General features: G+C 39.0%; 3 protein-coding genes and 1 long non-coding RNA gene across 4 annotated transcripts; 2 read left to right on the plus strand and 2 right to left on the minus strand.

Moving 5' to 3' along the window:
- Positions 1-23,409: 23,409 nt before the first annotated feature.
- On the minus strand, positions 23,410-25,697 carry LOC110922051. Its single transcript, XR_002582835.2, has 5 exons — positions 25,546-25,697; positions 25,394-25,465; positions 25,242-25,296; positions 25,098-25,166; positions 23,410-23,845 (listed from the first exon to the last, which is right to left on the minus strand). It is a non-coding gene; the product is annotated as an uncharacterized LOC110922051 (long non-coding RNA).
- A 257-nt stretch (positions 25,698-25,954) lies between these two features.
- Positions 25,955-28,136, plus strand: LOC110922050 (putative late blight resistance protein homolog R1B-17). The gene is made up of 2 exons (XM_022166374.2): positions 25,955-25,981; positions 26,198-28,136. Exon 2 carries the CDS (start codon positions 26,279-26,281, stop codon positions 27,971-27,973), a length of 1,695 nt encoding a protein of 564 aa, XP_022022066.1. The 5' UTR covers positions 25,955-25,981; positions 26,198-26,278; the 3' UTR covers positions 27,974-28,136.
- Positions 28,137-28,151: 15 nt separating this feature from the next.
- On the plus strand, positions 28,152-29,321 carry LOC110923754 (putative late blight resistance protein homolog R1B-16). Its single transcript, XM_022167816.1, has one exon. It carries the CDS (start codon positions 28,152-28,154, stop codon positions 29,319-29,321), a length of 1,170 nt encoding a protein of 389 aa, XP_022023508.1.
- A 39,449-nt stretch (positions 29,322-68,770) lies between these two features.
- LOC118488793 (extensin-like) lies at positions 68,771-69,139 on the minus strand. The gene has a single exon (XM_035986146.1). It carries the CDS (start codon positions 69,137-69,139, stop codon positions 68,771-68,773), a length of 369 nt encoding a protein of 122 aa, XP_035842039.1.
- Between the last annotated feature and the right edge of the window lie 2,950 nt (positions 69,140-72,089).

Here is a 72,089-nt window from a genome sequence, read left to right on the forward strand (position 1 = left end):
AGGCAACTATGCTCTAAACGCTTATTCTAAGCTAGCCTTCCTAGCAGATGAGCATCCTAATTTCTTGTCACATACGTTAAAATAAAGTCAATACATAAAATGTAAAGGTGAGCATACAAGTTTGATAATAGCATATAGAGTTCGAATAGTTTACGCATAACCAGCACGTACACAGAGGAAAACGAAGCATGTTAATTATCGACATGGATCTATCGATACCAATGACTACGGGTTGACTGTCCGAGACAGTTCGCAATACATGATTACCACCGTAATCCATGCAAGTAATTGTCCTTAACAACCCCCGTGTGAACGGGTGCTGAGTCCAAACTATAGTACTACGTCGTTAAGGCAGGTAGACAGCATTCCACGTGTAAACATAACAACAAGCATTCATTTAGTCACGTAATACATGCAGAATGGTTAGCGTTTAAATAATTGAGTAGTGTGTTCGATTGTGATTTTTGATAAGTAACGTATGTAACACCCAAAAGTGCTAAAGCAAAAAGGGTTCGAGTATACTCACAGCGATTGATTGATGGATTGAAGGGAGCGCTTGAGAGTAGGGTTAGCCTGAATAGTTCGATAGCATAACGATGAGTAACGCGTTAAATGGAAACAAGTGATGATGGGTCGAACAGCCTGGTCGATCGAACTGTAGGTTCGATCGAACGGGGTGTTCGTTCGGTTAGACAGTCCGTTCGGACAGCCTGTTTGATCGGCCGGTAGGCTCGATCGGTTGGACTGTTTGAGTGGATTGTTTCTTCCTTTGAGTAGGATGTGTTTGTGTACGATGGCTTGTCCTTTTGAGGGTTTCGTTGTAGTATTTGAGAACATTGAATTGTTCTTACCTTTCAGGTCGATCGATCGAACGGCCTGTTCGATCGGCCGGCTTAACCGATCGGTTAGACACTTCAGTAGTAAGTCCTCAGCAGGATGTCACCTGATCGAACAACATGTTCGATCGGGTGGCACTCCAATAAGTCGAACGAGTTGAAAATCGATTAAGTGTTGAAGCATAGTATCTCATGATCCGAAGAGTAATTCAACCCAACCCGTAGTTCGATGGAACAACACTTCGTCCAATACTAGACTTCATGAAACTGTTAAAGTGTGGGGCCATGTGCTAGCCGATCGGCTGGCCTGGTCGATCGGCTGAGATGTCCGATCGGTTGGGCTGTCCGTTCGAACAGCCTGTTCGATCGGTCAGCATTCTGACCTGGTCGGCCTGTTCGTCTAACACTTGGCTGTTTTGATTGTTTGACGTTATATCGAGGTATTTTGACAACGAGCTGAACCATGGCACCTTCGTTCTTACTTGTTTCCCCTGCTCGGACAGGAATCACCCAAGTCCGGCCGGTGAACGGTTCGGAACGGTAGTTTAACGTTTAACCCGAAATCAGTGAACCTCGTAGATAGAATCCGAATCTTGAACCACACAACCATTAGAATGTTTAGTGGGTTGACTCAAGCTCCGTTTCTACCGGTTTGAAGGCATTGAGTGTAAGAGAGTTGAAAGAAAGTTGGAAATCCTTCTTTCAATCCTTCACACCATGTAAATGTTCAGATCAGTGATAGATCTTAGTTTGTTTATGTGGAAATCGGCTAGATCCAAGTGATTCTTGGTGGATTGAAGCCAAAGCATGAAGTTCTTAAAGAACACCATGATGACATCATCCTAGAATACTTAGATCTTGATGATTTCACGGTTAGAAATCAAGATTTGAAAGATAGAAAGGTGTAGGAGTGTGCATAGATCAAAATCGTACAAGATTTAGGATGAAATCTTACCAGGATTGAGAGAAATATGAGAAATAGTGAAGAACACGAGCTGGTCGGTTAGAAGGTTTCCAAAAGTGAAAAGAATGACAATGACAGGCCTATTTATAGGCTTCCAAAAGGGGAAAGAGCTGACCGATCGGCCAGGCACCCCGATCGGACAGCCTGCTCGATCGGACAGTCCGTCCGATCGGCTGGGTTGTTCGATCGGCTGGGAGCCTGATCGATCCACAGCCTGCTTTGAGTGTTCGGTGCGACGATTTCTGATATTTCGATTTCGATTGAAGACGATACGAATACGATAGAGTTTCCTATTCAAATTACTTTTAGTCCCAACCACGATATCTACATACAAGCATCTATATTTCACACTATCTTTTTGCTACCATTCATCATAATTCGATTTCGATTGAGTTCGATTAAGTTTCAGTTTCGATTCGATTGATCACCACACATAATGTAAAGTAAGCACGCACAGGTAACACGTAAGGCGCACACACACGTAATATAATACCAAATTCGCATAATTCGAGTTTCGAGTTTGATGATTCGATTAGCTTGATTATTGATTGATTAACTTATCGCATTGTTACTTCCTACTATTCACAGTCGTAAAGCGTTTCGCGTCGATTAACAGTCGATTACCTCGATTCTTTGATTAATAGCACTTACTCCACATAATACAAAACATAAAACATAGAATAGACTAATTACAGTCAAAGAAGTCAAACTTGACTTTGACTTTGACATTCGGTAACACGGGGTGTTACAAATCATCCGTTGACTTTGGCCTTTTTATGGAAATTGAGGATTTATCAAAACCTTACATCCATCCACTCATTTCTAATTTTCATTTCTATTACATACGCACACTGATTATTCAGTCTGTTGCTCTATACAGGGGCAGAACTAGCATTCAACGAGCCGTAGTCCGGGCTACGGCTCAACTTCGTATCAGTGGTGTACGGTGGTGGAACTACAGGAGGGTCAATGGAGGCATGTTATTGAAGTTTGAGTCTTGCAGTGTAAGTAAAGAGAATGAGAAGAGAGAACTGGTAAAAAAAATTGAAAATAGAAACATCATGGTGCTTATTACTTACCTGCAACACTATGTATCGTTTAGGGTTTTAAGGAAGAACGATTAATATTAAATATTTTAACTAAAACAGTTCCAGATAGGGGTCTATATATATGAAAAGTTAAAACCTATATTTTTAAGTATTTATTGGTTTTTGTTTTTATTCTGTACCTAATAGGTGACATGCCAAATAACAACACATGCTTATCTTGTACGATTTCTAACTTTTATTAGTAAAATATAACCCGTTCAAAGTTTATTATGTTAATTACGGTATGCTTTGTTAAATTTATTCATAATTTTATCTGATTAAAGTATATTATTACATATATTTTTTCTGTTAAGATTCTAGATCATCTGTAAGTATTCTTTTCTCCTTGTGCTTTGATAGTTTGATTTCTTGGTTAGTTTGTGCTTCGATATTTTGAATTTTGTTAGGTTATTCAAAATTTTGGTGATGATGATACAATTCCGAAGATGCAAGTCCGATCTAATAATTAAATATAAACCTAGCCCAATTTAATACCTAAAAACTTATTGTCAATATTAATTCATAAAGCCTAGCCCGAATGTGAAATACACAATATTAACTCGTTAACCTAAATACTAATAACATGAAAAAAAAAACTAGTTTATAAAATTTAATTCGGTAAGGTCTAAGGGTCTTTTTTTGCTCGCCATGGCATTTGAATTTTCAGGATCGGCCATCCCCAGTAATGTTGGTAAAAAAATTTGTTCTATAAATGTACAGTAAAAAAAATTGAGATACCCCTGGATATTTCTAGTTCCGCCACTGGCTCTATACGAATTGATTCTGGGTAAATTACTTTTTGAGTCCTTTGTTTTTCAGGTTTTAACAACTTGAGTCCAAAATCAAAAATTTTAACGCCACTTTTCTTAACCATTTGAGTCCCTACAATCACTTTTCTTAACCATTTGAGTCCAAATTTTTAACACCATCCACCAAGTTTGTTAACCACAAGGGCAATTTAGTCATTTACACACAAAGTACAACTCTTATATGCATAAGAGTATAATGAACAAGTCTTTAATGCACAACAGTAAAATATTATATATAAAATAAATAAAAGTTTCATCTTTACACAATTCACGCTGCACTTTCTCTCTCTCTAGAGATCCTACCACCACCACCCTCCATCACCGCACCACCACCATCCCCACCTCTGCACCACATAAACATGTAACGTGCTGCTTATGTCACCAAATTCCCAAACATTCATCCCAAATCACATGTCCAGAACATCAAACTGAGCTAGGGGTGATTTCCTTACCTCAGAGGTAGTTACCAACTCTTCTTCGTTCTCAATGAAACTTTATATTTGAACATTACTTTCATTTCAAGCTTGTAGACACGAATCTCACAATCTTCGCAATCTAAAACGATTAATAATAATCTCTCGTGAACAAACTAAATTTACGATGCTTTCATTATCTATGTGAAATTCATGATTACGCTATGTGAAACTAATTGAACATTTTATATGCTATGTGAAACTAATTGAGCATTTTATATGCTATGTGAAATTAATGGAACGCTTTATATGCTATGTGAAACCATATGCTCTGGGACGCTTTAGATGACATCTTTTCAAAAGTCTTCCTCTTAGATTTCGAGAACGAAATCTCCTAAAGTAGGGGAGACTGTAACATCCGTCAAAATGGGTTCCCAATATGACCCGTTTTGAAAATCCGAATCCTAACCGTTGAAACCTCAGAATTTTTCGCGGATTTAAATAATCGTTGAAAGATTTTTATTGTTAATATAATGCGTTTATAAATATGGTTATGAATTTATTTGTTTAAATAATTAAATTAATTAATAGTACCACTTAAAAGTTTTATTTACTTTTATAAAAATAATCTAGTTAGACTCGTTAGATTTTAAAGTTAGTTAAGGTGATACAAGTTAACCTAGTTAGTTATGTTAAGTTAGTTAGGAAATCTAAACTAAATCAAGTTAATTTAACAATTTAATTTACTCCCTAAAATTAAGGGACTAATCTGGTACTTTTCCAAAGATAAAGTGCAGGGACCAGTTCTGTCAAAAGGTGAAACTTGCTAAAAACTAAAAAAAGTTAAATAGGTGACCCGTGAGGATCGAACCCGGGTAGCCTCACTCGCCAAGCAACACCTTAACCGCTGAGACATGTCTTGAAATCGATTTAATTTATGAAGGTTTAACATTTAATAACTGGTTACATTTGAATTTCCTTTTTCACTTTGCGGCCAAACTCGTAAACGCGTACATCACAAACTCTTTCCTTTTTTGCTCTCCTGATTGTTCGGTGATTCGATTATTCTGCGTTTCCTTTTTCTTCGTCAATCAAGGATTGTTTCCATATATTGTGGGACCTTCCAACGCTATAAAAACCCGAAGACTTCACCTCCATTTTACCCCACACAAATCTGTTTCGACAAACATACACAACCACTTTTCGTTACACTTCAAGCACTTGCCGGAGGAACCAGACGCGACTGGAAAACACGAGTACGTCGCTGGAGATCGGAGTTCCGCCGGAGACGTCCAAAATCACCACGGAGATCCAGGGCCGGCTCTATAGGCTTGGCAACCTAGGCACGGGCCTAGGGCCACCAAAAAATAAGGGCCTCCAAGTTTAAAAAAAATTATATATACTAGATGTATGTATTAGGCCCAAATAAATACGTTTATTTCAAAACTAAACTGATTTTTCATTCAAGGAGTCCAAAATAAATATTGTTTAGCAAAAAAATGTCAAGTTTCAAAACCCATTTCGCCTTGATTTCCAACTATTACAACACAACAAGCATCGACCTAATCATCAATATCTAGCGGCCTAAAGCCCCTAAATACAGCCGCAATCATCGTTCCCACTTCCCATCGCAACCTGCTTTCAATTTCTAGGATAGCGGCTATCACGAAACGAAAAAAGTAGGCAATCACCCATTGCGTCAGGATTGGAGGAGAATTTATCGGCGAATTAGGTCCCCTACTTCATAGTTCGCTTAGGGTCTCCAAAAACCTCGGAACGGCCCTGCGGAGATCCCCTTTCATTACGTTTCGTTCGTCGAAGGAACCCGCAACTGTCGGAGAATTTAGACGTTCGCCGGAGTTCGAAGTGCTCGTCAGAAATCGCCGGAGACTTTCGGAGTTCACGACTAGAATCATGTCACACGTATTCGCTGCCGGATCCTCATTCTTGTTCGGTTTTAAAAGAAGAACACACCGGAGCTTTCGACGAACTCGACTTGACCCAACTCGGATAATCTCTTACCATGGTTCTCTTGGAATCCTCCGATCCTTACTCGTGTGCTTTTACAAGAAAACGCAACGCAATCAATGTGAGTATACATGATCCCATTTTCATTTTTTAAACACTTTTGGGTGCAACTTGTATTCTTATGCAAATTACACAAACACGTTAAACTACATTTATTCACACTCTATCCAAATTACACATGAAATGTTTGATTCTTGTTATACACACTACTAGAAAACTAGGCAATAGCCACCAAAATTTGCAACCGAAAGAAAATGGTAGCAAAATCAGTTACCATTTTCAACCAAAATATTATTGGTAGCAAATACATCTCAAATATCCAAAATAATAATAATTTATATAATACGGCCGTACAATGGTGACAAATATCTATAAAAATATAACGTTTTATGAAAGTTGCCACTGGTTTTTTACCGCCATTCAGCTTGCCATCATCACGTCACATGGTCACAATTTAGAGAGAAAAATTTAACAAAAATATCAAAAATTTATCCGCTCGCCCAAAATTTAAGCGTGAATATCAATTATGTTATCAGATCTAGGTTTTGATTCTGAAGTTTCTCCCCAAAATCACTAGAACCATAAACTTTGCTCCACCATCATTGATCGAATCATCCTCCGCTCAACCATCACCGATGGAATCATCCTCCGCTCCCCCTCACTGTCAATGATCTCCCCTGAATCACATGGAAATGATTAGACTTCAGCAACAAGCAAATCATTTTGTTTTCTTAACTGCGACCAACGTATTGATGTTCTTAATATGAGGTGTGGATTTTGCTTTTGTTTCAATTTTTAGATTCTACAACATTGCGGTTAACTATAAAATCACCACCAGGGCAAGAGATCACTAAAATAAACATGATAAGAAACCTCTCTTAGCATTACCGGAAGACGGCCACATGACCGATGATGTTGAATGTTGGGCGGTTTGTGGTGGTCGGTTGTGAAGACTGAAGAGGAAGAAAAAACGACACTACAACATGTTCAACCCGTGGGAAACAGAGTCGATTGCACAGGTTTATTTAGTTTCCTACGCTTGATAATATCGAAGAAATTAACCTATTGTTTGTGAATTGTATAAAAAATGTTAGCTCTGATTGAATCACAAATAATTTTTCAAATTAGGGTTGTTAAGGTTTTATGTAGGTTTCTCTTATTTTGACTTCATTGCCTGACTATACGTGATTAGAACAAATTTAGATGTTGATTATTGTATATGATGTTGAAGGCTTGAGTGATATGACTGATTGAATTGAACTTCGAAGTGCATTCTGTTTTTCGAGTGTTACATTGTATTTCTTTTCACTTGGGTAATGTTCACCTAAAAGGGAGCTTAAGAATAGTGTTGGGTTTTTTGGGCCCATGAGGAAGCCCAACAATTATTTTTATGGCCCACTCTTATTTTTCATGTATGGTTAAAAAGGATTAGTAGGGGTTTGAGCTGCTAACACCCTAAAAACACAAATCTCTCACACAAAAGAAGAAACAATTTCCGTCACTTTAAAACCTAGCTGCAGAGATCGTCGATTTCCCGGAGATTGAACCGTTGGATCACTCTGATTTTTGGACACAGTCATCACGACATCAGGGCGACCTTATCCAACGGTCAGTTTGTCTTAATCGCATCCGGAAGTCTGTCTGCACAGCCTCTGTTTGCTGCTGCAGAATTTTGGTGATATTCCTTCTTTTGTCTTTGTATTTTGATTCCATATGCTTGAAGTTGTTGATTCCAAGTGTATGATGATTATTGTATGCCTCTAGTATACCTAGGGAAGACTTTGTATTTTTCTAATTTGGTGATATTTGAAGCGGCTCTAGTAGTCCCGTGGTTTTTACTCTCGTTTTTTAGAGGTTTTCACGCTAAAATTTGGTGTTCTTGTTATTGTTTTCGGATTGTTTAGATTGTAGTCGATATACCCTATTTGTTTGCATCCTCATAGGTTCATTCAAGTTTGGGAAAATTGTTGGTCAAACGAAGTTTGCTTCCGCGTTTGTGTTTACCGTTTGTGACCGGGTTTCACGCGTTTTTCCCATCATAGTGGTATCAGAGCCATAGGCTCTTGTTATTGGGTTGAAACTTGATTGAACGATGGAAGCTAATACAAGTAGGATTGTGAATTTGAATGGTTCTAATTATCATGTTTGGAAAGGCAAGATGGAAGATCTCCTTTATATTAAGGATTATTATATGCCTGTTTTTAATACCGACAAACCGGGTGATAAAACAGATGAAGAGTGGAATATATTGCACAGAAAGGTTTGTGGTTATATTCGCCAATGGGTTGATGATAATGTTTTGAACCATATTAGCGGTGAGACTCACGCTCGTACTTTGTGGAACAAGCTTGAGGAGTTGTATGCTCGGAAGACCGGAAACAATAAACTGTTCTTGATTAAACAGTTGATTAACTTGAAGTACAATGATGGAACTCCTGTTACTGATCACTTGAATGTTTTTCAGGGTATTATTAATCAGCTTGCAGGAATGGGTATCAAGTTTGAAGACGAGGTACAAGGCTTATGGCTTCTTGGTACTTTACCGGATTCTTGGGAGACTTTTAGGACATCATTGTCCAACTCTGCAGCAAATGGTATTATTACTATGGAAATGGCTAAAAGCGGTATTTTAAATGAAGAGATGAGAAGAAAATCACAGGGTTCCTCTTCACATTCGGATGTCTTAGTCACAGAAAGCAGGGGGATAAGTCAAAGTAAAGGTCCGAGTAACAAAGGGAAGCATCGTAGTAAGTCCAGAGGTAAGTTTGCTGATTATGAGTGTCATCATTGTGGTAGGAAAGGACACACAATTAAATTTTGCAGACAATTAAAAAGGGAGAACAAGAAAGCTAATTACAACAATCAAAAGAACAATCATAAAAAGGATGATGGTGGCAATGACACAGCTGAAGTTAATACTGCTACCGAAGAGTTCTTCATTTGTTGTGATTATGATATGGTGAACATTGCACGTGATGATTCGAGTTGGGTTGTTGACAGTGGTGCTACGTGTCATGTGACATCACAAAGGGAATTTTATTCATCTTACACACCTGGTGATTTTGGGGTTGTTAAGATGGGTAATAACGGGCTATCAAAGATTGTAGGTGTTGGGGATGTTTGCTTGAAGTTTGACACTGGGATGGAGTTAGTTTTACACAATGTAAAACATGTTCCAGATATTAGACTCAATTTGATCTCCGCAGGTTTACTTGATGATGATGGTTACCATAGTACCTTTGGTGATGGTGTTTGGAAACTCACTCGTGGTTCTTTGATCGTGGCAAAATGTAAAAGAAGTTCAAAGTTATATAGAACACATCCGAAATCTCCAAAGACTCGGTCAATTTGTTAGTGAATGCCGATATGACCGACTTGTGGCATAGGAGACTTGCTCACATGAGTGAAAAAGGGATGTCTATTTTGTTGAAGAAGAATGCCTTGCCCGATTTGCACGATGTTCATTTGAAGAAGTGTTCTCATTGTCTGGCAGGTAAACAGAAAAGAGTTTCTTTCAAGAGTCACCCTCCTCATAGGAGAGACAATATACTTGATTTAATACATTCGGATGTTTGTGGTCCTATGAAGACTAGAACACTTGGGGGCTGCTTGTACTTTGTCACTTTTATCGATGATCATTCGAGAAAAGTTTGGGCCTATACTTTGAAGTCTAAAGATCAAGTATTAGATGTGTTTAAGCAGTTTCATGCCTTAGTTGAGAGACAAACTGAGAAGAAGCTCAAGTGTATTCGAACAGATAATGGAGGTGAGTACATTGGTCCTTTTGATGCTTATTGTAGAGAGAAAGGTATTCGGCACCAAAAGACTCCTCCAAAGACACCACAATTGAATGGTCTAGCAGAGCGGATGAATAGAACATTGGCTGAAAGGGTTAGATGTCTGTTGTCACATGCAGGGTTGCCTAATTCCTTTTGGGGTGAAACTTTGAACACCGTAGTAAATGTTATTAATCGTACTCCTTGTGTTCCTTTGTCTTTTGATGTTCCTGACAGGGTTTGGAGTGGCAAAGATGTTTCATACGATGATTTGCGGGTCTTTGGATGCAAGGCTTTTGTGCATATTCCCAAAGATGAAAGAACAAAGCTTGATGTAAAGACCAAGCCATGTATATTCGTTGGTTATAGGGGAGATGAGTTTGGACACAGGTTTTATGATCCAATCTCGAAGAAACTCATAAGAAGTTTCGATGCTGATTTTATTGAAGATCAAAGTTTGAAAGATATTGAGAAGACAAAGATAGTTCCTCAACATACTGATGATCTTACTGATTTGGATCCAGTTCCTCCACAGCACTCTAAGCCGCATAATGAAGATGATATTCAACATGATGAACAACACGGTACTGATAATCATGATATTCCAGAGCAACAAGAGTTAGATGAGGGTCCTCATCCAGAGTTACCAGTACCAGGTATGCCAACATTTATCCCACTCAGACGGTCTACAAGAAACCGTCATCCTTCCACCCGTTATTCTGCTAATGAGTATGTCTTGCTCACTAACGGGGGAGAGCCCGAGTGTTATGAAGAGGCCATGGAAGATGAACATAAAAGGGAGTGGGTTGAAGCCATGCAAGATGAGATGAATTCCTTGTATGAGAACAATACCTTTGAGTTAGTAAAGTTGCCCAAGGGTAAAAGACCTTTGAAGAACAAGTGGGTCTACAAAGTGAAGACTGAAGAACATACCTCGCGGCCTAGGTACAAAGCCAGATTGGTGGTTAAAGGGTCCAGTCAAAGAAAGGGTATTGATTTTGATGAGATTTTCTCTCCAGTCGTGAAGATGTGTTACATTCGGGTGATTCTTGGTTTGGCAGCTAGTCTTGATCTTGAGGTTGAGCAAATGGATGTCAAGACAGCTTTCCTTCACGGTGACTTGGATAAAGAAATCTATATGGAGCAACCTGAAGGTTTTCAGGTTAAAGGTAAAGAAGACTATGTCTGTAAGCTTCAGAAAAGTCTTTATGGGTTGAAGCAAGCACCAAGACAGTGGTACAAGAAATTTGAGTCTATTATGGGGAAGCAAGGCTACCGAAAGACTATTTCAGATCACTGTGTTTTCTTTCAGAGGTTTGGTGGTGATGATTTTATCATTTTATTACTCTATGTTGATGACATGTTGATTGTAGGCAAGAATGCAGAGAGAATTGTTCAGCTGAAGAAGGAATTGAGCAAGTCGTTCTCTATGAAAGACTTGGGGCCAGCAAAACAAATTCTTGGTATTCGGATTACTAGAGATAGAGCTTCAAAGAAGTTGCACACGTCACAAGAGCAATACATTGAGAAGGTACTTCGCAGGTTCAACATGGATAAAGCCAAATCGGTTAGTTCACCTCTTACTCCCAACTTTAAACTAACCGATAAAGATTGCCCTTCTTCGAAGGAAGAGATTGAAGACATGGAAAAAGTTCCATACGCGTCAGCGGTTGGAAGCTTGATGTATGCAATGGTGTGTACAAGACCTGATATTACCCATGCAGTAGGTGTTGTTAATCGGTTTCTGTCAAATCCTGGTAAGAAGCATTGGGATGCGGTTAAGTGGATTCTTAGGTATCTGCGTGGTACTTCCAAATTGGGTATAACATTTGGGAATGAAGATCCAATGCTTGTTGGTTATACAGATTCTGATTTGGCAGGAAACAAAGACAACATGAAATCCACTTCTGGATATTTGATGACTTTTGCAGGGGGAGCTGTCTCATGGCAGTCAAGACTGCAAAAGTGTGTTGCTTTGTCTACAACTGAGGCTGAGTATGTGGCAGCAACAGAAGCATGTAAAGAACTGTTGTGGTTGAAAAGGTTTATGCAGGAGCTTGGCTTTATGCAACAACGCTACGTGGTTCTTTGTGATAATCAAAGTGCTATTCACCTTGCTAAGAATTTTATGTTTCATAAGAGAACAAAACATATTGATGTGAAGTATCATTGGATTAGAGATGCTCTTGAATACAAGTTGTTTAAACTTGATAAAGTTCATACCGATGATAATGGTTCCGATATGTTGACTAAAGCTTTAGCAAGGGAAAAGTTGAAGGTTTGTTGCTCGATCGCCGGTATGGCGAACTCTTCCTCATAGGCCAAAAAAGGGAGAATTGTTGGGTTTTTTGGGCCCATGAGGAAGCCCAACAATTATTTTTATGGCCCACTCTTATTTTTCATGTATGGTTAAAAGGGAGTAGTAGGGGTTTCAGCTGCTAACAGCCTAACACCCTAAAAACACACACAAAAGCTCTCACACAAAAGAAGAAGCAATTTCCGTCACTTTAAAACCTAGCTGCAGAGGTCGTCGACTTCCCGGAGATTGAACCGTTGGATCACTCTGATTTTTGTACACAGTCATCACGACATCAGGGCGACCTTATCCAACGGTCAGTTTGTCTCAATCACGTCCGGAAGTCTGTCTGCACAGCCTCTGTTTGCTGCTGCAGAATTTTGGTGATATTCCTTCTTTTGTCTTTGTATTTTGATTCCATATGCTTGAATTTGTTGATTCCAGGTGTATGATGATTATTGTATGCCTCTAGTATACCTAGGGAAGACTTTGTATTGCTCTAATTTGGTGATAGTGGATTTGAAGCGGCTCTAGTAGTCCCATGGTTTTTACTCTCGTTTTTGAGAGGTTTTCCACGCTAAAATTTGGTGTTCTTGTTATTGTTTTCGGATTGTTTAGATTGTAGTCGATATACCCTATTTGTTTGCATCCTCATAGGTTCATTCAAGTTTGGGAAAATTGTTGGTCAAACGAAGTTTGCTTCCGCGTTTGTGTTTACCGTTTGTGACCGGGTTTCACGCGTTTTTCCCATCAAATAGATCACTCTTACGAGATCGTTGCTTTAGAACTACCTATTAACTTGTTTTAATTGAGTCACCATGCCTTTTAATTAATTGATACTTTTGAGCTTGGTCGACTTCATTGCATGTATTAAAAAAGTTATGATTTGGAAATCGGGTTTTTGTCAGTTAGTTTGTCAGTTAAGGGGAGTGATGAGGGTGTGGGTAAACATTCGACAAAACAGTTTGTGGCGGCGACGGTGGGTGACGGCGGCGGTGTGGTGGTGGAGGAGAAGAAGAAGGTTAGTTTGAGAGTGAGAAGGAAGCGTGCTGCTATGAATACTACAAAGCATTTGTGGGCTGGGGCTGGGGCTGTTGCTGCTATGGTTTCAAGGTTGGTTTGTTTATCTTTGACTTTTAGCTGACTTTTTGTGGTCAAATGGAAGTGATGGTCAATGTTCAGATTAGTAAGATTTTTTTGAAGGAATTGTAACGAAATGTGATTATGGATGATAGACCTACATGGGCACCGGCTAAAGGCAGTAACGAACCAACTTGACCCATTATTGCTTTTCGTTAATTCTGATTTCTTGATTCTATTCATTGGTTGTTTTATAGATTGAAAAGTTGAACTTAGTTATCAAGGAGCTCGTTAAGGAAAAAGATGAAGAAAAAGAAAGGTTCAATGGAATTATTGCGGGTTGTTGGCTGAAAAAGAAAAAGATAAGGTGGATAAAGATGCTATGTTTGATAGGATGTCACAAATTGAAGCTATGTTAACAGCTACAGTTCGAACATAGGCTATAAACACTTGGTTTTGAATGTTAGATGTTTATCTTATTTGTATAATTTTAGTTATTTTATGTTTTAGTTGGTATTTTTTATATGCTTTTGAAAACGAGATGTTTTATATAATTTTTGGATTTTATTAGACTTTTTTTATTTTATTTGTAGTTTTATTGATATGTAATTTTGATGAAAATTGCAGGGAGAAAAAAAAATCTAAATTAAAAACCAATATTCCAAACCAAACCAATATTCCAGTAATCAGTAAATGGCAGCAAATAAATGGTAGCAAATGGTGGCTAAATGGTGGCAATATCAATGGCTAAGTGGTAAAAGATTGTGGCTAAATGGTGGCAATATCGGTGGCTAAGTGGTGGCAATATCGGTGGCTAAATGGTATCAAAACGTGCAAAAACCGATGGCTAAATGGTGGCAATATCAGTTGCTAAATGGTATCAAAACGTGTCACAACTTGGTGGCAAACAAGGCGGAGCGTAGCAAACATGAAGCGGTGGCAAATAATTTTGACCAATTTTGTGGTGGTAAAATAAGGTAGCAAAATATAAAAATGGTGGCTATTTGGTGGCATTAGGGCAATTGACACGGATGTTTTTGTCACCGTATTTTCGGTGGCAAACTGGTGACAACAAGGAAATTGCTACCATTTTGTAACCAAAAACTACATGACAAAAACCATGTTTTCTAGTAGTGACATGTGATGCTAATGTAAACACTTCATGACTATATGCTCATTAACTTCGATCAAGCCTACCTTAACAATTATAGCGCTATAGGTTGTAACGCCCCGCCCATTATTCTTTTGGGTATTGTTAAGTTAAACATGTTAACCATCCCGCTAGACTCTTGGGATAGGCACTTTAATTGCGTTGGAAACTTTGGTTTGAGCATGTAGAGTAACATCATTTCGGCATAACTGTTAACTTGCATCATCTTATTCATGTTGGATATGAGCACATTTAAACACTTTATTCTACTATGCTATGTATCAAACTTGTATACTCGCCAGCATATTTTGTTGATCATTATTTTAATACATGTTGCAGGTTGATAGACAAGATGTTGAAGAAACAAGATTAGGGTGGACTAGAAACTCACCTATAAAATAAATTATGTTTGAACAATTGTTTCATGTTCGATTTATTTGAACGATGTATGACATTTTAGTATTTTATGAAATTTGATTTAAATTATATTGTCACAATAGTGTTATGATGCTTTGAGCAATTTGTTCGTCTCATCCCGATGTGTCCGCCATTGGTTGGGGTGTGACAGATTGGTATCAGAACCATAATTACAGGGAATTAGGAAAATTGCTATACTTTTACCTAGTCTATAGTAGGAATACTCTGATACCATATTGGTATCAGAGGCATAACTATAGGGAATTAGGAAAAGTAGGAATGCTTTTACCTAGTCTATAGTTTAGGAGTTTTATCCTTATGTGTTGTTTAAGACTACTTTCCTTCTATCTTATTTGCTTCTCTTTATTCTCTTTGGTCTTTTAAAAGATAATTATGAAAATAAAGATATAGATATAGGGTGGGGTTCTAGAGTGAACACTAGTGTATTTGTGAACTGAGTGAACAAATCCTGACCATTGATCTACACACGTGTAGACCAGGATCACATCATCAAATCGTAAAATACACTAGTGTATTTCAACATCAAATCCTGGCCATTTATCTACACACGTGTATGGCCAGGATTAGTTCACTCAGTTCGCAATCTACACTAGTGTTCACTCTTGAACCTAATCCTATAGATATATTTATATGATAATCTTGTGATTTTTCAACTAATTAATTAAACTCTTAATATTTAAATTTTTTAATATAAATACATATTATCTGGAAACTTTTCATATTAAAAATAAACTATAATGATTCGATAATACCTTACGGAGTACACAAAACATATAGATAATGATTAGAGTTAATTACTGTTTTCGTCCCTGTGGTTTGTCAAAAATCACTATTTCAGTCCATTAGTTTAAAAATTGCGATTTCAGTCCCTGTGGTTTCACTTTCGTAACCATTTCAGTCCACCTCGTAACCATTTCAGTCCCTGTACTAACAGAATAAATGGATTGAAATGGTTAGGAAAGTGAAATCACATGGACTGAAATAGTTACAAAAGTGAAACCACAGGGACTGAGATCGCCATTTATTAAACCAATGGACTGAAATAGTGATTTTTGACAAACCACAAGGACGAAAACAGTAATTAACTCTAATGATTAAGTTAATAATATTTTTTATTAAAATAAAATAATATATACCAGTGATTTTGATATTAACATCCTATAACCCACATTGTAATTTAGTATATATGTTTAATAAATACCATGGTTGTAAAACAAGGTTTCCAAGGCCGAGTACTCTCCGAGTAGTCGCTACAAGGTATGCTGCCGATGCGACTTTCTCTAACTCCGCCTAATTACTCGGAATCGATCAAATGCGGTTAAACTTGGCCAAAATCGGATCTATTAGGTCAATTCGGGCCGAGTTTGACTTAAAAAATAATAAAACATAATTTATATGACTATCATACTAAATAATAAATATCATTTTCACGTATTTTGTTATAAATATTAGTAAATTTATGTTATTAGACAAATATTTAATTTCCGAAAACTAATTTATTTATAATTTAACATGTCCGAGTACTCCCCGAGTACTCTCCGCATATGCCGAGTACTCTCAACTCCCCGGTCGACCGACTAGGGAGCGCCTAACGACTTTTGCAACCATGATAAATACTAATACATTTAAATTAATAGACTGCCATATGCCATATATCCATACACAAGGTCAATTTCTAAGAGTATTAACAGAATGATGTATTTATATGTTTGATATATTTATTAAGATTGATGGAAGAAACATTAACAGCATTAGAATAAATATAATTAAAGATATTCACTAATTAATGATGCTATTTTTAAATGTAAGCAACCATATCTTTCAAATGATTATTTGTTTTATTTATTTTCAGCATTAAATTATTCTAAATAAAATTATCATATGATTCTTTTCTTTTTAATTCAAGTGTACAGGTTTATCAAGAATTTGAACAAATAACTAAATACCATAAATGTAAGTTTTTTTTTTTTAATATTTTAGGGTTTAAATCGTTAAAATCAAAATAAAAAAAAAATAAATTATGGATTGAACTAATTTTTTTATAGATGTTACAGTCTCCCATACTTTTGAGAATTTCGTCCCGAAATTTAATTAGAGAAAATTGTTAGATATATCGTGAATACTTGGAAAGGTTGAAATGTAAGAGTTACATTTTATGATGTTGAGTTTAGAGGAAACAAAAGAACTAAACAATGGAAAAGAGTGTTTTGTAGAAAAATTAAGTGATGAGGTTTGTGTGTGTTCAAGGTTGAGGATGAAAAATGTTGAATTGTTTGAGAGAGCAAGAAAAGATTGTTGATGTATAGTTTGTATTCCAAAGGTGGGATGCACCGTTTGGAGTTGGAATGAAGGCAAGTGGTTATTTAAGATTAGCTTAGAATGAGTTTAGACAAATCTAATTGATATCATTAACATTAGTCACGGTCTAAGAACTTCAAGTGACAAGAAGAACGTTAAGAACACTTATATATAGGAAGTACCAATCCACCATGTCCGTATCACATTTCATTTGTTTTGTTAATCCTAATCACAATAGGTTCTATGTTATGGCACACGACAAAACTTACTATGCTTTCCATGCGTTGAATTTTATAATTACGTGTGCACCCATAACTACTCGATTCGTCGCATGTTCCACATAGTTCATCCCGTTGTGTGTGGGTCAAAAGACACAAAAAGCAAGATTTAGGTAACACATTACGAACAAACGTACGAAACAAGCACACAATTAAACATAGCATGATAAAGAATAAACGCGACACTAAAAAGTTATGCATAATAAAGTGTTTTCCAACCTAGAGGTAGTACTAACGTTATCTAGCTCCCTCAAGTTGAACAAGAATACATCACCCTTGAGAAGTTGAATAAGAATACACCAACATGAGTGTTAGATGTTGTTAATGAATGACGATAGAATAATAAGACATGTATTCATAGTCTAATGAAATATACACAAATAACCACTGTTATAAGAAAAGATTGGTTTACGCATACAGATAATAATCAAGTTTCAAGTTCGTAGATACGAGTAACATGTAGTGATGAACATATACGTATATGTGTTTCAAGTTCTTTTGCGGGTATTGTAAAAATTTATATGTGAATCGTCCAAGTGGGTAGAGTGACGAAAGCGTTTTTAAAGAGGCAATGCATAGATACGAGTATGAGCATCGGCAGGTTTTCCCACACGTCCCGGCATGGGAGATTATGTGAACCAATAAGACGTGGGCGCCGGTTCCAAACGATGTTGCAAGCGCTAAACGAACGAAAACCTCGGAGACTGGAAGTTATAGTGCGGGGGGGGGGGGGTTCGGACGCACGTTGTCAAATAAATATAAATGACGAGCCAGAATTTGACGACGAAGAGAACGTAGTTCGAGAGGAGGTACGTCCCCCTGGAAGGGACAAAGCCAAAAAGGCAGCGGCTGCAAAAAAACAAGCCTCATCGGAGGGCAGTTCGAGAATGGACGATTTGATGTCTCAGTTCAAAGCATACACCGATGTCACAGCTTAAAAGGTACAAGCGAAGCAACATGGAGTAGATGAACGGGTTCGGTTGAAGCAAGAGGCAATAGAACTACAGGAGTGGAAGATAATGACAACCGATATCAACACGTATCCGAAAGAAGACTGTCACGTTTTGCGTAAAATGAAAAAAAAAAAGATCGCCAAAAAATGGAATTCTTAGGATTTTTAATTTTTAGCATTCTAGTATTTTTTTTTTTTTTTTTTGAAGTTAAGGGTTTTTTTAAGTTATGTAATGTTTTTTAATATGTAATGATTTCATTTTATAAGTTATTTAATGTTTAAAAATATTTTGAATTTAAAAATAAAAAATAAAAAAGGGGGAGACACATCCTTCACACCATTGGTCCATCCTTAAGGGGCATCCTCCTTGGATGATGATGTGACAGGTAATGTGAAGGGTCATCCTGGACTACCTTCTTCTACACCCACAATCTAAAGATAAATTATATTTATATTTTACTTTAAAATGAAAAGTATTAAAAACATATTAATTAAACATAAATAAATAAGCATAAACATTTACATTTTTCTATATTTATATTTTACTTTAAAATAAAAAGTATTAAAAACATATTACTTAAACATAAATAAATAAGCATAAACATTTACATTTTTCTATGTCAAAAATAAATTAAAATTAACCAAGTGAAACAGGAAAAAAAAAATGCAGGAAAAGGGAACAAATGCATTATTTGATTTTGACTGACCGACATACCAGTACCACATAATCACCCGTTGACGTTGAATATTGCTCTTACCAAGTCATGGTAATTTGGTGATTGAAAACCCCTAGCTAGCTAGGTCCACTCCATTTGTAACTAGTTTAATACCCGTTCGTTGGACGGCTTACGCTAACAGTGTAACAAACAAAGATAATGTATATTGAGGGTGTTCAGCAACGCTTTTCCTTTTCTTCTTTTCCATATCCTTTTTTGAAAAGGTTGCAACCATCTAACTTTTTCTTTTCTTCTTTTCAAACCACTAAACCTCGTTCTCAAAACACATTATCCAAAAACTATAAAAATGACCTATTAACTTTTAAGAGGTCAAAAACTTAAAAGGAGCTCAAAATAAGCAATCTCAAACACCCACATTAAGTGGACACAAATCTAAACAACATTATAAACAAAAGCACCATTTTTAACTTATAAAAGGAAAACGAACGTGAACAGTGTACAACCACACAACAATATAAAATAAAAATGACAGAGTGGCAAAACATGAAATGGTGTCATTTTAATGCAAAAGTAAACGGTAGGCACCACTGTGGGAAATTGTTTCAACATGAACACGGACTCCAACGACGACAACCGAACATTCTAATATCATGTGCCTCAGGCATGTTTGGTTCAAACACGACCGTACTGAAGCCTGTAGAGCGTAAAACATTCCCTAAAAGTGGAACAAAACACGTGTAAGTAAATAATACGACACACTAAATGAAAGTAATTAAAAAAATTTAAAGAGATTATATATGTAATAACATACATTCGGGCTGACGAACCAACTTGACCCGAGACACATACAAAATAGATTTTCGTTTTATTTCCCTATAAGTTTTTAGAATATCAGTATGCCTCGTGTCGTATAAAGATATCCGCATTATATGACCGCTGTCACAAATAATAATTTTGTTAGAAACCAAAAAAATCTTACTTACAAATACCAAAAAAAGAAAGAAAAAGAAGTTTGAAAGTTTTGAAAGATAAAAACGTACGTCACGTCTTGAAGAAGAATAACAAAATGAAAATGATCCTTTATACGCTCACCCGTGATAATTCTCCCTACAACATCTATAACGAAGTTAATTATTTTTTATATTATGTATTAAAAAAGCATAATATACAAATATAAGTGTAATGAACAACTTATATGTACCGATCATTAGTTTAACTGATCTCCTATCGTGCATCAGAGTTTTGATAGAGGGAACTAACGGATACAGACGGAACCCTCTTGGGACATGGCTCAAGAATGGAATAAGTTTAGTATATTCACTAATTACGATCTTGAAGTCACCAAAAACCAAGATGTGCCTTTCATGTTTTGGCCACTCTTTGTATTCGAAGTTTTCAATTTGGAAACGACTTAATACAAACATGTTGCCAACCAAATTCATGTCATCGTAAAAGTGAATTAAACATGCTGGGATGAATGTGGCTACTTTTTGTCTCTGAAAGATGAAGAGATTTTTAGTGATTTAAGTAAGAAATAAATTTTTATTTAAAAAGAAAGAAAAATGACACTTACGGCTTGATCGAGAAAGATAACCAATAATTTGTTTTCACCAGCGATAGACAAAACAAACTCGACCCAAACGAATGTAACGGTATACCAAACTCCGTATTGTGTGAGAGATGAAAAATAGTCAACGATGGAATGCACATCCATTATCAATTAGACATTTAGACCTACAACTTTAATGTTATATGACAAAAAACAAAAATTGAATGTGTTGTTATAATTGTAGTAGTTGAAGATATTGATTTAAAAATTTACAACTTATATGAATTCAAAATAAGGTTAACATATTATTTTATTATAAAAACATAATTTAATCCCTTTAAGAATATTATATTTATTGTGCCTTTGGGCTGCTATACATAATTCAAATTAAGGTCAATTTATTATTTGGTAAGTTGAAAGTCGGGAGTGGTACGGTAAAAATCATTGTTATTGGTCAATTGGTGAAAGTTAAGATTATTTAAATCCAATATCCCTATAATGTATATCAAAATTCTTAGTCAATGTCACATGTTTGTGTAATTTTATTTTATAAGTAGGCCTTCAAAATTATAGGATATTATTAATAGGTCTCTATAACCTTACTAAATTCTAATATATTTGATTTTACCCAACTCGTTTTGTTGGACTCGGTTTTACCCGACATGTACTTAACCCCGGTTTTACCCGACATGTACTTTACTAAATTCTAATATATTTGATTTTACCCAACTCATTTTGTTGGCACATAAAAATTGGAAATAGAAATAATAATAATTGGGCTTATAATCTCTAACCTAATAAAATGAGTTTGATTTACACTTGGGCCCAACCCATTTATTCAAACTAAATATATAAGTCAGTGTGTTATACTAAAAACCCTAAAACCATATACACACATTCAGCAGCCGACATCATCTTTCAGACATCTGCTTTCTCTGTCCGATCATCGGCGACCGGTACCGGTTACGGCCGGCTACCGGGGTCCCGTGCTTGCTCGCATGTCACCCCACACAACCCCAAGCTCCCTCTTCATCTTAACCCGCCGCACATACGCTGCCCTGTCCAAAGAGAGAGAGAGAGAGAGAGAGAGAGAGAGAGAGAGAGAGAGAGAGACATCGGAGAACATGAGAGATCGGAGATCGGAGCACATACGCGGCGACTTTAATTCCTTCCGACAAGTTCACCGGTAAAACATGGTGGTGTTTTTGATGAAATAATCCAATCATTGCAACATCAAGTTGAGGTAATTCTTGTTGTTAAGTTACTTGGAAGATCTTTTGTTTTAATAGGAAATTAGGGCAAAATTAAATGATGAAATTTGGGATTTGTTGAATTTCTGAAATTAAAACATTTTTTTTTTGTCAAAGTTTGGTTCTTGTGAAAAATTTGTGAAAATCTTGGACATGAGTTTCTGTTTTAGGGTTTATGTTAATATTGAGAAATTTTAATTAGGGTTTTTTGGATAATTGTTTAATGAGGTGAGATTTGGTTACAGATAGATGAGAATGTTCAAAGAGAAATCATTAATCACAGCCTAATAATTATTTTGGTTTCATAGTTTTTGTTAATTGTATTAGTCATGATATTTAATATTTTTTATTGTTTAATACGGATTGGATATATATCAATCTATTAAATCGTTCTTGCTTGAATTGCATGTTTCTTTAAGTTGTTTTATTTTGACTACCGTTTGTGACTATATACACCGTTAGTGTCTTAACTATTTATATAGTAACTCAACGGGTTTGGCTAGTATTTACTTAACTCAATGGGCGGATCTTAGTATGGGTAGGGGTGCACCGCCCCTTGTTTTTCCGCTTCGTAGTGTAGATTTTACCGAAAACTCTAAAAAAATATACGTATTGAGCCACCCCACAAAAAAAAACCACGTTTATCCTTGCTCTAATGTATCAGTTCTCTTTGCATATATGTATCTAAAAACTATTGGAAAAAAGGTTATTATACTTCTACACCGTTGGATAATAAGTGTCCTTTCAAAAACGCAAAGAAAGCTAATAGTGTTTAGTTATTTACACTTTATTTAAATCTGGTCATTCACAAAATATATACAATTCACAATAATTATACCATGTGTAGTGGAAGACACAAATAATGCTCCCACCCTTGGGCATTTTACGTCATGTGTCAGTCAAGTCAGCAATAGTGTATTATAGGGCGTTTTTTTCTAAAATGGTTGTAGTAGGGATGTGAGCATTGTGGGGCATTATGTTAAAACTGGTGTAAAAATTATATAAAAAAACCATCAGGAAAAGGGTATTGGCCTACCAAAAAGTTGAATACATGTCGTCGGCCAAACAATTCAAGAAGAGGCGTGGAAAAAAGGACGTCATATGCTTTTTTTGAAAAAAAAAAGCCTCGGAAGGCAGTTGATAAGGGGCGTTTTTTTTGGGAAAAACGCCCCAAAACCCTCACTACGGGTGGTTTTACAAAAATTAACAAACTATACATCATTCTATACATGTAGGGTATCTATTGAATGCTGATTTTCATATTGTAATAACTTTGATAATAACTACTTATATTTGTCCACTTGATAAGATCGACATACGAAATCATAGTAGTGGGTCTCCACTAAAGATAATTTTGTATGCTAGAAAATGATTAACAATAAGACAAACTTACAATAGGCATTTTAGTATGTATGTTCAGATTTACAGCTATAGTCCGAATAATTTAAGACTTGGTCGTCGTTTATACATAAACACTTTTTGATATAGTAATACATACATGATTTTTAGGTTGTAATAGCTCTTTATTATTTATACATAAACACTTTTTGATATAATGAACTTGTTGGAATTTTCAGGTTCCTAAATGTATCTTTATTTGGGCAAAATGGGAGGCACTCAGGCTGCTAAATGGGATCTGGGCTGGCATAATATATTGGAGTGGATTTCAGCTTGTTAAACAAATGACGTGCTGACGCAGGTATATGATCCTTATGCGTTTAACTTCTTTCAGTCTACGCATATTATGCCTAAAACATGTAGTATTAAGATTTGTATGCCTAAATAAGAAAAGGTTATGCCTAAAAATTCTCTAGTTCTTGTGGACTTTGTAGTGAAGATGTTGAAAGTTTGAAGAAGCTTTATCTACACAATCCCTACATAAATAAACATTAAAAAAGAGAAGCTTTACCTGGGTTTAAAGAGAACGTAGGAAGAATGTAGGAATCTTTATATACGTGTAATCCTGAATTAAAGTCAGCATTAGAAATATCAATGTATCTAAAACACATAAACAATAAAAATGAGAAGCTTTACTAACCGTTGTTTAATGATTTGAGAAGTGCATGAATGTAAAAGTGAAATATGACATAGAAGCTATATTTAAAGTCTTCAATGAAAGCAGTTATTTTTACTTACAAGAGCGGTTAACTCTACCCACTATCACCATGTCTTAATCCCACTCACTCACTTCCTACAATTTAGGATTAAATAAGTTACAGGTTTTCCTATGGTTACAATTCATTTATTTTAAGGCAACTTATTTTTTACAATCTCCAATTATGTATTTTCACTTCAAAATTCCAAATCTATTGGATTTAATTAGTGGTGGGCTGGTGGCAAAGTGGGCAAGTTGGATGGGTTTGGGTAATGGGTCAAGATGGGTTTTGGGTTAGGATGGGTTAAGATGTGTTTAGGTTAATGTAGGTTTGGGTAAACATGAGATGAAAAAATAATTAAAAAAATAAAAAAAAATTCTAAAAAACTAATTTAAAAAATAAAAAAATGCTAGGTTCAACTCGGCACTACGTACGATATGGGGCAAGTATAGTGAAATACAGCGGTGAACATATTTTGATCTTTTTTTCTTTCTTTAAGTCGAACCCATTATGGTTAGCACTTGTTTTGATCCAACTTATTTCGTTAGAACTTGTGTTGACATGTTAACCGACCCAACCTGTCAGTTTTGCCTGGTTTAGCTAACTAATGTTGTTATTCTTATGTGTTTTTTTTATTAATTTTCGATAGATGAACTATAGTCCAACAGAAGCAATGTTACAAACTGCTATGAGAACCTTTTTGACTTGCAAGACTACACGTATGTTAAGCTCGATCGCCTTGATGAGTTGGAGATTACAAAATTCGGTAACATCAAACCTGGAAGTTTGTTTTTTGAAGCTTATGTTGGCAAAGTCATGTATGCTAAAGAAAGTAAGAGTGTACCGATTTCCTTGCTTGAATTTTTTATTTAATTTGTTTTCTAAATCTTACTCTTACACCATGTTGTATGAGCGTTTAACATCAAAGCTTACATTTGATGCTGTTGGAAAACTTTAGGTTAAAACTAAAAAATGTCAAAAGGTTTAAAATGAGAAACACAAAAACCTTTGGGTTAAAACTTAAAAAAAACAACTTTTTTTTTTGAAAAACACCCAATACACATCTTACAACCATCAAAGCAACAAAAATTTGGAAATTTATAGTTTGGAAATAGATACCTCATCACAAGCTGCTCCATGTTTTTTTATTGTTTTCTGCTCATCATCCAAATTAGCAAGTCCCATTTCCTGAAATAAGAAATCAATGAAAATTGATGATCATGAACATATCAAGAGTTATAAGTTTATATTAACGGTATTAACCTGATTACATGCAGGTCCATTATGAACCAACGTTTTCTGCTGCTCATCATCCAAACTGGTAAGTTTCATTTCCTAAAATAAAAAATCAATCAAAATTGTTGATGATAGAAATATCTAAGTTTATATTAAGAGTATCAAATAAAAATAAAAACCTGATAACATTCTGGTCCACTTTTTATGAACGGATTCTGATCCGCATCAGTCAAATTGTTGACGTTGATCTCCTAAAACAACAAAATCAATACAAATGTTTAGTGTATGGATAGGGACAGTAGCAGGTTTGTAAACAAATGCTTTTACTAACCTTTGCTGAAGTGCCCGATAAAGTTGCTAAGGGAGGTTGATTTTCATTGGTAGAACACTTTTGGTCGCCTAGTTCGAGTTCAGTTATACTTTGCTTCATTTTTTTTGCTGAAATGCTTGATCGAATATGTTTGAAATTGTTACATGCAGGTGCATTATATAGCACAAGATCATGGGCCTAAATTTCTGGAGAAAACTTGCAAGAGGAGTGGAGATCATGGGCCTAAATTTCTGGAGCAAAACCACCAGCAGAAAACTGCAAATAACCTCCATTAGAGTGGTTATTTTTGGGAGTTTAAAGGGCTGAGATTTAATCTCAGCATGATCCGACGGTTGAGATGGATTTCAAAGTTAACTCCCACTTAATGGGTTCCATATATATATATAATTTTCATTTCAAAGTTCTGCTCTACGAATTGCTTCTTCCTGATCATTATGTAAGTTATATTTCTCTCTTTAACTCCTGAGAATGAATGGACCTTTCATAACTGAAATTAGGGTTTTGCATATATTTACATATTTTCTTTTTGAATTCATTAATTACTTGCATCTGGATATAATATTGCTTTGCTCAAATGTTTGATTTATCTAGTTTCATTACCACCTGTAGATTTAAAGCTTTTAGATTCTAAATATGACACTTTTGATCACAGGTGTTGATACATACATACATATATTTATAACTTGAGTAGTAGCATGCTCTTGATTTTAGAGGACAAATCTACGCACTAAACATGATTGACACCGACGTGGACTGTCTAATAGAGACATTGAAGCAGCTCATTGACTTCAATTGTCCTTCACATATTTCCAAAAGTCAATGGATTCTTAAAGAGAGGGATCGGTTCGAGTTGCTGTACAAGGAGCTAACCTCATTAAGAACGTTTCTTTCTTATTCGGAGGAGACTCGTTACACAGTCCCGAAAGTGAAAGCTTTGGTTATAAGGATCATAGATGTAGCAAGCAAGGTAGAAGATATGGTTGATTCATTTGTTTCTACTTTTGCAGTTAAGAATCCAAAAGATTTTAACCAAGATCCGTGTTTGGATCTTGACGACGTAAATCATGAGGCGCCGAATGTCTTGAAAGATGAAGGAAGTTCATCAAGAGTGCATATTGCAGTACCTAGTGAAGATAATATTGTTCGGTTTCATGATGGTTTTGGCGGTATCATGCTAGAGATCCAAGTCATCAAAGGAGAGATGGAATCTGCAAATCATGCGGCGCCGAATGTCTTGAAAGATGAAGGAAGTGCTTCAAGAGTGAATGTCACAGTACCTAAAGAAGATAAGATTGTTGGGTTTGATGTTGATTTTGACCAAGATCCTTGTTTCGATTTTGACGGTATCATGCAAGAGATCCAAGCCATCAAAGGAGAGATGGAATTTGCAAATCATGAGGCGCCGAATGTCTTGAAAGATGAAGGAAGTTCATCAAGAGTGAATATTGCAGTACCTAAAGAAGATAAGATTGTTGGGTTTGGTGTTGAAACAAGAGAAATATTGGATAGACTTGTTGGCGATCAAAAGAAACTAGACATCATCTCCATTGTTGGGATGGGAGGCCTTGGGAAGACCACTCTGGCAAAGAGAGCTTATTATGATAGTTATGTAACATACCACTTTTATATTCGCGGTTGGGTTACGGTTTCTCAAACATATCAAAAGCTGGATTTGTTGTTGAGTCTTTGTAATTCTCTTTCCATCGAGCCTGGAGCTGGAGAAAAGAACATCGGAAAGTTGTGTGAATTGATTTACAAACGATTAAAAGGTAAACGTTATCTTATTGTTATTGATGATATATGGAGTGCAGAGGCCTGGAATGAAATACGGATCTGTTTCCCTGATGACAATCTTGGAAGCAGAATTTTAGTAACCAGTCGGCTTATGAACGTTGCCTCAAACATCAAACAAGACAGCCCGATTCACAGGCTTCGTTTTTTAACCGTGGAGGAAAGCTGGGATCTGTTGCGACATAAAGTTTTTGCAGAGGATGGTACTTGCCCTACAAATCTACAGGAAACTGGGAAGCAAATTGCTGAAAGATGTAGAGGCCTGCCACTTGCGATTCTTGTAATATCCGGGCTTCTTGCAAAGACTGAGAAATCAGTCGAGTTCTGGACTCAAGTTTTAGATAGTATAGGTTCTTATATTGTTAGTGATTCAGAACAATGCATGAACACATTATCATTAAGTTACAATCACCTGCCACGACACTTGAAATCATGCTTTCTTTATTTTGGAGCATTTAAGGAAGACTTTGAGATTAATGTCAGAAAGCTGATGTGGCTGTGGGTTGCAGAGGCTTTTGTAAAACCAGGTACAGAAAATGTAGCAGAGGAGTATTTGGTAGATCTTATTGATAGAAGTCTGGTGATGGTTGACCAAAAAAAGGTCAGACGGGGGCGTGAAAGTGTGTCGCGTGCATGATCTTTTGCATGATCTGTGTTTAAAAAAATCCAAAGAAGAGAAATTTCTGAGCGAAATAAAAGGCGAGCCTTTTTTAGGGCCGGGTTTTTCTACTAACTCAACGGATCGGCGTTCATTTATCAATCATAATCATACTCATGTGTTAGACTATGTTTTCTCGAAACCGTTTTCCGCTAGTATGCGTTCTTTCTTGTACTTTCCATGGGGTTTCACCTGTGGCTTCACAGAAGAAAATGTTTCGTTTATTTACTCAGCCTTTAAACATATTCGGGTGTTGGAACTTAAGTCAGTTCTAGCGCCATTCTTGCCAACCGAAATAGGGCAGTTAGTTCAGTTGAGATACTTATCGTTACGCATTTCTGAACCTGTTATCCCTGAATCAGTATCAACCCTATGGAATCTACAAACCCTTGTAGTTTACGGGTTCATGTGTCCGATGGGGATTGATTTTCATGTTTCTAAAGATAATAGTATGACCAATTTGAGGCATATATACATCTGGCCATCTTTGAGATTACAGTACCCTTTGGCATCATCGAAAGTTCAAACCATTTCAAATCTCCGTCTTCCTTTTGGGAGACAGCCTGTGTTGGAAATGACCCCAAACCTTAAAATGTTAGCTTGTGTTGTGTTACAACTGTCTGACGGTTTGGTTCTCCTCCCTCCTTTAGACACTTTGGTTCATCTTGAAAAATTAAAAATATATATTGACAATGATCTTAGTCTCCCAGAGCAGGCAAGGTTCACTTGTTTGAATCGGTTACCTCATACCCTAAAAAAAGTGACTTTTTCGAACTGTTGTCTGCCATGGAAGGATTTATCAGAACTTGGGAGATTACCAAATCTTGAAATTTTGAAAATACTGCGTGGTATTTTTCAAGGACCAAGATGGGATCCAAATGATGGAGAGTTTAAAAAACTCAAGGTTTTGAAAATTCAGTCTCCGGAGCTTGCAGAATGGAATATGTCGAGTGATCACTTTCCCGCCCTGGAAAGGTTAGTTATGGACAGTTGTAGGCGGCTTAAGGAGATCCCGATGTGCTTAGGTGAGATCCCAACCATGGGATTGATTGAGCTGAGGTGGCCTAGAAGCTCAGCAGCTGAGTCAGCTAGACAGATTATTGAAGAGCAGCAGTGTCCTGGAAATGATTGGCTGAAGCTTGTCATCTATGATCGTGATCGTAGGAAAGGTCCTACCTGGGCTTTCAAGGAGAAGCTGTGTCCTGATCTTGGAGTTGAGTTTGTGCACATTGATAGCTCAGACTCAGAGGATTCAGAGTCAACAGATGATAGGATACAAGTGTCAAAATCAGGTATGGTCACTGTTGCTGTCGTGAAACTGACATGATAATGATTTTTTTTTTCGAACAATGAATTTCTTGCTCCCTGTGAGACTTGAACCCAAAGGCTTTGCCTTGTCAGTGGACCACCAACCCCAGAGGTGACACGACAAAGATTATGGTTTAGTTTTTATTGGTCTAAATTATTTATTTAATTATAGTGATTCTAGTTTTGTGAAATTTGTCTCTTTGATGTGTTATTGTCTTTTTTGAATGTTATTGATGTAATCATTGATGTAAAACATGATGAAATGTTGTGTTTGGGTCTATGAGATAAGTTATTTGAATATGTGCATAAAAAGTGACTACAACATTGAATCAGACGTGTTGTTGTAAATTCAATATCATACTGTCATATATAGCTTCTTCAACTTGATTTGCAACATCGACTCAAACCAAAGAGATTGGGCATCCCATTGGTACATCTTAGAACATTCTATTCTATTCTATAACATCTTAAAACACAAAGTCGGTGGAGACTTTGTGTTTTAAGTCCTCAACATTTACAAAAAATACACATTTAGTCCTTTTGTGTTTTAAGTCATCAACCTTTACAAAAAATACACATTTAGCCCTTGAACATTTATATTTTTTCAATTTTCATATATTATAATTTTAACTCTAATACTTTTACTTTCTAACCTCTTATACTTTTAATTTTTTCACTTCACACCTTCAAACTAAGTAAGTTACACATTCACTTGTAACTTTTGGTAATTGACAGCTTTGATCTGCTAACTTTTTCTACTTAATAACTTGACGTATCATCTTATTTGAATTGCTTTTACGACTTTAGACCATAACGTCACACATTATTATACTATTTTTTATCTATGTATAACCATGTTAATTTCTAAATTACTTTTACAACTTTACACGATTGTCTAAAATATTGTTACAATGAGGGAGGGCCGACTGCCTATTTCAACAAATGGCAAGAAAATACTATTCCCTACCATGTTTTTTATATATGTTACAACTTTACACCGCAATGTTCGAGCCATACTATATATATATATATATATATATATATAGGTAAAGGGTACTGTACAAATTCCCTTATCGTGCATTACGTACGCTACAATCTCAGCCGTCCGATCATCTTCCCGCAATGAAAATCGCATGTGGTTTTTTTTTTGTAATAATTTCGCATGTGATAAATTTGATGAAATAGCAGGTGTTTTTTTGTAACAATTTCGCATGTGTTAATTCAATTTCGCATGTGATAATTTTGATGAAATAGAAGGTTGTTTTTTTTGTAACAATTTCGCATGTGGTAATTCAATTTCGCATGTGATAATTTTGATGAAATATTTGTAACAATTTCGCATGTGGTATTCAATTTCGCATGTGATAATTTTGATGAAATAGCAGGTTGTTTTTTGTAACAATTTCGCATGTGTAATTTTTAATGAAATCGCATGTTAAAAAACCAACATGCGAATTTGTTACAAAAAAACAACATGCGAATTTCAATGCGGGAAGATGATCGGACGGCTGAGATTGTAGCGTACGTAATGTACGATAAGCGCATTTGTACGTTAACCAGCCCCTATATATATATATATATATATATATATATATATATATATATATATATATATTTCTTGAGAGTGAACTAAGTGAACTAATCTTGACCCTTGATCATTTTTTAGATTAAAAGGGTAAGATTGACATTACCCAAGTATGTTTAATTAAAATCCCTTAATTTTCTCATCTCTTAACTCTCTCTCTCTCTCATTTTTAATTATTTCTCCATTATTTCTTTATCCATAGATTTTGTTTTAATTTTAACTTGAATATTGTTTTTCTTTTATTATCCGTATATATAGATATCATAATACATTGTTTTTAACTTTTTATAATTTTCAATAAACATTAAAAAATTTCTCTGAGATTGAAATTGTAATTATTTTTGGGCATTATTATTATTATTATTTTTTGAATATGTGATGAAGTTATTTATTTTTGCATACATGTGATATGTTTCGTTTTCATTAATTTCATAATTTTTATATGAATCTACTCGTGTGGATGCCTAATATACTATATGTTGTTAATATACACATATGTAACCATTTCTGAATATAATACACAGATGTATAAAAGACTGTACACATGTGTATAAACTAACAGCTGTGTATCTTATATAAACTGATAGTTAGCGAAACTGTACACATGTGTATAAAATAACAGCTGTGTATATTGTATAAACCGATACTAGCGAGACTGTACATATGTGTATACACTAACAACTATGTATCTTGTATATACGGAAACTAGCGAGATTTTAGGGATTTTGATTATATTGTTTAATAAATGCAATTTACAAAAGACATAAATACCCTTCTGTCATTTATTTTAAAGGGGAGTTACAACATTATAATTACAATCTTGCCATTGTTTAGAAATCTCTAGATGATGTAATCCAATGGCCCAGATTAGTTCACACAGTTCACTCTCAACCTAGTGTTCACTCTAGAATCCTACCCTATATATATATATATATATATATATATATATATATATATATATATATATATATATATATATATAGGGTGGGGTTCCGCTACAAAGTCCATTTTTCCTACAAAGTGTACAAAGTCTCAAAACACCACATTTTCAAACATAAAACATACTCAAAACCCACAAATAACATAGTAAATATCACTAAAACACAATATCCAAACCCTAACATTTCTTGAAAACTTCAAACACACCATCATACAACTATGAATATAAAACACAAAATGATAATCAACATAAAACACACTAATGTTAGTCATTCGAGAATCAAAGCCTTATCATTCAAAACACAACACAAAACCCACAAATATGGTGTTTTAGTAACCTCCACTATGTTATTTGTGGGTTTTAAGTGTGTTTTATGGTTCACATTATGGTTTTTTATGACTTTGTACACTTTATAGGAAAATGGACTTTGTAGCCAACTCCCACCCTATATATATATATATATATATATATATATATATATATATATATATATATATATATAGGTAAAGGGTAGGGTACAAATCTCATTCGTCGCCATTTATTTTCATTTATGTACTTCAAATAAACCTCTCGTGTTGATGAACAACAACAAAAGATCTAACACAAAAAAAATTGAAATACAAAATCAAGTTCACATTAAAGTCAGAATTGGAAATCATTCTCACGCCCAAACATCAAACCGCTGAAGGCTTTTTCCAATCTAAGATCAGCCAAAAACATTGACATTTTCTATAATCATGATTTAAGATTACTTATCTTCTGCAATTTATTTAATCTCATCAACAATGGCAAACCCAGTAACAATGCAACTATCCTTTTATCGATTTAAATGACATGAATTAAAATTCAATTCGTCCCATGGAATTTGAACGACAATGTGATAATCTGAAGAAACACAAGTCTGTGTGGGCGCTGAGACTCTAGCTCCCATAAGGGTGTGATGATCTCATAGCCTTGAGTTCTACAAGGATGCGTTGATTCTGCAAAATATACATCATCGTTAGTCCGTCACAGAAAAGGGGGCTTCATATGACCACCTGATCGGAGTGTCGCGCTCCGGTCAAAGATAATATTTATAGTCCCAAATTACCCTTAACAAATAGCTAGTGGTAGTGAGGGGTCGAACCACGAAGAGTATGTGGTTTGCGAATGGATTCGATTGAATTATGAAAAGGTGTCACACTTATGAAGCTTGCTATGATATATTTTTGTATTTTTGTTTGATTGAAAAATGTGAATTATTAAAATTACTAAAATGATTGGTTTGATTGATTACTAACAACTAACAATTGCAAAATGTAAATAACGATTCAGACAAGATAGAGAAAACAAGGTTCACACCTGGTTCGGTAATTGCATTCCTAGGATTCCTACACGTTTTAGGATTGATTCAATTGCAAAAACGACTAACGAGTTTAGTGTTACACGGCTTAGGTGCCAAGAGCTATCAACGTTATAAAGAACGGACCACAATGCACTTCGTTACCAAGAACATGTAAACTCTAACCTAGACAAGACATAATTGCACATAAACATTTCATAAAGTCAAATTTAATCTTCACTCGACAGTTTATGAATTCAATACAAATGCAAGACAATTGTCATAAGTTTCAAATCAAGAAGCAATTTGTCACAAAATCAATCCAAGAACAATGTTAACCCTAGACTTACAAATAACCTACACCGGGGTGAAAAATTAGCCGCTCATGGTGGAAATGACACGATCAACGGATGCACGAGACTTGAATTGGGTCATCTTGGAGCTTGAAGATGGATAATTGGATGAATGATTAGGGTTGTGGATGGTTGGTGATGATGGATTTGAATGAGTGATATGATGGTGAATTAGGATTCTTGATTGTAATTCGGATGATGATTCGGATGTTGATTCGGGTTGTAGATGCCAAGGTAGATGGAATGGTAGGTGAAAGATGGATGGTAATGGCTCCAAGATGAAGTTCAAAACCCTCAAATTATGTAACTCCCCGCATTCATGACTAACCCCCACCTTTCATTCGTTCATTTGACCCAATACACGCGCAGCAACATCTGAGGACCGTCGCCGACGGACCTAACCACCGTCGGCGACGGTGTGTGGTTTTCTGTTTTTGGCCGACGGCCAAACTAGCTGTCTACGGACATTTTTGGGCCACGGTGACTTGCAACAACCGTCGGCGACGGCCCTTATGGGCGTCGGCGACGGTGCTTAAAACCCCATCTTTCTGTTTTTCGCGTTTCTTGAGTCCGGTTGACCCGTTTCGTGTTCCGGTAGTTCAGTTTTCGCTCCGGTGACCCGTTTAGCTTCCAATTAGCTCCTTAAACTTCACAAGACCTGCAAAACACAAATCCTTTTACAAGTAGGCTATTCGGGATAAAAAGTTAAGTAAAAACGTAAACTTAGACATAAACGAACACCGGTTTTCGACCACGTATCACATCCCCACACTTGTCTTTTGCTTGTCCTCAAGCAAATCTGTGGTTTTTTTCACTTTCACGTGGGTCGAACAACGAATACACTCCCCATTCCCGAGACGAAGGTTAAGGTCCAATGTCATGCTAAAGTTCAAACTCTTTACAATTTTCAATGTATCTAACGGTAATGTGATTTCAAATACACAAATGGTTACCCAAGATTAACCCGCCCGTGAAACCAACAATTCATGCATATCCCTCACAATGTTCTCTTCACTCGGCTTATAATTTGGCTAATATTTATAATGTATTAGCACTTCAAAGGATATTCACTCAAAACCGATTAGAACACATACCCGCATAAGCTTGCAACTCAATCATTCTCCACCATTGATCACGAACACTAAGCACAAGTCATAAGGTCTTGTTAGGGTTGTAACGGGGCTAGGCTAAGGGTAGGAATTAGGATATTTTTAAAATGGCTAAGGTGATGAAAATTCAATGTTTATTACAAACCACTAACTTAACAAAACTAAATATAAACATCAACTATGGGCAATAATCTTTCACCCTTTTATTCGACAACTACTAATACTTCTTTTTGTGTTTTTCTCAATGCTTTTTCAACTCTTTTTTCATAACTTTTTTTATACAATTAAAAGCAACTATACAAATATAATTCCTATAATCGAATTTTCATCACACGGGTTTAAAAGAAAAGGTATAAAGGTTATGGGCTATAGGGTAGTCAAACGAAAGGTTTAGGCTCAAAATGGGCGACTAGGGGATTTGTTTGGGTATGGATAGATAATGGTTTTAAGAGAAAAGGTTTACCTAATGCCTTAATCATTCTCGTGCTTGTATTCGGTCTATAGTCTCAAACGTATCAAAAGTTGCAAGTTCTACAATATATGACTAATGGTCCACTCAAACAAAGAAACATAGGTATGTAATCTATGATATAAAAGTGGCTCAAAACCTCACATATCTAAAAGGGTATGGTATGTGACATGCATAAGATACTAGTTCCATAAGCGGATTATTCCCAAATAACCACCCGCTAAATACCCATCATGCTATTAACTTGAACTTGACCATGACAAAAGACCAAATGGGTTGTGACATCCCTCGTTGACTTAGTTACTTGTGCTTTTAAGATCGCTTTTGAAACAAGATATTTTGAAAATTTTTTGAAATTTTCCCCCATCCCCACACTTGCGGTAAACATTATCCTCAATGTGTAGTGTTTAAATGAACGGGTCAAAAACGAAAATTTTTACTACTCCCCCATCCCCACACTTGAAGTACATATTGTCCTCAATGTGTCAGAACTAGAGTATTAAACGCACAAGGGATGTGACACGGCTAACTCCCCCAAGATTTCACCCCGGAAAAATAAAATACAATTTACATTCCACTTATTTGCTAACTAAAAATCAGAAGTAAAAAGAAACATATGCACCTGATTTCTGAGCTCATTCCTCGTGTGCTCCTCTTCTCTTCATGAAAGTGGTTGTCCCATGAACCCAATGTGCCTACAAATCTTAACCCTTGTGTAGAAGCATGCTTCTCACAACCATTAAAATTTGTTAGTTACCTAGTTCTACCACTTTTATGAAATTATTACCAAGTCATACATTATTTTACTTTGATTTCTGTGGAAAATAATTTACAACAACAACAACCTAACTCACTTTCGTAGGAATCATGGTTGCATTTAGCTTATGCAACAAGCCCTTTTAAACCTCCCAATAGCTTGGGAGGACGAGAGATCTCGTGAGGGTTATATAGGGAACACACCCACAAAGTTCATTTAACTAGGCAAAAAAATTAAATAAAACAAAATAACAATAATGAAAACGAAATAATATACAACAACAACAAAAACATACCTCGCCTCTACCGCTGATATCTCTCATTAGTGTTCACTGGCGGGTTTGGCTGGTACGGATAACCAGTGAGGGACATATCCCTATAGTTATCTAGCGGGCTCGACTCTCCTTGCGGTGGCGGTTGGTACGGCATTGGAATGAAACTAGAGCCGACTGCCTCGGGCCAATGAGGGGTTGGATCGGATGGGCCTTGCGGACGAGGAAGGTTGGGGTAATCGGTCCACCCCGAGTGTTCAACATATGGGAGACCGGCTTGATAATCTCTTTGATTGCGCTCTTGGTCATGGAGCACCTTGGCGTTATTAATCGCCATTTGGTTAGAGAAAGCCAACGCTCCCCATCGGCGTTGGTCCAACTCTCTTTGTGCGTTTTGGCGCCTAGCCTCCTCTTCTTCCCATGCCCGTCTGTGGGCCTTTTCTTCCTCTTGCAACTGTAACAGGCATTCCATTTGTGACTGTTGTAACGCATGTTGCAGCTGTTGTTCCTCCAACTGCTTTTCCACCCTCTCGCGGAAAGATACTTGAAAACCCCATTGTTCCTGCGAGTACGCCCCTTGCGCCTCTTCCCATTCTCTCCTACTAGCATGGTACTCTCTCCCCTCACCAATACCTGCCGATACATTGTCGTAAACCGCTTGTTGTCCACGGGTCCACAACCGATATGACGGTATCTGCCGTTGGTTCACAAAATCTGCTACATCAGCAGAGATTTCCCTATGCTTCTTTCTGTACCAACGCCTTTGTCCCCGCGGACCAGAAGGATCCGTCTCCTCCTCAACATCAGGCATCTCCTCATCGCCTTCTTCTTCATCCCCCTCTTCATCATTGAATCGGTAACTATCTCCCTGCTCATCTTCAACCGTGTGCAAATGACCAAATGCTTTCACAGTTATCTTCCAATGTCGCCTCATGGTGGCGAAGCTGAACTGATCAATGGGCTTAGACACCCACAGTGACTCCGGAGGCAACGCATTCTGTTGCAGAATCATGGCGCTAATCAACCTCGCATAGGGAATCATCTTCCGCTTAAAAGACTCCCTTGTATCCCATGTGTTGATCATTACAATTTGACGCCATGATAGCTTGGGTGTCCCATATAACAACGCGTGCACAACCCGGCAGTCGGGTGCCTTCACTTTACCACGGTCCCCAAATCGTACCATAACATTCTCTAACGAAATGCCTTGGAGTATTTTGCCCTCCAAAGACAAATCGGTTCTTGAATCTCCCGCACCCCCGGAACCTGGCAGTGTGTCCTCTAACAGTCTCACCGGATCAGCATCATTTCTTTTATTGTCCAAAAACTGATCATACCCATAATAGTCATAAGCTTAAACTCCAAGCGATTCAAATCTCGCAATAGCATTAATATGCTCAAAGGACATGATCATTTGGTTCTTTCCAATGTTGCCGATCAACTGCCACCTATGAGCCGGCCTATCAGAATGTTCGAAACGGAGAGTAGATAGCCATTCACAAACAGCCCCCAAATATACCCGAGTGGTGATATCATCACACCAGTCAATCACCCGCTCCCAACCAAGCTTTTCGAACTTTTGCACTATGCCGATCTTTCGAAACTCCTCGACATCTACTGTACGCTCACTGTAACACCTCGAAATTTTGTGTCCAATAATGTGTTAACACGTCTCATGAGTTTACACGTGGCATTAAATATTAAATAAAGGACTAAAGTTGACAAACCTTGAAAGTATGTAAATTCGAGGGTTATAAATGTCAACGAAGGGTAAATATACTGTATAGTAACCCTAAATGATGCTAGTACCTCCAAACGAATAAATCATGGATCGTACGGAGCGAGACGCGGAAGAAAGTGAGAGATTGCAAGCTACAAGGGTTAATTGTGTCAACATGTTTAATTTATACCTCTAAGTGACCCTTTGACGAACCCGAGGCTTTGTAACAGTAACATACGCTCACTAGAATATACTATATAAATCTCGCGAAGTTCCGTTTTAAAACGAGAAAGTTATGATCAAATTCGTACACGAGGGGTTAAAAGCGTCAACATGAAAAGTTATGGCTTTTCGGATAGTAATTAAACTAACCGGGGACTTAACAGTGGGGGTAAAAGGCAAAAGGCCCTTAGTTGTAAATAATCGAGGGCCAAATCGCAAAGTTACCCCTTCGAAACCGAAAGGTCAGGCTAATCATTACAAAAGATTTGAAAATCTTGATAATTAACCCTCAGGCGGGCCGCGTTAAGTATAAGTAGAGCTAATGCGGGCCGCGCGCCAGAGGAAGATACGTTTTCTGACATTAGGATCCATGCGGCCCGCGTGTGAGTTGCTGAATCCTAATGCGGGCCGCGTACGAGTCCCAGATGCAGAAACTTTGGACAGATTCAATGATTTAGCTTGTGAACGATCTTGTGAGCAATTAATGAATCATGGGCGCCCTCTACATGACCCCTAGCACCCAGGGCCACCTGCTGAACATCCATGATGCCTTGTAGGTTGATGTGTAATGATCTTATGCATGAAATGTTACTATAAAAGGCCATACATTGTGCACAAGTAAATCACACCTCAAACCTGCATTCTAAACCATCTCTGGAGCTCTCAAGCACTCTTCTAACATTCTAAGTCGTGCACCAAGCTTCTGTAAGTGTGTCTACCCTTTTATGGCTTAGTTTTTGCTTAGTTTAGCCTAAAAGTCAATCCGTCGTAATTAACGATTGACTTTGCGATAAATCACGAATGGTCCAGTGATTTGTCGAATCAAAGATAGTTATATGATGGTAATAATGTGGGCATTAAACCCCAAAAAGGGCACCCTCTGATTCCCACTCTAACTAGTTCAAATATCGAGTCAAACGTGCTTAGAAAAAGTCAACAGAAATGTCATTTTGCGATTTCTTGCATAATCTGTAATGTAGATGATATATAACCTGTTTAAACACTCATAAAACATGATAATAGTCTAAGCTTGTTTGATCCGACCATTTTCTGTTTTGACCCGGTTCGGAGCCTAAAGTCGCAAAAGTTTGACTTTTGCTTTGACTTCAGTTCTGACCCGTTAAAGTATGATTTAGATATGCCTTAGGACTCTCTTAGGACCAGGTTACATGATGGTATAACCCTCTGTGACCGGTTCGTTGTTTGTCCGTGTCTTTTACACATTTCCGTTAAATGCTTAAAAGTTGACCGTAACGCCCTTTTTAAATTAAAACGAGAATTTCGGACATGTGAAAGAATCATAACCTTAGTTACTGATTTCTAAGCATGTCCCTAAAATTTCATGTCAATCCGAGGTCCAGAATAGGAGTTATGCTAAATAGCGCAAATTGCGAAACTTTAGTAATTAAATAGCGCAATTAGCGTAACGCCTATCTAAACCCGGATTTCGACACCAAACCTTTTACACACTGATGTAAAATAATATCTTGGGATTTTTAAAGATTTTTAATTATTTTTAACCTGCTCATAACCTGCGGTTATGGCAACGGTTCGGTAAATACCGAATATGCCCTTTTCGGCCATAACTTGAGTTCTACAAGGTCTTTTGACCCGATTCCAGTTGCTACTGATTTTAAATAATAAATAAAGTATTTTAGACTTTACAAACTGTTCGGGAAACTCAGATTTCCTGTAGAACTCAGAAACCTCTTTTATAATCTTTAAAAAGACCGAAATACCCCTACGGGGCATAATATTAACTTAAACTCGTAACGGGCATTATGGAAGGTATCCTACTGATACCACAACCTCTTTAGTACATGTTGACTTAGGAAAACAGTGTAGGACTCTTACGGTTACCCGTTGCGCCTTTTGCGCGCACGGTTCGGCTTATGTAACTAGTTTACATAAATTAGCCGAAACGGGTCAAACCATATTGTTTTGACCCCAAAATCCAGAGTATGATTATTATACCCATATAAAACAAGTCTTCAAACTTGTTGGGTCAAAATCACACTCCATTCACGGTTTTCGCCTTTCCCGCGATTAAACCGTAACTATCCATTGAAACTGACCGGTCTAAGCTTCGGCTAAATTAAAGACCCGTTAGGATTCTAATAGGTTAATTTAAACCTTCGTTCCAGAATAGGGGACCAGTAAAAGCTATCTGCAATTTATTTCAATTAAGTAATTATACTTGCAAAGGTAAATACTTTTAACTTATTTTCCGTTATACGGGCTTGGGTTACGGTATTTAAAATACCGCTTGGTCGGGCAATTGACCCCAACTCATTAGTAGTTGGGTATTATCAATGTGACCCGTTTAAAAACTTGTTTTGTTGGCTTTACGCCTTTGGGGGCTTAATGACCATGTCCCGGATATCCTTGGCAGCATTTACGAATGGCCACGACCTCGACATCCGGGTGTAGGCGTACACCCGGCATTATGTCCATGACTATAAAAGTGTAGCCGTTGGTTACCCGCCACGGTTTTATGCTATGTGGCGTGTCTATTAAACTTTAACCCGGCACGACCCGGGCGACCGAACGCATAGTAACATTTAATTCTTTACAAGATTTGATTATAAATTATCCCAAGTTATAAAGAGTTTGTGCCTTGAGCATTTAAACCAATTTTATTAAACATTTTACAAAAGTGTCACTTGAATGTATTTACCAGTGTAAACTGACGTATTTTCCCAAAAAGACTAAATGCAGGTACTATGCGTAATTGGCTGGGATTTCTCCTTAGCATCATTAGAAGTCTCGCAAGCTTAAGATGTCTGAAGTCTGTTGAACAATACTTTTGTTATTATTATTGATCCCCTGTGGATTTTATTTCAACAATGGTGATACTTTGATATTACACTTAACGTTGAAATATATATTTATCTTTATGCTTCCGCTGTGCATTCATATAATTGTGTGGTTTGACTATATTGTTGCCAACTACGTCATGGTAATCCCCCACCGGGCCCACCGGTGAGACACGTGGAAATCGGGTTGTGACAGGTTGGTATCAGAGCCAACACTGAGTGAATTAAACACTAGCCTTTGTGTTTAATCTCAGTTACACAATTGCACATACTTGAGTCTAGACAAGAACATAGGACAAATTCGAATTGTTATTCCAGTTTGTCTTTTTATTGTTTATTGTTATTTAAAGTTTTGAAAGCAGGAAATATGCCACCTGCAATCAGACGAGGAAGAGGCAGAGGAACGATCATTACTCACAATGATCACGAGGCTGGACCTTCGAACATGCGAGCTCCTTCCAGTACAAGAAGTGAGGAACCACAGAGACGAAGAAGAAACCTCTTTGAACCTGCGAGACATTCTACCTCGCATAGCTCAACACCCTCATACCGCCATTTGTTTGGACCAGATTCGGAAAATAATCCCAATAACCCTCAACCATCCTTTATACCTCTCCAGCGATCTGCTTCGCACCGCTCTTATGGCGATCCTTCACCTTTCTTCATAGGACAGTTTAACCCGGCGGATTATGTCCAGGAGCCAATAGGGTATAGCCCTTTAGGACCAGGGAATCACTTTTCTGAAGATAATGCAGTGGATATGGACGAGGATACAGACCCCGTCGAGCCTGCAAGGGGTACTCCCAACCATCCGATCGAGATTTCTGATGGGTTATCCTTCCATGGAACACCCTATCAAGGTCCCAATAGCTACCAGGCGAGGTTTGACCAATGTAATTGGTACTTTACACCTTCACATCATTTCTCGCCTCATGATCAACAGCAACAACAGGATCCTTCTGAGGATTGGTTTGTGGCCGTTACGCCACCACCACCGCCACCGGTTCAACCAGTAATCCCAGATCCGCCAAGGCGAAGAAGATCAGGCGCACGGATGTCCACCCGAGGAGGGGAATTTCATTTCAGCACCCCTCGCCACTCGAGTGCGAGTCACTTTCCGTCAGTGCCTGAAGAAGAACCACAATTAGGGGAACCTTCTGGACACCCTGCAGAGGTGAATTCTGCACCAGTTGCACCACCTCCGCCACCATTCGAATATGATAATCCGATACCAGCGTACGACGCTTCCACGGCGTACAATCCGTTCGAGCAGCCGACTCACACGCACTACAACTATAACTATGATGCCGATCCATATGTGGTAGCGGCTAATTATAATGCCCTCCATGGAACCTCTTGGAGACCAGATTACTCAGCTCATGGGTATCCAATACCTCCTAGACCTCCGGTTCAGCAACCGTCGCAACAGCCACGTTTTTCTCCACCGGAGCAAGAAGAAATACTCCACCGTTTAAACCGTGTGGAACGAGACTTCGAACAAGAACGCAAGAGTAATCGTGGATTTCTCAAAGGCTTAGCAAACCTACTGAATGGAAGGAAGAAACGAGACCATTAGTCTCCTTATGTAATGTTGTATTTGCAAATTAGTCCCTGCGTGGACATTTATCGTATTTTAGTCCCTACGTGGACTTATCTTTTAAATCCCTGCGCGGACATCTATCTTGTATTTGGTCCCTGCGTGGACTTGTTTTTCTATAAACCTCTGCGTAGGTAGTTATTTATTTAAAAAGTCCCACTTAGGGCAGCGTGTAGTCGTATTTGAAGTTTATGGAATGTTATGTTATAAATTTCATTTTTATATATGAAATAAATCAAAAATCATTCCTTTTAAATTTAAATCTGCCTAAATAAAGAATCTTAAGAGTGAAACCTAGCCAGTTGTCTTTATAAGATCCGGCCAAGATGGTAAGACCTGATTAAAAGATTCAGATTCCCAGTTAACCTCTGTAACCATGTTAACGTTCATGGCAGATGTGATTCGTTAAAAATCGCACGCGTCATTCTTATATAAGAATCCTTCTAAGGATTTCAAAGCCCAAATTAATGATTTATAAATCATGGGTTAAATCATCAATAAAGATGATTATTTATTAAACATCCATTAGTGATGTAGTGCCTACGGGCCAAACTTGTTAAACATCCATTAGCGATGTAGTGCCTACGGGCCAGATTATTAAAAACATCCATTAGCGATGTAGTGCCTACGGGCCAATTTATTAAACATCCATTAGAGATGTAGTGCCTACGGGCCATAATTATTGTCATATAAGACAAAAGACAGTGGTGGTCTATGACTCCCTGTCAGAAAGGGTAAAAGGACTACGGTTCAAACCTTCGTACCTTGATTCTCTGTAATCTCGGCTAATATTATAAAAACGTCCTCGTGACTAGGCTTTTATGCCAATAACAATATTAATTGTAATTAGGATAAGTATGTTCAAATCCTAAATAAAAGTGAGTAACAAATTAACCAGATATGGTCTCTGTTTACCATGGTTAGTGAATTGCCATAAAAGACAATTCCATAATAAACTCCTAAATAAAATTTTTCGTTATCTTCTGTAACAGATTCAAGTTACCATGGCTGATCCTAGTGGGGAAAATACCCACTCGAAAGAAGACGAATATGATAACGCCCAGGTTCATTTGACGGGCGCAGAATTGAAAGCTCTTGTCGATAATGCTGTCAAGGCAGCTCTGGATCGACAATACGAGGAGTATACTGAATCTCGGAGCAGAACCATATCCAAACCACATTCAAAGCCCAAAACCCACTCAAAATCGCACAGCAAACCCCCGTCTAAGCTGAAAAAGGACGATGATAATCACTCGTCCAATGAAAACAGTGTCCGTCCAGAAAAGGTATATACTGATGCATCTCGCGCCAGAGGCTGCACCTACAAGTACTTTGTATCATGCAAACCCCGAGACTTCACTGGGGAGAAAGACGCAGTTGATTGCATGACGTGGCTAGATGAGATGGACACCGTGGTAAAGTATGTGTCACAATCATTCAAGGGCGAGGCCCTGGCTTGGTGGAGGTCGTTGGTTCAGGCCTCGAGAAAGGCTGTTCTATACAGCATGAAATGGGAGGAATTCATTTCTCTCATCAAGGAGAATTACTGCCCTCAACATGAGGTTGAAAAGATAGAGACTGACTTCCTGTCATTGGTTATGACGAACCTTGACTGCCAAGCTTACCTCACGAGCTTCAACACGATGTCCCGGTTGGTTCCGTATCTGGTAACCCCGGAGCCAAAGAGAATAGCTCATTTTATCGGTGGTTTAGCCCCCGAAATAAAGGCAAGCGTAAAGGCCTCTCGGCCAGCGACCTTTAGATCAGTAGCCGACATATCTTTGTCCCTTACTCTTGATGCGGTCCGACAAAGATCGCTGAGGAACAAAGAGGCTGAAAAGAGAAAGCGTGAAGATGATACTTCATGGAGGTCGGGCAAGAAGCACCGTGGAAATGCTGACAACAAGAGGGGGTCTGAGTCAAGGAAGGATGGGCAACAGTCTGGTGAGAAACCCAAGTGCAAGAATTGTAAGAGACATCACTTTGGAAAGTGTAGGCTCGAACCAAACTCGCAGACTCAGTCGAAGTCGTATGCTTGCGGGTTGTGCAAGTCCAAGGACCACAAGACCGTGGATTGCAAGAAAATAAAGGATGCAACCTGCTACGGCTGCAGCGAGAAAGGGCACATTAAAAGCAACTACCCTAAATATGCCAAGAAGCCTGAAGAAGCCAAGAAGACCAATGCAAGAGTCTTCAGAATGGAGGCGAAAGAAGCAGTGCTGGATGATAACGTGATCACAGGTACTTTTCTCGTAAATGATATCTTTGCAAGGGTACTTTTTGATTCGGGCGCTGATAAGTCTTTCGTAGATCATAAATTTTGCAAATTGCTGAATATGCCTGTCAAAACCTTAAATGTGAATTATGAGGTAGAGCTAGCAGATGACACCATAGAAACCGTCTCCACTGTGTTAGATGGATGCGTGATATCCATTAAGAACCACTCTTTTCCTCTATCTCTGCTTCCCTTTAAATTGGCCGGTTTTGACCTGGTATTGGGTATGGACTGGTTATCTCACAACCAGGCCCAAATCGTCTGCAACAGAAAGCAAGTGGTGATAAAGACTCCGTCTAGTGAATCGCTTACCATTCGGGGAGATACCCAGTACGGATTGCCTGAGCAAGTAACTATGCTCAAGGCTTCAAAATGTCTAAAGAAGGGTTGTGTCATCTACATGGCACAGGTGATTATTGAAGAGCCTAAACCGAAGATAGAAGACATTCCCGTCATTTCGGAATATCCAGAAGTTTTCCCTGAAGATCTACCTGGTTTGCCACCAGATAGGCAAGTGGAATTCAGGATTGATATCATCCCTGGAGCACCTCCTATTGCTAGAGCACCTTACAGGCTAGCACCAACCGAAATGAAGGAGTTGAGGACCCAGTTGGATGAACTGTTAGATAAAGGTTTCATCAAACCTAGTTCGTCTCCCTGGGGAGCACCTGTCCTGTTTGTAAAGAAGAAGGACGGATCGATGCGTCTGTGCATCGATTATCGCGAGCTTAATAAAGTCACGATAAAGAATAGATATCCCTTGCCGAGGATCGACGATTTGTTCGATCAGTTACAAGGGGCAAGTTATTTTTCGAAGATTGATTTGAGGTTAGGCTACCATCAACTGAAAGTCAGAGATGAAGACGTACATAAAACCACATTTAGGACTCGTTACGGTCACTACGAGTTCCTAGTGATGCCTTTTGGGCTCACTAATGCACCGGCTGCGTTCATGGATCTCATGAATCGCGTCTGCAAGCCGTATTTAGACAAATTCGTCATCGTCTTCATCGACGACATTCTTATCTACTCGAAGAACCGAGCTGACCATGAGAAACACCTTCGTTGTATTCTCAAACTCCTGCATCATGAGAAACTCTATGCCAAATTCTCTAAGTGCGAATTTTGGCTTCGAGAAGTCCAATTTCTTGGACATGTTGTCAGCGAGCTGGGTATCCAGGTGGATCCTGCTAAGGTTGAAGCTGTCATGAATTGGCAAGAGCCAAAAACGCCTATAGAGATTCGTAGTTTCCTGGGGTTAGCAGGATATTACAGGCGTTTCATTGAAAATTTTTCAAGGATTCCTGCGCCCTTAACTTCTTTAACCAAGAAGAAAGTAAAGTTCGTTTGGGGCCCTAAGCAGCAAGAGTCCTTTGATATTCTGAAGCAAAAGCTGAGCAACGCCCCTGTGCTGACATTACCTGAAGGTACCGAGGAGTTCGTAGTTTACTGCGACGCGTCACACACTGGCATGGGATGTGTGCTCATGCAGAAAGGCAAGGTTATTGCCTATGCTTCGAGACAGTTAAAGGTGCACGAGAAGAATTACACCACCCATGACTTGGAGCTGGGTGCCGTTGTGTTCGCACTAAAACTATGGAGGCATTACCTTACCTGTATGGTATCAAGTTTGTGATCTATTCGGATCACAAGAGCCTTCAACATCTGTTTAATCAGAAGGAGCTAAGCATGAGGCAACGCCGTTGGATGGAGACTTTAAATGATTATGATTGTGAAATCAGATATCATCCCGGCAAGGCGAATGTAGTCGCTGATGCCTTAAGTAGAAAGGAAAGAGTGAAACCCATCCGAATCAATGCCAAGAGCATTGAAGTGAAGAATAATTTAATTGAAAGGTTGTTAGCTGCACAGAGAGAAGCTATGTTGGAAGCTAACTATCCTAAAGAAAAGTTAGGAGTAACTGAGGAGCAGTTAACTCTTAGCAAAGACGGAATTTTAAGATTAAACGGACGAATATGGGTTCCAATTTACGGAGGACTTAGAGATGTCATTCTCCAGGAAGCCCATAGTTCTAAATACTCCGTCCATCCTGGAGCTGATAAGATGTATCAGGATCTAAAGGCAAATTATTGGTGGATAGGCTTGAAAAAGTCTGTAGCCGCTTATGTAGCCAAATGCTTAACTTGTGCGTAAGTCAAGGCTGAGCATCAAAAGCCATCTGGCTTGCTACAACAGCCTGAACTTCCCGAATGGAAGTGGGAATGTGTAACTATGGATTTTATTACCAAGTTACCCAAGACAAGGAAAGGAAATGACACAATATGGGTTATAGTCGATAGACTGACTAAGTCAGCTCATTTCTTACCCATCAAGGAGACTTATAGCTCCGATATGTTGGCCCAGTTATACGTTGATAAGATTGTAGCCTTACATGGCATACCTGTGTCTATTATCTCCGACAGAGATACTAGATACACGTCTCATTTCTGGAAAAGCTTCCAGCAATCTTTGGGCACACGTTTGAATTTTAGTACGGCTTACCATCCTCAGACGGACGGTCAGAGTGAGCGTACTATTCAAACGTTGGAAGACATGCTACGTGCATGTGCTATCGATTTGGGTGGTAGTTGGGATAAGAACCTACCATTAATCAAATTCTCCTACAACAATAGCTACCATACCAGCATTAAGGTTGCGCCTTTCGAGGCATTATACGGTAGAAAGTGTAGATCGCCTGTTTGTTGGGCGGAAGTTGGAGATGTCCAATTATCAGGACCAGAGATAGTCTTCGAGACGATGGACAAGATTGTCCAGATTCGAGACCGTCTCAAAGCTGCCCGAGATAGGCAGAAGAGTTACGCGGATCCAAAGCGTAAGGATTTTCACTTCGAAGTAGGTGAAAAAGTGTTACTTAAAGTATCGCCCTGGAAGGGGGTGATGCGTTTCGGTAAGAAAGGCAAACTAAGCCCGAGATACATAGGACCTTTCGAGGTTATCGAACGTGTCGGGTCCGTTGCCTATAAGTTAAACTTGCCGAAAGAGCTCAATGGAATTCACAATGTGTTCCACATCTGCAATCTAAAGAAGTGCTTCGCTGATGAATCATTGGTGATACCTCATACAGATGTGCATATAGATGAGAGCTTGAAATTTGTGGAGAAGCCTTTGTCGATTGAAGATCGACAGGTAAAGAAGCTTCGAAGGAAGCATGTACCTATAGTAAAGGTCAAGTGGGATGCCCGTAGAGGTCCCGAATTCACGTGGGAAGTTGAATCCACGATGAAAGAGAAATACCCTTATTTATTTCAGTAAATCTCAGGTCGAGATTAATTTTAAGGGGGTGAGGATGTAACACCTCGAAATTTTGTGTCCAATAATGTATTAACACGTGTCATGAGTTTACACGTGGCATTAAATATTAAATAAAGGACTAAAGTTGACAAACCTTGAAAGTATATAAATTCGAGGGTTATAAATGTCAACGAAGGGTAAATATACTGTATAGTAACCCTAAATGAGGCTAGTACCTCCAAACGAATAAATCACGGATCGTACGGAGCGAGACGCGGAAGAAAGTGAGAGATTGCAAGCTACAAGGGTTAATTGTATCAACATGTTTAATTTATACCTCTGAGTGACCCTTTGACGAACCCGAGGCTTTGTAACAGTAACATACGCTCACTAGAATATACTATATAAATCTCACGGAGTTCCGTTTTAAAACGAGAAAGTTATGATCAAATTCGTACACGAGGGGTTAAAAGCGTCAACAATAAAAGTTAAGGCTTTTCGGATAGTAATTAAACTAACTGGGGACTTAACAGTGCGGGTAAAAGGCACGAGGCCCTTAGTTGTAAATAATCGAGGGCCAAATCGCAAAGTTACCCCTTCGAAACCGAAAGGTCAGGCTAATCATTACAAAAGATTTGAAAATCTTGATAATTAACCCTCAGGCGGGCCGCGTTAAGTATAAGTAGAGCTAATGCGGGCCGCGCGCCAGAGGAAGATACGTTTTCTGACATTAGGATCCATGCGGCCCGCGTGTGAGTTGTTGAATCCTAATGCGGGCCACGTACGAGTCCCAGATGCAGAAACTTTGGACAGATTCAATGATTTAGCTTGTGAACGATCTTGTGAGCAATTAATGAAGCATGGGCGCCCTCTACATGACCCCTAGCACCCAGGGCCACCTGCTGAACATCCATGATGCCTTGTAGGTTGATGTGTAATGATCTTATGCATGAAATGTTACTATAAAAGGCCATACATTGTGCACAAGTAAATCACACCTCAAACCTGCATTCTAAACCATCTCTGGAGCTCTCAAGCACTCTTCTAACATTCTAAGTCGTGCACCGAGCTTCTGTAAGTGTGTCTACCCTTTTATGGCTTAGTTTTTGCTTAGTTTAGCCTAAAAGTCAATCCGTCGTAATTAACGATTGACTTTGCGATAAATCACGAATGGTCCAGTGATTTATCTAATCAAAGATAGTTATATGATGGTAATCACGTGGGCATTAAACCCCAAAAAGGGCACCCTCTGATTCCCACTCTAACTAGTTCAAATATCGAGTCAAACGTGCTTAGAAAAAGTCAACAGAAATGTCATTTTGCGATTTCTTGCATAATCTGTAATGTAGATGATATATAACCTGTTTAAACACTCATAAAACATGATAATAAGTATATTAACTAGTCTAAGCTTGTTTGATCCGACCATTTTCTGTTTTGACCCGGTTCGGAGCCTAAAGTCGTAAAAGTTTGACTTTTGCTTTGACTTCAGTTCTGACCCGTTAAAGTATGATTAAGATATGCCTTAGGACTCTCTTAGGATCAGGTTACATGATCGTATAACCCTCTGTGACCGGTTCGTTGTTTGTCTGAGTCTTTTACACATTTCCGTTAAATGCTTAAAAGTTGACCGTAACGCCCTTTTTAAATTAAAACGAGAATTTCGGACATGTGAAAGAATCATAACCTTAGTTATGATTTCTAAGCATGTCCCTAAAATTTCATGTCAATCCGAGGTCCAGAATAGGAGTTATGCTAAATAGCGCAAATTGCGACACTTTAGTAATTAAATAGCGCAATTAGCGTAACGCCTATCTAAACCCGGATTTCGACACCAAACCTTTTACACACTGATGTAAAATAATATTTTGGGATTTTTAAAGATTTTTAATTATTTTTAACCTGCTCATAACCTGTGGTTATGGCAACGGTTCGGTAAATACCGAATATGCCCTTTTCGGCCATAACTTGAGTTCTACAAGGTCTTTTGACCCGATTCCAGTTGCTACTGATTTTAAATAATAAATAAAGTATTTTAGACTTTACAAACTGTTCGGGAAACTCAGATTTCCTGTAGAACTCAGAAACCTCTTTTATAATCTTTAAAAAGACCGAAATACCCCTACGGGGCATAATATTAACTTAAACTCGTAACGGGCATTATGGAAGGTATCCTACTGATACCACAACCTCTTTAGGACATGTTGACTTAGGAAAACAGTGTAGGACTCTTACGGTTACCCGTTGTGCCTTTTGCGCGCACGGTTTGGCTTATGTAACTAGTTTACATAAATTAGCCGAAACGGGTCAAACCATATTGTTTTGACCCCAAAATCCAGAGTATGATTATTATACCCATATAAAACAAGTCTTCAAACTTGTTGGGTCAAAATCACACTCCATTCACGGTTTTCGCCTTTCCCGCGATTAAACCGTAACTATCCATTGAAACTGACCGGTCTAAGCTTCGGCTAAATTAAAGACCCGTTAGGATTCTAATAGGTTAATTTAAACCTTCGTTCCAGAATAGGGGACCAGTAAAAGCTATCTGCAATTTATTTCAATTAAGGAATTATACTTGCAAAGGTAAATACTTTTAACTTATTTTCCGTTATACGGGCTTGGGTTACGGTATTTAAAATACCGCTTGGTCGGGAAATTGACCCCAACTCATTAGTAGTTGGGTATTATCAATGTGACCCGTTTAAAAACTTGTTTTGTTGGCTTTACGCCTTTGGGGGCTTAATGACCATGTCCCGGATATCCTTGGCAGCATTTACGAATGGCCACGACCTCGACATCCGAGTGTAGGCGTACACCCGGCATTATGTCCATGACTATAAAAGTGTAGCCGTTGGTTACCCGCCACAGTTTTATGCTATGTGGCGTGTCTATTAAACTTTAACCTGACATGACCCGGGCGACCGAACGCATAGTAACATGTAATTCTTTACAAGATTTGATTATAAATTATCCCAAGTTATAAAGAGTTTGTGCCTTGAGCATTTAAACCAATTTTATTAAACATTTTACAAAAGTGTCACTTGAATGTATTTACCAGTGTAAACTGACGTATTTTCCCAAAAAGACTAAATGCAGGTACTATGCGTAATTGGCTGGGATTTCTCCTTAGCATCATTAGAAGTCTCGCAAGCTTAAGATGTCTGAAGTCTGTTGAACAATACTTTTGTTATTATTATTGATCCCCTGTGGATTTTATTTCAACAATGGTGATACTTTGATATTACACTTAACGTTGAAATATATATTTATCTTTATGCTTCCGCTGTGCATTCATATAATTGTGTGGTTTGACTATATTGTTGCCAACTACGTCACGGTAATCCCCCACCGGGCCCACCGGTGAGACACGTGGAAATCGATGGTCAACACCATACCGTTTCAAGAGTTTGCCAAAGTTAAAATTCTTGAAGTGAGATCCCCCATCACTAATGATCACCTGGGGGACCCCATATCTAGAAATTATATTCGTTTGTACAAAATTGCAAACAACGGTATGGTCATTCGTCTTGGTGGCAATCGCTTCGACCCATTTGGATACATAGTTGATCGCCACCAAGATGTATAAATTGCCATGCGAATTGGGGAATGGTCCCATGAAATCGATCCCCCATACATCAAAAATATCTACAATGAGGATCGGTTGCATGGGCATTTCATCCCTTTTTGATATACTCCCTAACTTTTGACAATCTACACAATTTTTAGCGAAATTAAAAGCATCCTTGAAAATAGTCGGCCAATAAAGACCGCTATTGAGCACTTTGTGCCCGGTTTTGTGACCACTGAAATGGCCCCCACAGGCAAATAAATGCAAGTGCATCAAGACACTAGGAATCTCCTCGTCTGGTATGCATCTTCGAACGACTTGATCCGGACAAAACTTGAATAAGTCCGGTTCTTCCAGCGTGTAGTATTTGATTTGAGATAGGAAGTGCAACCTCTTCCTTCTATCCCAATGAGCCGGCAAGTCACCTGTAACCAAATAGTTGACAATATTAGCATACCATGGTAATATTCCAACTTTTAAAATTTGCTCATCGGGAAAATTCTCGTTGATCTCTTCACGGGAATAATCCTCCACACTCAATCGAGATAAGTGGTCCGCAACCACATTCTCACTCCCTTTCTTGTCTCGAATCTCTAGGTCAAACTCTTGTAGCAAGAGAACCCATCGGATTAGCCTCGGCTTCGCATCCTTCTTGTCCATGAGATACCTAACTGCAGAATGGTCAGAATAAACAATGACCTTAGTACCCCATATATAAGCACGAAACTTATCCAATGCATATACCACTGCAAGTAGCTCTTTCTCGGTAGTTGTATAATTTAATTGTGCATCCGAGAGCGTCTTACTTGCGTAGTAAATAGCAACCGGTTTCTTGTCTACCCTTTGACCCAACACGGCCCCCACCGCATAATCACTTGCATCACACATAATTTCGAATGGTAAAGACCAATTCGGTGATTGCAAGATTGGGGCCTCAACCAACTTTTTCTTCAAAATGTTAAAGGCCTTTTGACAATCTTGGTTAAATTCAAACGGTTGATCTTTTAACAATAATTTACATAAAGGTTTGGTTATGTCACTAAAACCTTTTATAAATCTTCTATAGAACCTCGCGTGACCCAAAAACGATCTAATACCCTTAACATTCGTGGGATAAGGTAAAGTAGAGATGACTTGCACTTTTGCACGATCAACCTCTATCCCACGACTCGACACTACATGCCCCAACACAATCCCTTCTTGAACCATAAAATGGCTCTTCTCCCAACTCAAAACAAGATTTTTTTCAACACATCTTTTCAAAACTTTTTCGAGTTGGTCAAGGCATGTATCAAATGATGACCCGATTATTGAGAAATCATCCATGAAGATTTCCAAAGACTCCCCCACCATATCTGAAAAGATACTCATCATACACCTTTGAAAGGTGGCGGGGGCATTACAAAGTCCAAACGACATTCGCCTAAATGCGAAAGTACCGTATGGACAAGTAAAGGTAGTCTTTGCTTGGTCTTCCGGATGTATAGCAATTTGATTGTATCCGGAATAACCATCCAGAAAACAATAAAATTTTTGTCCGGCCAATTTCTCAACTATTTGGTCAATAAACGGCAAAGGGAAATGATCTTTGGAAGTTGCAGCGTTTAACTTCCTATAAGCAATACAAATACGCCACCCGGTTACCGGCCGAGTGGCGACCTCTTCACCTGCGTCATTTGTGATGACTTGAATACCCGCCTTTTTCGGAACTGTTTGTGTCGGGCTCACCCATTGGCTATCCGAGATAGGGTATATAATACCCGCATCTAGCCACTTCAATACTTCCTTCTTCACCACTTCTCGCTATTCGGATTTAATCTCCTTTGTGTGTCACGAGAAGGATTCATACCATCTTCCGTGATGATCTTGTGCATCACCACCGAGGGACTAATTCCCTTCAAGTCCGCAATGGTCCACCCGATAGCGGCTCTATGGATGACCAATACCTTCATCAACTTCTCTTCTTGCTCCCCGGTTAATTAGATGCAATAATTACCGGGAGCGTGCTACCTTCACCCACATAAGCATATTTAATATGCTTGGGTAGCACCTTCAACTCTAACACCGGAGGCTCTTCCAATGACGGCTTCAACTTCGTGTCGATGCTTTCCGGAAGACTTTCCACTTGATGTGTCCAAGTGGGCCTTCCTTCTTTTGCCGCCATAACCTCCAACTCTTTCATCTCTTCATCCATGCTCCGATTTGTTTCTCCTTGTAACCTGTCAAACATGAAACACTCCTCTATTGTGTTTTCCTCTTCGACACTAGTGTCACATAGAGGTATACACTCGTCAACGATGTCCGCCATGTAACATTCATCGCCAACTAGAGGATCCGTTAATCTTGAAAAGACATTTAACCGCAACCGACGGTTACCAAAAGTCATGTCGACCGTGCACGATTTGCAATTAATTTGGGCATTTCATGTTGCCAAAAATGGTCGACCAAGGATCACCGTTGGTTGCTTGGTTCGTTCCAACGAAACATAATCCAATACAAGAAAGTCCACCGGATAGTAAAAGTCCTCGACCTTGACTATTACATCCGTGACTATCCCACGGGGTAGTTTAGGAGTCAAATCGGCTAACACCACAGTGGTGTTAGACACTTGAAGTGGACCAAAATCGTATTGGTCATATAAACTACCCGGCAAGATACTCACACTTGCCCCAAGATCCAAAAGTGTCCGTGTCATTTTGAATTCACCAACTTGTGTTGAAATAATGGGCGCCCCCGGATCTTGAAGTTTTGGTGGAAGTGCACCCAAAAGAATTGAACTCACATTTTCGGTTAAATCAAGTTTCTTAGGAAACTTGTGAGTCCTCTTTTGGGTACATAAATCCTTCAAGTATTTAGCATATGAAGGTATTTGCTTAATGGCATCTAAGAGTGGTAAGTTAATTTTAACTTGTTTAAAAATTTCCCACATCTCTTCTTGATGTGGACCTCTTTTGTTTACCACTTTCTTAGATGGTCCCAATAGAGCTTCGGGATAAGGGGCGGTATTAACCTCCACACCCTTGTCCTTAGCCTTTGAGACGGGAACGGTCACAACGGGTGTATCTTTATTAAATTTTAATTCATTTTTATTTTGACCCGTTTGACCGTTGCTACCTTCATCATCACTCGCATCTTCCACCACCCCTTCAACGAACTTGGGTGATGGTGGCTCAACACCATTATCTATCACTCGACCACTACGTAAAGAAATTTTATTTATTGGTACCTCACGTGTGTTTTTCAAGCTCGACCCTTGATGTTTAGGGTTCACCGTGGTGTCGCTTGGAAGCTTCCCCGTGCTTCCTCTCATTTGAGCCATTTCCTCCGCGAGTTGGCCTACTTGTTTTGCTAATGCCTCATGTGCTTTGTCCCGAATCTCATTCTCTTTCTTAGACTCTTGCATCATCGAAAGCATCACATCCATCTTTGCATTCAAGTCATTACCACCCCCTTGGTTGTTTGACCCACTTCCATTACCGCCTTGATTATTGTAATTCCTTTGGTACCCTCCTTGGTAGTTGTTGTCCCAACCTTGGTACCCTTGATTGTAATTACGTTGATAACCCCCTTGGTTACCACCTTGGCAATTTTGATACGATGACCCGCTTTGGTTACCCGGTTGAAAGTTCGGGTTCATTTGATTCGCGGCATTCCCATATCGGAAGTTGGGATGGTTTCTCAATCCGGGATGGTAAGTGTTCGAGTTCATGTCATTGTTCTTTCTATCTCCGAACACTTGATTGACTTCCTCGGTGTACTCATTCGCCCTCGTTGGACATTGCTCCTGTAACACCTCAAAATTTTGTGTCCAATAATGTGTTGACACGTGTCATGAGTTTACACGTGGCATTAAATATTAAATAAAGGACTAAAGTTGACAAACCTTGAAAGTATGTAAATTCGAGGGTTAAAAATGTCAACGAGGGGTAAATATACTGTATAGTAACCCTAAATGATGCTCGTACCTTCAAACGAATGAATCATGGATCGTACGGAGCGAAACGCGGGAGAAAGTGAGAGATTACAAGCTACAGGGGTTAATTGTGTCAACATGTTTAATTTATACCTCTGAGTGACCCTTTGACGAACCCGAGGCTTTGTAACAGTAAAATACGCTCACTAGAATATACGATATAAATTTCGCGAAGTTCCGTTTTAAAACGAGAAAGTTATGATCAAATTCGTATGCGAGGGGTTAAAAGCGTCAACAATAAAAGTTAAGGCTTTTCGGATAGTAATTAAACTAACCGGGGACTTAACAATGCGGGTAAAAGTCACGAGGCCCTTAATTGTAAATAATCGAGGGCCAAATCGCAAAGTTACCCCTTCGAAACCGAAAGGTCAGGTTAATCATGACAAAAGATTTGAAAATCTGGATTTACAGGCCTCAGGCGGGCCGCGTTGATGAAACATGCAAGCTAATGCGGGCCGCGCGCCACCTGAAGATCCGTTTACTGACATGAGGATTCAGGCGGCCCGCGTCCAAGTGATCAGAATCCTAATGCGGGCCGCGTGAAGGTCCCAGATGCAGAATTCTTGGACAGATTCAATGTTTGAACTTGTAAACGATCATTGATGCATTAATTGAAGCATGGGCGCCCTCTACATGCCCCCTAGCACCTAGGGACACCTGCTAATCATCCGTGAACCATTGTAGGGTGAGTTGTAATGATCTTGTGCATGAAATTTCACTATAAAAGGACATACATTGCACACAGTTGAAACACACCTCAAACCTGCATTCTAGTTCTTCTCTGGAGCTCTAAAGCATTCTTCTATCATCCCTAGTCGTGCACCAAGCTTCTGTAAGTATGCCTACCCTTTTGTGGCTTAGTTTATGCATAGTTTAGCTTAAAAGTCAATCCTTCGTAATTAACGATTGACTTTGCGATAAATCACAAATGGTCCAGTGGTTTGTTGAATCAAAGGTAGTTATATGTTGGTAATCATGTGGGCTTTAAACCCCTAAAAGGGCACCCTCTGATTCCCACTCTAACTAGTCCGAATGTCGAGTCAAACGTGCTTAGAAAAAGTCAATAGAAATGCAATTTTGCGATTTAATGCATAATCAGTAATGTAGATGATGTGTAACCTGTTTTAACACTCATAAAACATGATAATAAGTATATTAACTAGTCTAAGCTTGTTTGATCCGACCATTTACTGTTTTGACCCGGTTCGGAGCCGAAAGTCGCAAAACTTTGACTTTTGCTTTGACTTCAGTTCTGACCTGTTAAAGTATGATTTAGATATGCCTTAGGACTCTCTTAGGACCAGGTTACATGATGGCATAACCCTCTGTGACCGGTCCGTTGTTTGTCCGAGTCTTTTACACATTTCCGTTAAATGGTTAAAAGTTGACCGTAACGCCCTTTTTAATTTAAAACGAGAATTTCGGACATGTGAAAGGGCCATAACCTTAGTTACTGATTTCTAAGCATGTCCCTAAAATTTCACGTCAATCCGAGGTCCAGAATAGGAGTTATGCTAAATAGCGCAAATTATGGAAACTTTAGTAATTAAATAGCGCAATTAGCATAACGCCTATCTAAACCCAGATTTCGACACCAAACCTTTTACACATTGATGTAAAATAATATTTTGGGATTTTAAAGATTTTTAATTATTTTTAACCTGCTCATAACCTGCGGTTATGGCAACGGTTCGGTAAATACCGAATATACCCTTTTCGGCCATAACTTGAGTTCTACAAGGTCTTTTGACCCGATTCCAGTTGCTACTGATTTTAAATAATAAATGAAGTATTTTAGACTTTATAAACTGTTCGGGAAACTCATATTTCCTGTAGAACTCAGAAACCTCTTTTATAATCTTTAAAAAGACCGAAATACCCCTACGGGGCATAATATTAACTTAAACTCGTAACGGGCATTATGGAAGGTATCCTACTGATACCACAACCTCTTTAGGACATGTTGACTTAGGAAAACAGTGTAGGACTCTTACGGTTACCCGTTGCGCCTTTTGCGCGCACGGTTCGGCTTATGTAACTAGGTTTACATAAACTAGCCGAAACGGGTCAAACCATATTGTTTTGACCCCAAAATCCAGAGTATGATTATTATACCCATATAAAACAAGTATTCAAACTTGTTGGGTCCAAATCACATTCCATTCCCGGTTTTCGCCTTTCACGCGATTAAACCGTAATTACCCTTCGAAACTGACCGGTCTAAGCTACGGCTAAATTAAAGACCCGTTAGGATTCTAATAGGTTATTTTTAACCTTCGTTCCAGAATAGGAGACCAGTAAAAGCTATTTGCAATTTATTCAATTAAGGATTTATACTTGCAAAGGTAAATACTTTTAACTTATTTTCCGTTATACGGGCTTGGGTTACGGTATATAGCATACCGCTTGATCGGGCATCAAATTCTCCACCATTAAGTGGGTAATTGAATAAATTTGATCGGCTCGTTTAAACAGTCTTGTTACTTAAAAGCCTTTGGGGGGTTAATGACCATGTCCCGGATATCCCTGGCAGCATTTTACGAAATGGCCACGACCTAAGCGCGGAGTGTAGGCGTACACTCGTCAGTGCATAAATAGTTGATGTGGTGTGTCTATTGATCTTTAACCCGGACAAGATCCGGGCTACTGAATGCATAAGGAACATGTAATCCGTTCACAAGATTATAAATTTAAATAATTCTCCCAAGTTATAAAAGAGTTTGTGCCTTGTGCATTCAAATCAATTTTAATAAATATTTTTACAAAAGTGTCGGTTGAATGTATTTACCAGTGTAAACTGACGTATTTTCCCAAAAAGATTAAATGCAGGTACTAAGCGTAATTGGCTGGATAAATCTCCTTAGCATCAATAACGAGTCTCGCAAGCTTAAGATGCCTTCGTCTGTTGAACAATACTTATATTTTTATTTGATCCCCTGTGGATGCTTTTCAACTATTCGTGATACATTTGATATTACAAACAATGGTTGAAATATAATTATCTTTATGCTTCCGCTGTGCATTCATATATTGTGTGGTTTGACTATATTGTTGCCAACTACGTCACGGTAATCCCCCACCGGGCCCACCAGTGAGACACGTGGAAATCGGGGTGTGACAGGTTGGTATCAGAGCCAACACTGAGTGAATTAAACACTAGCCTTTGTGTCTAATCTCAGTTACACAATTGCACATACTTGAGTCTAGACAAGAACATAGGACAAATTCGAATTGTTATTCCAGTTTGTCTTTTTATTGTTTATTGTTATTTAAAGTTTTGAAAGCAGGAAATATGCCACCAGCAATCAGACGAGGAAGAGGAGGAAGAGGCAAAGGGACGATCATTACTCACAATGATCACAAGGCTGGTCCTTCGAACATGCGAGCTCCTTCCAGTACAAGAAGTGAGGAACCACAGAGACGAAGAAGAAACCTCTTTGAACCTGCAAGACATTCTACCTCGCATAGCTCAACACCTTCATACCGTCATTCTTTTGGACCAAACTCAGAAAATGACCCCAATAACCCTCAACCATCGTTCATACCTCTCCAGCGATCTGCTTCACACCGTTCTTATGGCGATCCTTCTCCTTTCTTCGTAGGACAATTCAACCCAGCAGATTATGTCCAAGAACCAATAGGGTATAACCCTTTAGGACCAGAGGATCAATTTTCTGAAGATAATGCAGTGGATATGGACGAGGATACAGACCCCGTCGAGCCTGCAAGAGGTACTCCCAATCATCCAATCGAGATCTCTGATGGGTCATCCTTTCATGGAACACCATATCAAGGTCCCGATAGTTATCAGGCGAGGTTTGACCAATGTAATTGGTACTTCACACCATCTCATCACTTCTCGCCTCATGATCAACAGCAACAACAGGATCCTTCGGAGGATTCGTGGTTCGTGGCAGTTACGCCACCGCCACCGCCACCAGCTCAACCAGTAATTCCAGATCCGCCAAGGCGTAGAAGATCAGGCGCGCGGATGTCCATCCGAGGAGGGGAATTCCATTTCAGCACCCCTCGCCACTCGAGTGCGAGTCACTTTTCGTCAGTGCCTGAAGAACCACAATTAGGTGAACCTTCGGGTCACCCTGCAGAGGTGAATTCTGCACCAGTTGCACCACCTCCGCCACCTTTCGGCTATGATAACCCTATACCAGCGTACGGCGGTTCCACCGTGTACAACCCGTTTGAGCAACCGACTCACACGCACTATAACTATAACTATGATGCCGATCCATACGTGGTAGCGGCTAATTACAATGCTCTCCATGGAACCTTTTGGAGACCAGATTACTCAACTCATGGGTATCCAATACCTCCTAGACCTCCGGTTCAACAACCGTCGCAGCATCCACGTTTTTCTCCACCGGAGCAAGAAGAAATCCTACACCGTTTAAACCGTGTGGAACGAGACTTCGAACAAGAACGTAAGAGTAATCGTGGATTCCTCAAGGGCCTAGCAAACCTACTAAAAGGGAGGAAGAAACGAGATCATTAGTCTCCTTATGTATTGTTGTATTTACAATTTAGTCCCTGCGTGGACATTTATCGCATTTCAGTCCCTACCTGGACTTATCTTTTAGTCCCTGCGCGGACATCTATCTTGTATTGGTCCCTGCGTGGGCTTGTTTTTCTATAAACCTCTGCGTAGGTATTTATTTATTTAAAAAGTCCCGTTTAGGGCAGCGTGTAATCATTTTTGAGATTAATGGAATATTATGTTATAAATTTCATTTTGTTATTATATATGAAATAAATCAAAAATCATTCCTTTTAAATTAAATCTGCCTAAATAAAGAATCTTAAGAGTGAAACCTAGCCAGGTGTCATTATAAGACCCGGCCAAGATAGTAAGACCTGATTAAAAGATTCAGATTCCCTGTTAACCTCTGTAAACATGTTAACATTCTTGGCAGATGTGATTCGTTAAAATCGCACGCGTCATTCTTATATAAGAAACCTTTTAAGGATTCCAAGGCCCAAATTAATGATTTGTAAATCATGGGTTAAATCGTCAATGAAGGCGATCAATTATTAAACATCCATTAGTGATGTAGTGCCTACGGGCCAAACCTATTTAACATCCATTAGTGATGTAATGCCTACGGGCCATACTTATTGTCATATAAGACAAAAGGCAGTTGTAGTCTATGACTCCCTGTCCGAAAAGGTAAAAGGACTACGGTTCAAACCTTCATGCCTTGATTCTCCGTAATCCCGGCTAATATTATATAAAACGTCCTTGTGACTAGGCTTTTGTGCCACTAACATTATTGTTATAATTAGGATAAGTTATGTTCAAATCCTAAATAAAAGTGAGTAACAAATTAACCAGATATGGTCTCTGTTACCATGGTTAATGAATTGCCATAAAAGACAATTCCATAATAAACTCCTAAATGAAACTTTTTCGTTATCTTCTGTAGCAGATTCAAGTAACAATGGCTGATCCCAATGAAGTGAATAGTCACTCGAAAGAAGATGAAAATGATAATGCCCAGATTCATTTGACGGGCGTGGAATTGAAAGCTCTTGTCGACGGTGCTGTTAAGGCAGCCTTGGATCGACAATACGAAGAGTACACTGAGTCCCGGAGTAGAACCATATCTAAACCACACTCAAAGCCAAAAACACACTCAAAATCTCACAGCAAACCCCCGTCTAAGCCTAAAAAGGACGATGATAACCACTCATCCAATGAAAACAGTGTTCGTCCTAAGGAAAAAGTGTTTACTGATGCATCTCGCGCCAGGGGTTGCACCTACAAGTATTTTGTATCTTGCAAACCCCGAGATTTCACTGGGGAGAAGGGTGCGGTAGATTGTATGATATGGTTAGACGAGATGGACACCGTGGTGGACATCAGTGGCTGTGCAGAGAGAGACGTGATAAAGTTTGTTTCGCAATCATTCAAGGGCGAAGCCCTGGCTTGGTGGAGGTCGTTGGTTCAGGCCTCGGGAAGGCTGTTTTGTACAGCATGACGTGGGAGGAATTTATTTCTCTCATCAAGGAAAATTACTGCCCTCAACATGAGGTTGAAAAGATCGAGTCCGACTTCCTATCGTTGGTTATGACGAACCTTGACTGTCAAGCTTACCTCACGAGCTTCAACACGATGTCCCGGTTGGTTCCATATCTGGTAACCCCGGAACCAAAGAGAATAGCTCGTTTTATCGGTGGATTAGCCCCCGAGATAAAGGCAAGCGTAAAGGCCTCTCGGCCAACGACCTTTAGATCTGTAGCTGACATATCTTTGTCCCTTGCTCTGGATGCGGTCAGACAAAGATCACTGAGGAACAAAGAAGCTGAGAAGAGAAAGCGTGAAGATGATAGTTCACGAAGGTCGGGCAAGAAGCACCGTGGAAACGGTGACAACAAGAGAGGGTCTGAGTCAAGGAAGGATGGGCAACAATCTGGTGAGAAGCCCAAGTGCAAGAATTGCAAGAGACATCAATTTGGAAAGTGTAGACTCGAATCAAACTCGCAGACTCAGTCAAAGTCATTTGCTTGCGGGTTATGCAAGTACAAGGACCACAAGACCTTGGATTGCAAAAAGATAAAGGATGCAACTTGCTACAGTTGCAACGAGAAGGGGCACATTAAAACCAACTGCCCTAAAAACGCCAAGAAGCCTGAAGAGGCCAAGAAGACCAATGCGAGAGTCTTCAGGATGGATGCGAAAGAAGTAGTGCTAGACGATAACGTGATCACAGGTACTTTTCTTGTAAATGATATCTTCGCAAGAGTACTTTTTGATTCAGGCGCTGATAAGTCTTTCGTAGATCATAAATTTTGCAAATTGCTGAATATGCCTGTCAAAACCTTAAATGTGAATTATGAGGTAGAGCTAGCAGATGGCACCATAGAAACCGTCTCCACTGTGTTAGATGGATGTGTGATATCCATTAAGAACCACTCTTTTCCTCTATCTCTACTTCCCTTTAAATTGGCCGGTTTTGACATAGTATTGGGTATGGACTGGTTGTCTCACAACCAGGCCCAAATCGTCTGCAACAGAAAGCAAATAGTGATAAAGACTCCGTCTGGTGAATCGCTTACCATTCGGGGAGATACCCAGTATGGATTGCCTGAGCAAGTGACTATGATCAAGGCTTCAAAATGTCTAAAGAAGGGTTGTGTCATCTACATGGCACAGGTAATTTTTGATGAGCCTAAACCGAAGATAGAAGACATTCCCGTCATTTCGGAATACCCAGAAGTTTTCCCTGAAGATCTACCCGGTTTGCCACCAGATAGGCAAGTGGAATTCAGGATCGATATCATCCCTGGAGCAGCACCTGTTGCTCGAGCACCTTACAGGTTAGCACCAACCGAAATGAAGGAGTTGAGGACCCAACTGAATGAACTGCTAGCTAAAGGTTTCATCAAACCTAGTTCGTCTCCCTGGGGAGCACCTGTCCTATTTGTCAAGAAGAAGGACGGATCGATGCGTCTGTGCATCGATTATCGCGAGCTTAACAAAGTCACGATAAAGAATAGGTATCCTTTGCCGAGGATCAACGATTTGTTCGATCAGTTACAAGGGGCAAGTTATTTCTCAAAAATTGACTTGAGGTCAGGCTACCATCAACTAAAAGTCAGAGATGAAGACGTACATAAAACCGCATTTAGGACTCGTTATGGTCACTATGAGTTCCTAGTGATGCCTTTTGGGCTCACTAATGCACCGGCTGCGTTCATGGATCTCATGAATCGCGTTTGCAAGCCGTACTTAGACAAATTCGTCATCGTTTTCATCGACGATATTCTTATCTACTCAAAGAACCAAGCTGACCATGAGAAACACCTTCGCTGTATTCTCAAACTCCTGCATCATGAGAAACTCTATGCCAAATTCTCTAAGTGCGAATTCTGGCTTCGAGAAGTCCAATTCCTAGGACATGTTGTCAGCGAGCGTGGTATCCAAGTGGATCCCGCTAAAGTGGAAGCTGTCATGAATTGGCAAGAGCCAAAGACGCCTACAGAGATTCGTAGTTTCCTGGAGTTAGCAGGATATTACAGGCGTTTCATTGAAAATTTTTCAAGGATTGCTGCGCCCTTAACTTCCTTGACCAAGAAGAAAGTAAAGTTCGTTTGGGGCCCTAAGCAGCAAGAGTCCTTTGATATTCTGAAGCAAAAGTTGAGCAACGCTCCTGTACTGACATTGCCTGAAGGTACCGAAGAGTTCGTAGTTTACTGCGACGCATCACACACTGGCATGGGATGCGTGCTTATGCAGAAAGGCAAGGTTATTGCCTATGCTTCAAGACAGTTAAAGGTGCATGAAAAGAATTACACCACCCATGACTTGGAGTTGGGTGCCGTTGTGTTCGCACTAAAACTGTGGAGGCATTATCTGTATGGTATCAAGTTTGTGATTTATTCTGATCATAAGAGCCTTCAACATCTGTTTAATCAGAAGGAATTAAACATGAGGCAGCGCCGTTGGATGGAGACTTTAAATGATTATGATTGTGAAATCAGATATTATCCCGGCAAGGCGAATGTAGTCGCTGATGCCTTAAGTCGGAAGGAAAGGGTGAAACCCATCCGAATCAATGGCAAGAGCATTGAAGTGAAGAATAATTTGATTGAAAGGTTGTTAGCTGCACAGAGGGAAGCTGTGTTGGAAGCTAACTATCCCAAAGAAAAGCTAGGAGTAACTGAGGAGAAGTTAACTCTTAGCAAGGACGGAATTTTATGATTAAATGGACGAATATGGGTTCCAATTTATGGAGGACTATGAGATGTTATCCTCCAGGAAGCCCATAGTTCCAAATATTCTGTTCATCCTGGAGCTGATAAGATGTACCAGGATCTAAAGGCAAATTATTGGTGGATAGGCTTGAAAAAGTCTGTAGCCGCCTATGTAGCCACATGCTTGACTTGTGCGCAAGTCAAAGCTGAGCATCAAAAGCCGTCAGGCTTGCTACAACAGCCTGAACTTCCCGAATGGAAGTGGGAATGTGTAACTATGGATTTTATTACCAAGTTACCCAAGACGAGGAAAGGAAATGATACAATATGGGTTATAGTTGATAGACTGACTAAGTCAGCACATTTCTTACCCATCAAGGAGACTTATAGCTCCGACATGTTAGCCCAGTTATACGTTGATAAGATTGTAGCCTTACATGGCATACCAGTGTCTATTATCTCCGACAGAGATACTAGATACACGTCGCATTTCTGGAAAAGTTTCCAGCAATCTTTGGGCACACGTTTGAATTTTAGTATAGCTTACCATCCTCAGACAGACGGTCAGAGTGAGCGTACTATTCAAACGTTGGAAGACATGCTACGTGCATGTGCTATCGATTTAGGTGGTAGTTGGGATAAGAACCTACCATTAATCGAATTCTCCTACAACAATAGCTACCACACCAGCATTAAGGCTGCGCCCTTCGAGGCATTATACGGTAGAAAGTGTAGATCGCCTGTTTGTTGGGCGGAAGTTGGAGATGTCCAATTATCAGGACCAGATATAGTCTTCGAGACGACGGACAAGATTGTCCAGATTCGAGACCGTCTCAAAGCTGCCCGAGATAGGCAGAAAAGTTACGCAGATCCAAAGCGTAAAGATTTTCACTTCGAGGTAGGTGAAAAAGTGTTGCTTAATGCCTCATGTGCTTTGTCCGTGAGTTGGCCTACTTGTTTTGCTAATGCCTCATGTGCTTTGTCCCGAATCTCATTCTCTTTCTTAGACTCTTGCATCATCGAAAGCATCACATCCATCTTTGCATTCAAGTCATTACCACCCCCTTGGTTGTTTGACCCACTTCCATTACCGCCTTGATTATTGTAATTCCTTTGGTACCCTCCTTGGTAGTTGTTGTCCCGACCTTGGTACCCTTGATTGTAATTACGTTGATAACCCCCTTGGTTACCACCTTGTCAATTTTGATACGATGACCCGCTTTGGTTACCCGGTTGAAAGTTCGGGTTCATTTGATTCGCGGCATTCCCATATCGGAAGTTGGGATGGTTTCTCAATCCGGGATGGTAAGTGTTCGAGTTCATGTCATTGTTCTTTCTATCTCCGAACACTTGATTGACTTCCTCGGTGTACTCATTCGCCCTCGTTGGACATTGCTCCTGTAACACCTCGAAATTTTGTGTCCAACAATGTGTTGACACGTGTCATGAGTTTACACGTGGCATTAAATATTAAATAAAGGACTAAAGTTGACAAACCTTGAAAGTATGTAAATTCGAGGGTTAAAAATGTCAACGAGGGGTAAATATACTGTATAGTAACCCTAAATGATGCTCGTACCTTCAAACGAATGAATCATGGATCGTACGGAGCGAAACGCGGGAGAAAGTGAGAGATTACAAGCTACAGGGGTTAATTGTGTCAACATGTTTAATTTATACCTCTGAGTGACCCTTTGACGAACCCGAGGCTTTGTAACAGTAAAATACGCTCACTAGAATATACGATATAAATTTCGCGAAGTTCCGTTTTAAAACGAGAAAGTTATGATCAAATTCGTATGCGAGGGGTTAAAAGCGTCAACAATAAAAGTTAAGGCTTTTCGGATAGTAATTAAACTAACCGGGGACTTAACAATGCGGGTAAAAGTCACGAGGCCCTTAATTGTAAATAATCGAGGGCCAAATCGCAAAGTTACCCCTTCGAAACCGAAAGGTCAGGTTAATCATGACAAAAGATTTGAAAATCTGGATTTACAGGCCTCAGGCGGGCCGCGTTGATGAAACATGCAAGCTAATGCGGGCCGCGCGCCACCTGAAGATCCGTTTACTGACATGAGGATTCAGGCGGCCCGCGTCCAAGTGATCAGAATCCTAATGCGGGCCGCGTGAAGGTCCCTGAATCAATATCAACCCTATGGAATCTACAAACCCTTGTAATTTACGAGATGTCATACCCGCTTGATTTTCAGTTTTGTAAAGATAGTAATATGATCAATTTGATGAATATATGCATTTGGCCATCTGTGAGATTACAGTACCCTGTGGCATTACCGAAAGTTCAAACCATTTCAAATCTCCATCTTCCTTTTGGGAGACAGCCCGTGTTGGATGTGACCCCAAACCTTAAAAGGTTAGCTTGTGTTGTGTTACAGCAGCCGTACGGTCCGGTTCTGTTCCCTCCTTTAGACACTTTGGTCCATCTTGAAAAACTAAAAATAAATATTGAGGTTGATTATAGTCATCGGTTTCTCCCAAAGCAGGCAAGGTTCACTTGTTTGAATCGGTTACCTCATAACCTCAAGAAAGTGACATTTTCCAACTGTTACCTGCCATGGAAAGATTTATCGGAACTTGGGAGATTACCAAATCTCGAAATATTGAAATTACTGCGTGGCAATTGTCAAGGACCAAGATGGGATCCAAATGATGGGGGGTTTAAAAGGCTCAAGTTTTTGAAAATTCAGTCTCCTGAACTTGCAGAATGGAATATGTCGAGTGATCACTTTCCCGCCCTGGAAAAGTTAGTTATGGACGGTTGTAGGCGGCTTAAGGAGATCCCGATGTGCTTAGGTGAGATCCCAACCATGGGATTGATTGAGCTGAGGTGGCCTAGACGCTCAGCAGCTGAGTCAGCTAGACAGATTATTGAAGAGCAGCAGTGTCTTGGAAATGATTGGCTGAAGCTTGTTATCTTTGATCGTGAGAAAGAATGTACACGGCCTTTTGGGGGGAAGCCATTTCCTGAATTCTCTGCGCGTTATAGGTACATACATGTCGAACTCATGAAAAATCCATGTTTACGCTTGCTGTTTTTTTTAAATAACATTATGGAGTTTGTGTTCAGTAATACCTCAGATGATTCAGAGTAACAGGATGATTCGACATAGGCAAAGGTCTGAATCAGGTATTATTCTAGCAAAGCAAAGGTAGACAGCCTTACCTCTACCCCATAGGAATAGAGAGGCTGCTTCCAGTGAGACCCCCGGCTCGATAGTAGTTTTGCATCAAGCCTTGGACATAAGGCACATAACACTCGGCAATCGGGACAAAGACCAATTAGTGCATGTACCCTTTTGTCTTTCAGCTATCAACGCCACTACATGATGCATGATTAACCGTCCTCCACTTTTAACGTTATTTTCACGAAATTAGTAAAATAACGTTAAAATTAGTGGACTTTTACTTTTGCCCCCGATGGCCCACACATATATACATCATATGCGCATACTGCAAGCGGGGCGTTTTTCTCTCAATGACAATGACACCTTTGTTTATCATCACCACTTGATCTTGAGGACGGCGAGTTTACAGGTTTGCTTCGGTTTTAAAACTGATGATGGCGATCATTTAGATTTACGGTTTGGTCTATATATTCCTTATTTTTACAATGATTCTGTTTTTGTAAATTTTCATCTCTTTGATGTGTCATTGTCTTTTCTAAACGTTTGGATATCAGGTGTTTGTGTTTTTGTCTTTTAAAGGAGTTATTTAAATGTGCATCAAACCGATTACAACATTGAGTTAAACCTAAATAAATATGGTTTGCATCTACATCTAAATTTATTTTTAGATATGTTTTAAAATTGTAGCAACGAGTATATCAACAAATCAAATAACATATTTATCCTAATGAATACAAATCTTATTTACTTATCTTCGTTTAACAACAGCAACAAAAAAGAAGAATAGTGGTCTGTTTGTTATGGGGTAATGGAATGGACGAAGTAATGGAATGAACGAGGGAATGCAATGGATCATTACCATTTCATGTCGTGTTTGGTTACCATGTGGGAATGAAATGAATTATTATTGTGTATTGTTTGGTAGGCAAGAAAAATGAAGGAATAAAATCAGCAATGAGTGGTAGTGGTCGGTGGTAGTGATTGTGGGTGGTTATAGGTGGCGGCGGCGACGACGAGTGGTAGTGGAGGCGGCGACGGCGGTAGTCGGTGACAGGGGTGGCGGCCGTCGATGATGGTTGGTGGCGGCAGAGGTGGCGTCGACGGTGGTTGTGGCGTCGACGGTGGTTGTGGGTGGCGGCGAGTGGTGTTGGCAGCGGCGGTGGTTGGTGGCGGCGGCGGCGGTGGGTGGCAACGGTGGCCGGTTGTGGCAGCGGTGACGGGTTGCGGGTGGAGGCGACGATGGTGAAGGTGGTGGGTTGTGGTGTTGTTGATGAATGGTGCAAAAGGGGATGGAATGAATGGAATGGACGGGTGAATGGAATGGACGAGGTAATGGAATGGATGAGGTAATGGAATTGATCATTACCTTTCCATGTCTTGTTTGGTTACCATCTGAGAATGGAATGAACCATTACTTTTTGTTGTTTGGTACGCAAGAAAAGACGAAGGAATAAAATCGGATGGCGGTGGTCAGTGATGGGCGGTGATGGTGGGTGGTGATAGGTGGCAGTTGTAGCGACAGCGGTGGTTGGCGGTGGTGGTGGGTGGAGACGGAGGCGGGTGGTGACAGCGATGGTGGTGGTGGGTGGCGTCGGTGATCGGAGGTGGTAGCGACGGTTGATAGCGGTGGCGGAGGTGGGTGGCGACGGCGGCGGTGATCGAAGGTAGTAGCAGCGATGGTGGTAGCGGTGGCGGCGATGATCGAAGGTGGGTGGTGATCGGAGGTGCCCGGCTCGGAAGCACGGAAACGCCATTGAGGTGCCGTCTCCCGTCCCGGGGACTGCTAGGGGACGGAAACGGCACGGGGACGGCCGGGAAACGTCCCCGGCATGTTGGGTACGACCTGGAAACGTGCTGCAAAAGGGGACGGGGTTTGGGGACGTGCAAGAAACGTTTCCCTCAAGTTCTGTTTATTTTTCTGGCCGGAAACCTGCAATTTTCGCCTGAAACCTGCTGGAAACCAGGAAGAAGAAGAGTGGCTACGTGTTTGTTGCGTTTGAGCCTTTTTAGGGTTAAATAAGTTTATGGATTTTAACTTTTAACCCCTCTATCTTTCATTAAGTTACATTTACTCCCTAAAACTTGTAAAATGTACATAAAAAGTGTAAAATTAGTTTGTGTATCTTAACATTTACCCCCCCCCCCTATTTTCACTAGCTTACATTTGGTCCTTAAACTTATAAATTTATACATAAAAAAGGTTTAAAATTAACATTATATATATAAAAAATTATATAGATAGCTATTTTTTATTTCTTAAATTTTAAACTACCTTATCGCTAAACACGAAATAGCGTATTTCATCGCTATTGCTACGTAGCATATAGGTACGTTGTCGCTATTCGCTATCGATAACTATGCTGTTAACGTTTGATTAGATTAGGAAGATATGAGATTTTTGAACTTTACATCAATATATAACTATTTTGGGGTTTTGTGTTACATTATCTTGAATATATATTTATTTTTTATATGTTTTTATTCCCGTACCCGTTCCGTCCCCGCTTCTTGAATTTTTTAGTTTTGTCGTTCCCTGTTCCCGTACCCGGCCCCGTACCCCGTTCCCGTACCCGTCCCAGTGCATCATAGCCGCGAAGATGGTGGGTGGCAACGACAGAGGTGGTGGCGGCGGCGGGTGGCGACGAAGGTGGATGACGACGACGGATGATGGTGGTGGTGGTGGTGGGTGGTGGCAATGGTGGTGGGTTGTGGTGTTGTTAATGAAGAGTTAAGAGGGAATGGAATGGAAAAAAAAATAGGGGGCGGATGGAATGATTTTGAAGGAGTGGAATGCATTTTGGAATGAGCGATTCCATTTCATTGACCAACCAAACACTCTTTTCTCCATTCCCTCATAATGGTCTATTCCATTCCATCTCTCATTCATGCATACCAAACGCTACCAGGGGGTGGAGGGGGTGGATGAAATGATTTTGAGGGAATGAAATGTCTTATGGAATGGGTTATTCCATCCATTGACCTACTAAACACTCTTTTCTTCATTCTTCGTAATGATTCATAGGGGTGTTCAAAAAAATCCGGATCTGAAACCGAATCCGAAATATCCGAAAATCCGTATCCAAAATTTCGGATATCCGAAAATTCGGATATTCGAAAATCGGATAATCCGAATTTTCGGATTGGGATTCGGATATGAATTTCAAAAATTTCGGATAATCCGATTATCCGATATCCGAAAACTATTTATTTTTTCATAAATATATATAGTATATGAGCATTATATTTTGTTTGAAGTATTGTAAAAGTTAGTAAAAAAATAGTAAATAATTGTATTCGTGTGAATTTATGATTGTTTTTAGTTTTAAATGTTGGAAATTTAAATGTTCGAAATTTATAAAACCGGCCAAACTGAAGCAGGTGGATCGGTTTGAGATCTAAGTTGTTCGGTTCATGGTTTGGTTTTCATAGTTTGAAAATTTAATGGTTCGGACCGAAACTTTGTAAACCGAACCAACTGTCTAACCTTTATTATTAATATGTTTTTTTTTTTTTTACAATTTTCGAATTGTTTTTAGTAGATTAGGGTTTTCTATTCAAAAAGGGATGGCGGCGCAGTTTGTTGCTCGTCTACCTGCTATCCTTATGTAATTTGCCCTGATGATATCTTTATTGAATTTTCGAATGTGTAGTTGTGGTTGTGTAATAAACAATTTCATGGTTAATGCAGGTCGTTTTTTGCTCCCAAAAGCATCAACTTTATGAACCATCTGTTGTCTAATCTTTGCTTATTCTAAGACTCTCCGTAGTGGGCTAGCACCCCTTCCACATCACCGTCAAACCACTACATGGGGGTGTTAGCCCCTTCTTTGTTACCCATTAATGGGCGTGAAGGAGATGTGAGATGTGGTTCACAAGTTATTAACCAATTACTTCATTTTTATTTATTTTATTTTTCATTTATTTAATGGTTCACAAGTTATCAACCATTTACTTCATTTTTATTTATTTTATTTTTCATTTATTTAATTTTCAGTTAAATACACTTTTGAGGGTTTAGTTAATTAAAGTCTCGCTACCTACATGACGTAGCACAAACTTATTAATCGTTATTCACTTATCTTGTATCTATATTTCATTGGATTGTTCAACATATTTTGCTTAATGTGACAAGTCTTGCATTTTTCACTACCTACGCTATATTGGTTTAATTTTGACAGAATGTTATTTCAAGGTTAGGTTTTGAACATTTAGGGGTGTTTCGGATCGCTTAAGAATGCTTATTCTTGTACTAAAGTTAGAACTTAATAAGCAAACCAAACATCTCTTGTTAGTTGACTCTTTAATTCTTGGAGCTTAATGTTAGTGCAAGTAACTATGGGTTCTTTCTGTAAATAGTCAAGAGACTTTCTTTGCTTGATCCAACTAAGGAGAGAATACATGGATATATAGACAGAGACTACTACAACTTTCCTAGTGAGGAGGAGCATTATCTAGGACACTAATACGTTAAAGAAATATATAAAATATGCTAAAAATATATTGATATATTCTCATTAATACACTGCCGTAGTTGAAGCAGTAGGCGAGCGATGTTGTATCAGTTCTGTTTAAATGTAATGGAAAACATGAATAATACCTGTTACAGCAGACAGGCCAGTAGAGAATCCAGTCAGAGATGCAGACACTGAGTTCGACATGATTGTCAGGATGATCTGGTTCCTCCTTAGGGTGTAAGTTATGATG

This window comes from Helianthus annuus, chromosome 17, assembly GCF_002127325.2.
Source record: "Helianthus annuus cultivar XRQ/B chromosome 17, HanXRQr2.0-SUNRISE, whole genome shotgun sequence".
Classification (NCBI taxonomy): Eukaryota; Viridiplantae; Streptophyta; class Magnoliopsida; order Asterales; family Asteraceae; genus Helianthus; species Helianthus annuus.

What these genes read in the sequence shown, in the direction of transcription:
- LOC110922050 (XM_022166374.2), top strand. Translation starts at nt 26,279, where the DNA reads ATGATTGACACCGACGTGGACTGTCTAATAGAGACATTGAAGCAGCTC.
- LOC110923754 (XM_022167816.1), top strand. Translation starts at nt 28,152, where the DNA reads ATGCGTTCTTTCTTGTACTTTCCATGGGGTTTCACCTGTGGCTTCACA.
- LOC118488793 (XM_035986146.1), bottom strand. Translation starts at nt 69,139, where the DNA reads ATGGCGTTTCCGTGCTTCCGAGCCGGGCACCTCCGATCACCACCCACC.